This window comes from Dermacentor albipictus, chromosome 1, assembly GCF_038994185.2.
Source record: "Dermacentor albipictus isolate Rhodes 1998 colony chromosome 1, USDA_Dalb.pri_finalv2, whole genome shotgun sequence".
NCBI lineage: Eukaryota > Metazoa > Arthropoda > Arachnida > Ixodida > Ixodidae > Dermacentor > Dermacentor albipictus.
Window position 1 is genome coordinate 201975400 of NC_091821.1, and position 72089 is coordinate 202047488.

Genomic DNA, 72089 nt, shown 5'->3' on the forward strand with positions numbered 1-72089 from the left:
ATCGAAATGCGGTCGCCGTGGCCGGGATTTGATCCCGCGACCTCGTGCTCAGCAGCCCAACACCATAGCCACTGAGCAACTACGGCGGGTTGTATGCATGCATGCATGCATGTATGTATGTATGTATGTATGTATGTATGTATGTATGTATGTATGTATGTATGTATGTATGTATGTATGTATGTATGTATGTATGTATGTATGTATGTATGTATGTATGTATGTATGTATGTATGTATGTATGTATGTATGTATGTATGTATGTATGTATGTATGTATGTATGTATGTATGTATGCATGCATGCATGCATGCATGCATGCATGTATGCATGCATGTATGTATGTATGTATGTATGTATGTATGTATGTATGTATGTATGTATGTATGTATGTATGTATGTATGTATGTATGTATGTATGTATGTATGTATGTATGTATGTATGTATGTATGTATGCATGCATGCATGCATGTATGTATGTATGTATGTATGTATGTATGTATGTATGTATGTATGTATGTATGTATGTGTTATACTGCGTGTCCCAGCTAACGCTAGCCAAGCTGTTCAACGAAAGAAAAAATGCATGGTGCAATATACAGTTCAGACCTCTGATCGTCAGAGGCCTGACGACCGAATACCGTGGGTCATAAAGTTGTACCTTGCACCACGTCTTTTTTTTTACCTTTATTAATTTTTTTCGTTCAACAGCTCGGCTAACGTTAGATATGCAGGCTGTCCAGCTATCGTGCGCCGAGCTTGAAAAAAAAACAAAAACAGGTCCTTCTTTCTGAATATGATGACATGCATGTTGTTTGTATAGCCTTGTTGACAAACTGCCAGTTATTATTTAGTCCGTCACATCCCATTAGTTAATTAAAATAATTATCAAACTTTTGTATTGTTGTTGTAATTGTCTAAATGTCAATTAGGCGTTTGTAGAAATTGTAAGACACGTCAAAATAAGCTGTTTCCAGCAAGATACACATCGCGTGTATACTTTTTCCCGGTATATAGAGAAATCCCACGAAATATCAAAAATAACGTTGACAGTTCCTTAAGTATCCTTACGTCATTTGAGTGCGAAAACACTGTGGCTTCTCTAAGTTATCACCTTAAAATTAAACTCTACCTTAATCCGGCTTGCTCTAACTTGTACTAACCTTAATACAGCTTAATCCACTTTAATGCACTTTAATCCGCTTTCATCCACCTAAATGTACTTTAATGTGTGTTCATTCACTTTGATTCACCGTGAAATCTTGGAGTGCGAGCCGCAGAAAGTCCAGCGCCGGGAACGTGTCGTCACCACTTGGTCACGTGCATTTTGGTACCATCGGATGCCAGCGACGGACGCCGGACGAACGCCGGATTTTTCGCTTCATGAGGCCTACAAGGCTTTCGTCTCAATACCGTGTATCTGCACACCCGCTCGCACAGCATAGCAGCTGCATCAAATAGTCTCGGTTGGAAAGCAAGTTGTTCAGGTGAGGCAGAGCAGCGCGTTTCGTCGATTGTGATGAGCGCGCAATTATCGATGGGAGCTGTTCGCGCTTCGAGGAAAGAACGTGCGTGTTGCTATCGGCGCCGCTAGGCTAAGTAACCGAAGGACAGCTTGCTTTCCAACTGAGACTGTTTGATGGCGCTGCTATCTCATATGCACGGATGCGCAGCGACGTTTTTTTTTTATTTTTAATATATATTTCGCGGTATTTGTGTATTTCGGAAGAAATAAACACTTCACGTGTACCCTGCGGGTACACATCGAGTGTACCCGCAATTGATTTTGCCGTGCCTTACGTTTCTCTACGGCCACCCAATTGAGATATTGACTATTCTAACACTTGCCTATTATAACGCGTATTTGCTCTTATTCGCGCAGGATAATAATCTGTTTTTTGTACACATATTCTTGTTCGTAAATCTGGCGCGCAACGAGCCATCACGAAGGCACGCAGGCGCACGTGCAAAGCTTCTTCCTTCTGGGCGCACGTCCGCTCCATCGCAGCGGAGGCTGGCGAGGTGCTCGTACTTTACTCCGGTGCTGTGCGCCCGCAGAAAGAGCGCGAAAAGTGCCTACATGGGCGTAAGATAAAAAGCGCCACGAAACAGCCCGAAGCTGCCCTCCTCCTCCCCTTCAGCACGCGGCCTCGCTGATTGTTCAGAACGGCCACGGGCATTACGCAGTGCAAGACCCTTCTCACGAAGGATCCTCCTGCGTATACAGTTCCTGTTAAAGGGCACCTCTATCTTTCGAAGAGAGGAGGGGGGAGGTTTACATTCTGAAACGCGAAAGAAGCTTTGATGGCTCGGTTTCTCTGTCTGGCCGAGTCCGCGGGCATAAATCTACAACATAAACCTACGCTCTCGACCTTTCTGTGAGGCCGTCTCTTCGTTATGCGCACTGAGGGGGCCTTCTAAATCAAAGGAAGAAATAGAGGCACATAAAAGAAGCACACCGAGAGATCATCACGCAGGCTTATAGTCGTGAGTGAAATGGAAGAAGCGCCGGCCGAGAAGCACAAAACGAAGCAAAAAGAACGAACGCAGCGAGACACACCGCTGGGGAGAAATATCGCGAATGGCGGCGAGGAGGAAGAGGCGCGCGGGAGGAGGAGCCTTGTCGCGTCATATGTGCGTTCCAGACTTCCATCACGACATGAAGAATGCTTATGGAGCCTTCTCGACATCGAGATCGGCCCCATTGCTTCTTCGGGGGCCGCGCACTGCGCGCGAGCCCGAAGAGTGCTATATTATGGGCCGAAGCGGGCAGACCCTGCAGACTTACTGAAATATGGCCGTCATCAAAAGAGACTAACGGTCTCCCGGCTGTCCAGCGAGAAGCCTACATATTTCATGCGCATGTATAATTTGTAGCCCGCCTTTAAATTACCGCACGACACTCCCTCGCAGCATAGCTGTTCGCATCGGGCGTCCCTTCTTACTTTTTTTTTTACGCGCTCCTTTGCCGTTGGCTCGGGACGTCTCCGCCGGTACGCTTCAACTTGCTCCGGAATAAATATTCGGTCAGGGTGGGAGCGGCGCACACAAATCACGACCGCCGGAGCCCCGAAATGAGCCTGATAGACTCGCCCCCGGCCCGTCGTCGCACTCGATGAAGTCGTGTGGCTGCACCCTGAGCGCGCGCGCGCGCGCAAAAAACACGCGCTTTGAGGCGACGGCGCGAAAACAAGAAGCGAGGAGTGGCCCCCGACGCATTTTTTGGCTCGACGCGACATCGGCCGGCTCCCGACGCCACAAAGGCGTCTCGTGACTGCTCCATTTCTATACTCGCCCGCAAACACCCCCCGGTACCTTATAGCCTCTATCGCCGGCCCTTTCGACCCAACGCCTTAAACTCTCGGCTCCCTCTTGTCCTGGGGAGACGCGTAACTGGTGAGCTCGCTCGGCGCGGAGCACATTGGGGAGATCAATACGTGGCACGAGCCACTTGAGGTACAAAAAGAGCTGGTATCCCATGCAGCTGGCTTTTGGGTAAACGGCAGATTAATGAGCAGTGCCTTGGAAGACGGTGGGCGGCAGTATATACCATGGACAAGACATGTCTGCTTAAATAATGTGTACGCACTCAGGATTTTTTATGAGAACTTAGCCAATCGCAAACGTGAAGAAACATCGCCGCCTATCTCCGCCCCTAAATGCGATCCTTTTCACATGTGTACAGCCGCAACACATAGGTCGCTGTTACCAAGTTGCTTGCGCCTGTTGTGAGGAAGAGCTACAGTTGCAGCCCCTCACTCGACCTCGTAACTTATCTTTCCCAATAATTGGAGCATGCAAGTATTATGAGAGAGAGAAAAAAAAAGAGAACTGTTGAGATCGTCTATTCTAATTTGCTTTTCCGGCTGGTTCCAGCACTGCAAAATTTCAGACATTGCGATATTTTAACTTCCTTAACCAATAGGAAGGGTCAGGCAGTACTGCTTGGCAGGAGTCATTACTTATTTATTTATTTATTTATTTATTTATTTATTTATTTATTTATACCATTTATCTTTAATGTTTTATTTATTTTTTTATCTGCTTCACCAACGAGAACGTGGCTGCGGGGATAGTTATTTCAGTGAAGGTATACGTAAAAACAATGCCCGGGTAGTATCTCTATGACAAAGAAAAGAAAGCAGCTGTCACAGAATCAGGAATGATGACATAGGATGCAGTTAAGAGCAACGAGGGTTAGAGAATGTGAGAGCGAATCGGAAGACAAGAAGGTGGGAAGGTTAAACAGAAAGTGTTATGTTGACTGCCCTGAATATGCGAAGAGGAAGGATGAATTAAAAAGACGAGAAAGAGAAAAATAAAGGCTCACGGATCACATGCACACGCAAGGAAAACGTCTTGCATGTGGCCAAGAGTGATCACACAGACTCAGTCGATCTTAAGCCTTGTGGGCCGATGTACACCAAAGTTCGCGTACCTGTGTCTTGTCGGTATAAAAAGGCCGGCCGTCCAAACTAGAGAGGTCTACAGATGGCTGTAAAGGAACCAGGTTAGCGACCCTGGCAATAGAATAGTACGCGTGTGCATATCTGCCCCGGTGGCACAACTGATAAAGCCTACAGCAGTTCCTAACATTTCGTTTTACTTTTCCCAGCCTTATACCGTGTGTCCCAGCCAACGTTAGCCAAACTCTTTACAGAAAAAAAAAAATGATTTAAGAGAAGGCTGGGCAAGCAGTGATCCTAATACCTACGATACTCGGTCGTCCGGGGTCTGGCTACCGAAACCCTAGGTATTATCATATCTTGCACCGCAATTTTTCCATTTTTTGTTTTGTTTTGTTTTGTTTGAACAGCTTGGCTAACGTTAGCTGGGATACCCTATATGACAAAACAGGGAGCACAACATTGAGTGGTGGGGTATATCATACGGTGCTTCAGTATGTTTTACGAAAACAACTGGCACCATACGCTTAGGTATGCCGGTGGCGGTTAGCGAAGATTGTTCGCCGCTCACGTACAGCAGTAGAGTTCCTCACGAAGAAATGGGAGAATCATTTTTTTTATCAAAAGTAACCGAATTCACGAGGTTACACTGAGATGGCCATCTTCGCAGACACCACTGACTAGAAGATTTGGAACTTTAATGACTAAAGTGTTGCTTTTCCGATGATCTAATGGGACCATTTTCACCAACGTGTTTGTGCGAGGCATGATAAAGTGGTTTATCAGCGCCCTCCGTACATTTCATGTACAGTTTCGCATTACTGCTTTCATCGCTGAGAAAGTTTCCAACGCTGAATTGATATCATCCAGTTCAGGCCACATTGTTTTACAGCAAATGATGGCATGTTGCGCGAGACGTCTGTCGCCACCTAAATGGACTATCACGGCTCACCAACACTTGGAGCTCGACGAAAATCTCCGCGCCTGGAAGGGCCCCCCACCAGGTCTGGCCATTTTGAGCTGACAAGCGCAGTGCATACAATGCGCGCTAACGATCGTTTCTGCTAAGTACTACATCCCTACGCGCGCGGAAAGAGCTGAAATTTCAAACCAAACGCCGTTTGCCGTTCTCCTCGCGGGCACCGCGCTCCCAGCCGGAGAGTCGACGTCAATCGTGCAAGTGCGCCTACCTACGTGGCAGTGCTGTGACGTCGCTCATAGTGACACGTGACGTCGATAATTCTTTGAGGCAGCATTAGTTACTTGTTTAACCTGTTGCTTCAATAGAGGAATTAAAGTTTAGAGAAATAATAAGATGTACAAGCAGAATGTATGCGTGTTTATGTTTTACTTCGCACCGTAGCAAGAGATACGTACTTCCGTTTCGTGGGCTTGTTCTCACGCAGAGCAGTCGCGCGCGTAGAGAACGAAATTACTTCGTTTCTTTCAAATTGCTCGCGATTGTCGCACTGATCAGGTGTTCTCGTGCAGAGCGCGCATATTCGTCCGCTGCGTAAAACGAGACAAACGCAACAGCTCGCGCGCAAGTCCGTCACCGGAAGTGCGCCACTCAGCAAAAACGTGTGTGTGCGTGCGTGTGTGTGTGTTTGTGTGTGTGTGTGAGTGTGTGTGTGTGTGTGCGTGCGTGCGTGCGTGTGTGTGTGCGTGTGTGCGTGTGTGCGTGTGTGCGTGTGTGCGTGTGTGCGTGCGTGTGTGTGTGTGCGTGTGTGTGTGTGTGTGTGTGTGTGTGTGTGTGTGTGTGTGTGAGAGAGAGAGAGAGAGAGAGAGAGAGATAAGGTGCGGCTCGTGGCGTGTTCTTCACGTTGATCCTCCGGCTCCGGTATGGGAGAACGCAGCGAAGGAATTTCGCTTGCAGAGGCTACACGGGGGAAGTGGAGAGAGTGTCTATGTTGGCAGTGACGCTCACCTCTGGATTTGCGCCACTTCAAATGTTTACATTTTTGCTTTAATGAACTAATTTGAAAAACTGTTCCGGTAGAACACTCCTTGGGGGGCACGTGACAACTTCCAGGGTATAACCAATATCTGCTATGTGGCCTGGTGAGGGTCCCTTCAAGCATATATTTCTTCTGAATAGCAAGTTATATCAACGTGTGGAGGCCCTTATATAGAAGCCCTAATAAAAAAATTAACAAGATGTTATGCCGCACCATCCTTAGTACCTTACAGCGATGCAACAAGGTTTTTAAATTGCCTTTCTTACCGAGAGCAATCACCGGCCGTAACCACCTACGGTCGACTTAATAGTTATGCTATCTGGCTTCTAAACAAAAAATGGGTGGTGTGTGATTTAAGTGACACTTTCTTTATATTTTTGAGTTAAAGGTTTTTGAGCAGTTTGCGCATACATGGCCATTATCATCTTGTGTTAAATACTATTGTCTGTTATCTTTTACGTACTCCTTCTTCTGCCTCTTCCATAGCTTCGCGGTATTGTAAAACTAAACAAACAAATAAGCAATGTGCAGAAATAAAGAACGCTTTGGGTGAAAATTGATAATTGTTCCTTCGTTTCTTCATCATGCGTCTATAATCATTTTCGACAGTATACAATGTGCCTCACGTTTAACTTCTTGAGATATCTTTAACACTACTTATTTTTTGTGGTTCTAAGCGCAGAACATAGACAGTTGTCAGTAGTTCCGTAATGGTGCGAAAAGGCTCGAATGCCCACAGCTGAGACCCCGAAGAGCCGTCGGCAGCTCAAGTTCTGAAAGCTAAAAAAGGCAGGCTGTGGGGCCTCAGTGGCACGTCACTGCCGCGGCAGGGACACGTGACGAAGAGGCTTTTCGTCCGCTATCGGTCGCTCCTGCGTCCGCCCAGACCGGCCGTCGAAGCCCGCACGACGGCCGAGCCAAACGCCTGCGACTCGAGAAAGGAAAAGCCAGGCCGGAGCCAAGGTCGCGCCAAGCAAGTGATGGATCGTCCCTGACAGCTTCAGGTGTTTTCTTGCGTCCAAGATTATCGCGGGAGGACTCGATGCCGCTTCCCTTTCGCGCTCCTCCTCAGCGCGGCCGGTCGCTCTACCTCTGGCGGCGAAGGCCTGTTTTCCTGCTGCTCGACGCTGGGGCGTGATTAATCAGCCCGTGCGTGCCTGTCACGTCGCGCCGAAAGCGCGCGCGCGCACACACACACCAACGCAGGGCCGAGTCGTTAAAGTCTGGAAAAAGTCAAAGCGATTCACCTCCACTTGCGCGCGCGTGTGGGACTTAGTAATAAATGCGATCTGACAAACGTCGCCAACTGGAGGCGAACGTGCCAGGTGGCCCCGGCGTCGTGCCGTCCGCCTCACCCGGCGCGGCGGGCCTCCTTCACAGGCTTAACGCTGATGGCCGCCGCCCTTGGACCGGTCGTGCGCTCACACAGCCACGAGCACCGACCGGAGGCGCCCGAGGCAGATCAGCGTTTCCACTGCGGTGGGCGCGCACTGCGAATCCTGGAAGGAACGTCATCGAAACAGCTCGCGTGTCGTCTCCCCCCTGCCGCGGTTGTTTCTGCTGCCATGATGGTGTTCGCGCATTGCCTTGATTTGCCTTTCAACCTCTACAGCGTCCGTCAGCAACGTGCAAGAACTGGGGGATCTTTTCACACTTATATTGGCTGGGACACTGCCCGTGACGGAACCGTTCTCGCTACCTTTCCAGGATGGCACAAACATTTATTTATTTATTTATTTATTTATATATTTATTTATTTATTTATTTATTTATTTATTTATCCAAGCAACACTAGGACTATGGGCGTTACTATAGCGGAGGGGTCAGCAATAATTTCGACCGCAGTGGTTGGGAATCCAAGCGTACATACATGTTTGATGAAATTACTTTGACGAGAAGGATGTGGCGTCCAATCGGCAGAAGATGGCGCTTCCACAACGGACCGACTGTAGCCTTTCGTCAAATCGGTAGTGCATCTGCTCACCACATCCCACAGACGGCGGGCCTTAAGGGAATACTGAAGAGAAGCACTGGATCAGTTTAGACTCACAGAGTATTTAAAAATTACATTTCCATTAGTGTCGCTGTAACAGTTTGATTGATAGAAGACATAATAGAGGTCAAAGTTCTTTTTTTATATATGATTGGGCGCCGGAACCCCAGCTCCGGTAAGTCAGCGTTACGAAGCGCATTCCAAACCATCTGTTTTATATTTCTGTCATTTAGAGAGGGAGGGAGGGAGGGAGGGAGGGAGGGAGGGAGGGAGGGAGGGAGGGAGGGAGGGAGGGAGGGAGGGAGATATATATATATATATACTACTTAATAGTTCCGTAAGAATTAAGACCCCAGTCGAGGCCGCGTAGTGGGCTCATGCCTCCTTGCCCCGTAGACTTTGTTGACGTGCTCTGCCAGAAGCGCACCAGACGCTAGATTTCACGGAGGAGGGGTCTACACCTCCCAGCTGCGCAGACGCTTGCTGAGCGCTATAGCTTCGAAAGCATTGTTTTCCTGTCCACCGTCTTCTTCTTCTCCTCCTTCTTAGTCCTGTAATTTCCTTAATTGCGCTAAAATTCCTTATGTCGACTATAACCTACTCGCCCAACTACAACAAGTGTTGTTTCTTTCGATGGGGGAGTTGGCGGGGCACTTAAACAAGGTGTGTATATTTCATTAAACTAAGTAACTGCTCACGAAACTTGCTAAGCTTTGTATTTGGCTTCTTCAGAATACAACGTAGTCCAACTTAACCGATAGAAAATTAACCAGGCCCTAGCAGACGCCGCCAAAATTCATGACGTCGCGGCGGGCTGGTGCTGTAACTTGAAGGCAGAGTCGCCACCCGTTTTTCTTTATTGCGCCTTTCTGGCTTACCAAGCGCCTTCTCGTGGTAAGAGTGGATCTCCTAGCGACGGCAAACAACATTACCTTTGTTCTGTTGAGCTACGTGGCATTTGCATATTTTTAAAGTTTGGCTAACGTTACGTGGGACACCCTTATACACCTTCGCTGTAAAAAGGAATGCACGAAAAGATTAGTGCGCGTGAAGTGTGATTCAAGGGTGTGAGCATGCGCATGTCTAGTTTGTCTAGGATGTCGGCGTATTAGGTAGGTTAATAATAATATTTGGGGTTTTACGTGCCAAAACCACTTTCTGATTATGAGGCACGCCGTAGTGGAGGACTCCGGAAATTTTGACCACCTGGGGTTCTTTAACGTGCACCTAAATCTAAGCACACGGGTGTTTTCGCATTTCGCCCCCATCGAAATGCGGCCGCCGTGGCCGGGATACGATCCCGCGACCTCGTGCTCAGCAGCCCAACACCATAGCCACTGAGCAACCACGGCGGGTTATTAGGTAGGTTTCAGGACTAAGATTAAATTTACGGAAGCAAAGCGAGTGGAGAAACTTTAGTCTAGTAATCGCTCGTCCGTACTGTAAGACAGGAATGTTATTAGTGGCCATGATCGTTGTTGGTGAATCATTCCTCTGGTAAGCATTGAAGATGAAACGAACCGCTTTTCGTTGCACCATCTCTAATTTCTTAATTCCTTTTTTTAGATGTGAGGCCTAGATGGCATTTGCATATACTAATTTGGGACATATAAAAGCATTATAGGCCAGTTTGACATCTCACGTTGCTGTATTTAGCCTGTGCCGCAAGAAAACGACGTTTTTTTCGGCGCAGACACGCGGATTATATTAATGCTATGGACATCTTATGGGCAAGTGCGCCACAGAAGCGTCTGACGTGTCACATTAGGTGCACTTGGAGGTTGCATTATTTCTTCTTCACGTAGTGCAAAAAGCGAGCAAATATCGTGGTTTTGGCACATAAAACACCAGAATTTAACCGTTTAAGTCCGGTCATGTGACCTTTTGATCGCAAGAAACAGACATGCGTCGATGAGTAACATCTAACAGCTACAGATTACCACTTTTGTTTTTATTTGCTACATTTAATTTCTTCATTGTAATACGAGCAACAAGGCAGTTGGATGGACAATGCAATCAACCCATAACGTACACCTGAAAAGAAAGCGGACATGTTCCATACCGCAGTGTTACGCGTTCGCACAGGAATGGGTTTCATTTCCTCTGCCTATGGCTATAAATATTCGCGTTATATCTTGGCAACTGCTTGTCGAAGTACGACAGAAATACGCCCCGCTCCTCGCCTTCGGTCCTAAGTTTAACGTGGTACAGTAAAGTGAGCATGATATATCCAGCCCTAAATAAAGCCAAGCTTACATGCACGCCCTATAAAGCTATTGCCCTTCCATTCCATGGCCGACATAAATATTCCCCTTTGTCCAGGAGACAATGCAACGCTCAGAGGCCTTTCTAGGCTAGCCATGTCCTGTGATTCGCGCCATAGCTTGTTGAAAGGATGTCACACTGCAGCTGTCGTGCGTACGTAACAACGCTTGTCTTTCACCTGTGACACACGGACGACCTGAAGGCGCTAGATAACAGCTCGACCTTTTGCGCAACTTCTGGCCATTTCCCGGGCGCTCACCTGGCAGCCCGTTCGCACAGTTTGAGCTGTTTCGTCTACCGTGGCACCTTTTATTCCTCGCTTGCTCTATTTACGCCTACGATGACCGTTGCCCACAGACTCCACGCCGTATTTCTCAGAAGCGGCGGTCGTAGCCGGTGACGTAATCCCGCATGCGGCATAGCAAATTGCTCAGATCGTATTCTCGTGCGCTGCCTGTAGGCATCTAATTTTGTCAACGACCAATTCAAAGCACGCCTTCTTACAGGAGAAGTCTGATTGAGGAAGCTGCCGCATGTAATCCTCTCGTCTGGCGTGTAACGTCAGGCAACAATCGCTCGTCCCTTTCCCTTCGTCCGGTCAACCTTGACGGCATTTGTACGTCGGCTGGCTTGCGTAAGGAAGGACGAAAGAATGCTTAGCGGGGGAAAAAAGTCAGCAATGGCTAAGGTTGATTTGGTTGATGCGGCTTTCTCCTCTCTCTCTCGCTCCTGCATAACCAAAAAAAAAAAAGAATAAATGCCGCAACGCGGTGTTTGGCTTGCTCTTCATTTTTTTTTTTTAATTCCTTCGGCTCACGGCGCTAACCCCCACCCCTTCCTCCGCAGTTGTTTATGATAAAAGAGTGAGAGAAGAGTAACACAACAATGATGGGACCTTCCCGACGAGCTATATGCCCACTCGTTGTCAATGCGGCACGCCTTGCGTAACTGCATCCAGTACAGATTATGCGCTTGAATGAGTGTACTATTTCTGGCAGCATCTTGAGCCAAGCGTTCTTCCGACCGGCCGCGAGAAGTAATGTGATGCCACTTATATACCGTCCACTGCGCTTAGAACAAAAAGCAAGCACTGAGAATGATTAAGGGCTCGCTCAGGAGAATGAAAAAATACGTACGCAGCGTTACTCACATGACCACGCTGCACCGCGACAACCAAGTGACTATGGTGTTATGCTCTGGAGCATAACAGCATAGGTGTTATGCTAAAGGTCCAATGGCTCATAACCAACGGTGTTATGCTCTTGAGCTCAAGGTCGAGCGTTTAATCCCGGCCGCTTCGACCGCATTTCGGTACAGGGCCAAATACAAAAAAATAACTCATGTGCTTATATTTAGGTACAAGTTAAAGAACTCCTGGTGATAAAAATGCGCGTCAAAATGACCTTCAAAACTATAGCGTGCCTCATAATGAGATCGTGATGTTAGCCCGTCAAACCCCATATTTTTTCATTCTTTAGCATTCTTTGGGTACTTCACGCACTTTCCATATCTATCTATCTATCTATCTATCTATCTATCTATCTATCTATCTATCTATCTATCTATCTATCTATCTATCTATCTATCTATCTATCTATCTATCTATCTATCTATCTATCTATCTATCTATCTATCTATCTATCTATCTATCTATCTATCTATCTATCTATCTATCTATCTATCTATCTATCTATCTATCTATCTATCTATCTATCTATCTATCTATCTATCTATCTATCTATCTATCTATCTATCTATCTATCTATCTATCTATCTATCTATCTATCTATCTATCTATCTATCTATCTATCTATCTATCTATCTATCTATCTATCTATCTATCTATCTATCTATCTACAACAGCCGCAGAGGTTGCGATTCAAGAAGGCAATTTTGAAAATGTTTTCCTTGCTATAGTAGGTTTATGCACTTTCTTTTGAACGCTCTTATATAGATTAATGCTCTGCCATGGCTCCTGCTGCCAGTGCTTTTATTTTTTTCATCGTGGCATATGCCGGTGTTTGCTGTTCTGCCAACCAAAATATTGAAGGTACCCCAGTTTATTATAGTGAAGGCTTAAAATGATTCGAGCGTGCTATGGGAGTACACGACTAAAAGCTTGTTGTCGGCCAATCTATGTACAAAGTCACACACTTTTTCATGTTTTTTATTTGCATACTTGGCCAAAATTATTTCATCAACTCCGAAAGTCCTAAATTTACAGAAAAGCTTCCAATGAGGACATTGTAGAGTGTTCAAGGAAACGACCAATGTAGCAGCATATAAATTCATACCTATTATGGAGTTAGCTTCCACGTCCTAAACAGAGCCCGCATAGTATGAAAAAGCCTACGAGACTACGCAGTTCTGCGCAGCGGTCGTAGTTCTCTCAATCCTGTCACCCATAAATGAACAACTCTCCTAATCAAGCGCACTGTCGCTAAGATAGTATTAAGCTATCGATCTTTCTTCCTTTCTTTCTTTCTTTCTTTCTCTCTTTCTTTCTTGCTTGCTTTCTCTCCCTCTTTCTCTCTTTCTCTCTCTCTCTCTCTGAGTACATAGATCATGCCGATCATATATGCATTGAGTTACACAATGCGACTTTGCCTTATAAATTATAACAAAATTACACTGGAGATCCAAAGCAGTCCCCGCCAGCATCATCTCAGTGTCATTGGAGATGGTGCTGATGTGAAAAAAGGAATAGAAAAAAAGTAGCCTGCTGTAATTATTGATACCAACTTAAATTTATTATACGACTGCAATATGCTTTTATTCAAGAGAACAGACTGGTGGGCTAGTTGGTACTGCATAACTTGAGGCAAAGCGCAAAAAAAAAACATGAGGGCAAGAGAAGGAAACAAAGGCACAGCGCTGCAAACAACTGAATTTTTATTACGCATGGTTACCACATATCGTACAACAGGCCAATATCGCAACATAGATTTCTTTCCGGCACAATGATTCACCCCAGGCCACTACCACGATAGAAACATGATTTCTTTTTTTGACAGAGACCACAGATGGGCAACTTACAGATCTATAATTTCTTATCATTTCGAATGCCTCGATGATCTCCCTAGTGACTTGATATGGGTTAATGGACATCATTTTTCATTTGTCGAACAAGGGTTTAGAGCCACAACGCGTTTCGCCCCCATCGAAATGCAGCCGCTGTGGCCGGGATTCGATCCCGCGACCTCGTGCTTAGCAGCCCAACACCATAGCCACTAAACAACCATGGTGGGTCACATCACACTGTTACCTTAAGCAAGGTGAGACTGCCGTGAGTGACAAACTCGTCTTTACTGAACTATTACATTAATATAACTATGTTCCATGGTGGCTCAAGCTCTGAGACTTTTTGTTGCTAAGAACGAAGTCCCAACCTTGGTACATCAGGGCAACGTAAAAATGGCCGCGTCTTTATGGAAGTCAGAGGGCTTCAGCTACTCTACAATAACGCATTCGCTGTCTTTCAGCCAATGGTGTGCATATGACTCGCAGAGAAAATCGGAGGACACCTAAGCACTTCTTATGAGTTGTGAATGCGAAAGCATTAATGCCCAATTATCTTCTCTTGCTTTCCTATTTTTTCTGCCTCTTACCCCATCACCCTTGCAGAGTAGCCAACCGGACACTTAATCTGGTTAACCTCTCTGCCTTTCACCTCTTGCTTTCCTTCCTTCCTGATCGCCGCTGAGCTATGAACTCCTCGCGAGCAAGCGAGCGCGTTTGGATTTTGCCTTACCGAGGCGCTGTTAGGACGCAGCGGAGAGCATGCGCGTACAAGGAATGCGTGGATAACGCAGACTTGCGAGAGCCAGGGTGAGTTGGCGTCGCGCTGATGCCCTCTCCCCTCACGCAACACCTGGCGCGCTACTGCGGCAGCAGGTGTCCCGTTTCGCCCACTCTGCTACGTCGAGGCGTGCTCGTGCCATGGTGTCACAGCCAATGGGAATTTTGGGTGCCATTTCGCTTCTACAGACGTCGGACGCCGGCTTTTTGGCTCAGTGAGTCAGTTGACGCTTTCGCATCAAAATATCAATTAGATAGCTTCGATCAGGTCAGTGAAGGGCAGCACCAACTTCTCTACTGGCTGTGAGGTACTCTTTGACTCGCTTCAGGGTAAAACCCAAAAAAAGCTGAATAACCTTGCCAATTGGTGCCTCCGCGGTGCACACAGCAGTTAGAAAATAACCGGGACCCCCTGCCACACCTAGGTACTACGAAGCTTTCGGAAGGACTCAGACTCTGGCTCAGTATATGCTCGCACAGTGAATTCCAGAACTTGTCTAATCATTATTTGTGATATATAAAGAGGACGGGCGCAGTGCCGTCGCTGGTAGAAGATGAGCGATAAAGTACATGTTAAAAATAATGACACTGAGAGAGAGAGAGAGAGAGAAAGCAAGGGGAGGGAAGGCAGGGAGGTCAACCAGAACAGCATCCGGTTTGCTACCCTACACTGGGGGTGGGGGAAAGGGGAATAGAAAGGGGAAGAAAGGGAGAGAGTCAGCACTGAGTACATGTGGGAGGGACACCTTACACAATCACACTATAAGCGGTCTCTTAAGCCCGTGCACTTCAAGTACCGCACTAGTGCACGAATCGCTTTTCGAGCCAGTGACGGTTGTGGCCACGGCCCGAGTATCTTTGATTCGGTGAACGGTCTCGAGTCTAGTCTGTGTAAAGTTGCCCGCAGAGAGAGGCGTTGAACATCGTAGCGAGGGCAGGTACACAATAGGTGCTCGATGGACTCCTCGCACCCACAGGAGTCGCACATCGGGCTCTCGGCCATTCCCATACGGTAGGAGTATGCGTTCGTGAACGCCACTCCCAACCACAAGCGACACAACAAGGTTGCTTCGCCGCGGGAAAGGCTAGATGGCAGTTGTAGCCGTAGCGTGGGGTCCAGTTTACGTAATCTGCAATTGAAGCCACTTGATGTCCAGAGATCTTGGGACTTCTTGCGCGCAAGTAGGCGAAGTTCTCTGGCAGCGTCCGACCTCGCCAAAGGTGTTGGACGCGTCTTTGTATCTTCGTGGGCACACCGGGCAGCCTTGTCAGCTAGGTTGTTGCCGACGATGCCACAGTGAGCCGGAATCCACTGAAATACAATGTGGTGTCCCCTTTCCAGAGCATGGTGGTGCAGTTCCCTGATTTCAGATGTCATTTGCTCGTAAGTTCTGTGACGTAACGCGGACTTGATGCTGTGAAGGGCTGCCTTAGAGTCACAAAATACGACACATTTCTCTGTTGGCTCTTCGGTGATGTACATCATAGCGGCATGGAGAGCTGCAAGTTCTGCCGATGTAGATGTAGTCGTGTGCGACAGTTTGAATTTAACTGTAACGTTCTTGGCTGGAACGACGAATGCGGCAGTTGAGCTGGTAGTTGAGGTTGAACCATCGGTATATATGTGTATCGGTCATGATACGTCTGGTGCAGTAATAGGAGTGTAAGTTGCTTCAGAGCCGGCGATGGATGATTGGACTTTTTTGTAATTCCAGGAATATCAAAATTCACTTGAGGCTGTCGCAGGCACCACAGGGGGGAGGAAGGCTTCGCCGCCGGTGTAAAACTTGTTGGTACGTACTCTTGATGATCGTTAATCACTCGTGAAAAGGTCGCTTGAGGTCTCTCGGCTGGTAGGGAGGCCAAATGGTGGTCGGGGATCCTTGACAGATGTCGAATGTGCGCTCTGAGAGAGTCGACAGCTACATGTGTCTGGATTGTATGGTCTCCTGCGATGGCAATTGTTGCTGCTGTTGACGTGCACCGAGGCAGCCCCAAACACGTGCGTAGGGCTTGACCTTGTATGCTCTACAAGGCGCGAAAGTTCGTCTTGCATGCATTTGACAACACTGGTAGGCTGTAACGTAAGAGTCCGAGAAACAAAACCCTGTACAGCTGCAACATAGAATGAACTGGTGTACTCCAGTTTTTCCCGCATAGAAATTTGAAGACCTGAGCAATGGCGACTAGCTTCTTCTTCAGATAGACGCAGTGAGGGCTCCACGAGAGGTTGCGGTCAATGATGACGCCCAGAAAGCGATGCGTCTTAACATAGAATACAGCTTGACCATTGATGGTAACAGGATACGATGACATTTGTTTCCGCGTAAAACCAAGTAATGCGCACTTTTCAGTAGACACACTGAGGCCTTGTTCTCGGAGATAAGAAGCCGTCATGGTTGCCGCCCGCTGAAGCCTGGCTCTTAGCTGAGGGCGAGTCACCGCAGAGGCCCAGATGCAAATGTCGTCGGCGTATATTGAGACATGTACTGTCTAGGGTAGGTAATCCGCTAGTCCTACCAGGACGAGGTTGAACAAAATAGGGCTCAACACTCCACCCTGTGGCACACCACAGCAGATGTAATGATCTGAAGTTGGGCCGTCTTCGGTCTGTAAGAAAAAACGCCTTTCAGTCAAATAGTCTTGAATCCATTGATACATCCGGCCACCAACTCCAACGGCCTCAAGTGAGTTTAGTATTGCCTCATGGGCGACGTTATCGTAGGCTCCTTTTATATCCAGAAAAAGGGCCGCAGACAGGCGCTTGAGGCTTTTTTGATTTTGGACCCATGTTACGATGTCAATGACGTTGTCTATGGACGTGCGACCTCGACGGAAGCCTGTCATGGCGTTCGGATAGATGTTGAATCGTTCTAGGTACCATTCCAATCGGGCAAAAATCATTCTTTCCATCACTTTGCCGACGCAGCTCGAAAGCGCAATCGGACGATATGATGAGATCTCAAGCGGTGACTTTCCAGGTTTCAGAATGGGGATCAAGCGGCTCGATTTCCATTGTTTAGGAACGGCACCGTTCTGCCAAGACTCATTGTAGTAATTGGGAAGCTCATCACGTGCGTCATGGCCAAGGTGGCATAGGGCAGCATACGTGATGCCATCAGGTCCTGGTGACGAAGAACGCCTGCAAGGCGCCAACGCAGCATCGAGCTCTTCGTGTGAAAAGAGCACGTTGATTTCTGGTACACGTGCCTCAGGGATGTCATTAAATGCTGCGTCAGTAATGATGGCCACGGGCCCAGCAATCCGTGCACAGAACTCTTCAGCCAATTGAAGTTCCGAGCGGAGTTGGTAGAGGGCCAGAGCAGCGAAGGGCTTCCTTTGATGCGTAGATGAGCGAAGACCCCTAAACGTTCTCCATATGTGCGAGAGCGATTTTCGGGGATCAAGCGACTGACAGAATGTTTTCCATCGCTTATCTTCCAATTTATCCATGCGACGCTGTATTTTCTTTTGTATGCGTCGTGGAGCCCTCAGATCCAAGACGGACTTCGTGCGCCGATACCTCCTCTCCGCCTGTCGGCGTGCCGCACGCAGCCTATCCAGTTCCACGTCCAAGTCTGTTCGCCTTGTTGACCTTGTAAGCGAGCACATGGACGTTTTCAATGCCTCTGCGATTGTTTTTTCGATAGTGTGTGAGAGGCCTTCCCGACAAGTGTCATCCATATCCTTCTTAAATTTTGTCCAATCAACTGTACGCAACACAGTAGAGGAGCGTTGCTCAATTCCTCTAATCTTTATGTATGTTGGAATATGGTCGCTTCCATGTGTTTCTACGTCTGTAAACCATTGGACGCTCGAGGCAAAGCGCCGTGACACCAAAGTCAAGTCCAAGCAGCTACTGTAGGTCGTGCCTCGCAAAAATGTAGGGCTGCCGTCATTCACACAGCACAAATCATGGTCGGCAGCAAAGGAGGCAAGGCTCCTGCCTCTGGAGTCCATTTTAGTGCTTCCCCATAGCTGGTGATGCGCGTTGAAGTCACCTGTGATAACGCAGGGACCATTGTTCATTAGTAATATTTTCTTAAGTCGTTCGCCGTCAAAGTGACCCGCTGGGGATATGTAGGCACCAATTAGTGTAAATGACACATTCTTCTTTTGGACATTTAGGCAGACATATTGGTTGTCGTCATGAGGCTCTATCGCGTTAGCGACATATGTGAAGTCCGTGCGGATGTAGATGATCACTTTCGTGCTCGCACCGCATGTGGACGAGACGAAAGATTCATAACCGGACAGTCTGAGAGGAGTTGATGTATTTGGTTCGCAAATGACCAGTATGGGGAAGCGATTTGTGAAAATGAACTGGCGAAAGTCTGATATACGGGTCCTTAGACCCCTGGCATTCCATTTAAAGATCGACGCACTTTTAAGTTCAGTGCGGAAGGGGACTATTGGTCGAGCCATGGTGCTTAAACGATGCTAGCAAGCACTGGATTTAGTGCATCCAGTATTTGCAGAGCGCTTCGAGCTGCTGGTGTTTGCAGCTTGTTCAGTATAATGCGCATTGTATTAATTAGCGATTGCAGCATATCAGCCACCTGCCTGTCTTGGTCGCACACATCGCCGACAGTAGACGTCGGGGGTTGTCCAGGGAAAGTTTGCTGTGATTCAGTTGGTGAATGTTGTCGTTTCGGTAGAGCCGGCCAAGATTCGGCAGATGTGGCCTTCTCAGTGGACTTGCTCTTCGCGGTCCTTTCCACATTGTCTGGCCTAGGCGGTGGAGGAGGAGGTGGTGTTGTAGGAAGTGGCATGCGCCTTCCTTGAGGAGCCTTTCGTGAGGAGCGCTGGTGACGTGAACGTCGCTTCCTGATTTTTTCGGCGGCTTCGCGATGAGATGAAAGATCTCTCGCCATCTCTTTCAAGATGGCCATTTCCTTCTTAATATGTGGGCATTTCTTCGATGAAGCTTCATGTGATCCTCCGCAGTTTGAACACTTGACCACAGTCGCGCCACATTTATCTGCAGCGTGGGGCTCTCCGCAGCGGGGGCATGCTGCCTGATTTTCGCAGACGCTGCTCACGTGTCCCAGTTTCATGCATTTGCGGCACTGAAGAGGTTTCGCAATGAAAGGCCGCACTGCATGTCTGAAGTGTCCAACCTTAACATGCGAGGGTATATATTTGCCCTTGAATGCTATTTTCACGCAGCGTGAACTGCCTAGCCGTTTAACATCAACGATGACCTCATCATTGGCTGGCTTGATAAGAATCGGCAAGTCGTTATTAAGGATGGCGACGTCTACGTTGCAGATAACGCCGGTGACTACGTCAGATCCCAGAGGGATGTAAGAGCGCACCTGAATGCCATCGAGGTCCGTTACGCTGCGTAGAGTGGTCAAAGCAGCCGCATGCTGGACATCAACCGCCAGAAGATTTTTTCAGGAGTTCACTCGAATGTCCGATATTTCATTTGGCACCAAGGCTTCTAGTGACATCGACACAGATTGCCTGTTAAGTAGCTTCATGTTGACGTTGGGAAGCAGTGGCACAAATATGATGGTATTGGCGTCCGGCCTCTGTGTCTGTCTCACTGTTTGCGTGCTTGACGATGAGGACGTCCTGGTGTTTCTTCGCTTCGCTCTGCGGCTCTGCACAAGCTGGAAGTCGTCATCGGAAGTGTCCTCACTGCTGAGAGAGTAGACATGGGTGTCCTCGCTGTCGGTGTCGCTCTGCTGACCGATCCGCTTCCTGGAGGCGGCCGCCGCTGACGCCGCCGTCGCCGGCAGACGTGCGGGGTCGTCCACTTCCATTACGACTGAGCAGGGAGCGAGGACCAGCGGATGAACTTAGGTTTTCACAGTAATAACCCGGAGCTAGAAAGAACAGCGCTGTATCAAAAGACACTTCGTCGTCGTCTCCACTGAAATTTGTTTTATATAATATTGCAAGTGTTCGTTCCCGCGGAGCACGAAATTTATTTATAGCTGGTGGTATGGTATGGTATGGTATTCCTTGAGCGATGGCGCACACCCACTGTGGGGGATTGGCCAAGATTTGGATGAAATTAGGCTATCTTTATTAAAAAAAACTGAAAATGGTAAAGCTAACTGGAGGAAAAGAACAAAAATAAAATGTTTAATAATTCAAGACAACCTCTTCGTAGCAATTATAAAATCCTCCACGGTTGAGCAAATATCCCTGTGGCACTGTCCAAGAGAGGAGGCTCCTAGAGAAAGGATATTTATAATTGAAAAGCTCAAACCAAGCTGTGTAAATCTTGATTCTAGATTTTTTCTTAAAGAAGTGAAACGGCGGCAGAATATGAAAAAATGATCGATTGTTTCATCTTCTCCACAGACTGGGCACAGAGGGGAGGGCACCAGACCAGCCCTGTGACGATAAAAGTTTAATTTTGGTATTCGACAACGTAATTGGGTCAAGATGACTTCAGTTTTTCTTGTGTGAAAGGAATTTTTAGGCCAAGGGAATAGGAGGTGTCGATACTCGGAAAAATTTGCTACAGCTGGGTTCAAAAAGTCTTGAGTAATTGAATATCTCCTGAATCTAGTAGTCGTCAGGTAAGCTATTGTAGGAAGTAATGGTAATACAGGGCCACTGAGGGCCGCTCTCGCGAGACTGTCAGCCATTTCATTCATGACTAATCCTTTATGTCCAGGCACCCAAAGCAATCTAATTAAATTTATGTGGGCAGGTACTAGAAAATGAAATGTACGTAAAAGGTTAGTGACACCATTTGCTGTTAGCGAGGAACATAAGGATAAAGAATCTGTTATAATTACTACCGCCGATGTTGACAAATTTAGTTTGCGTAAGGCTAGGACTACAGCTAGAAATTCAGCCAAAAATACGGAATAAAAGTCCGGAATCCTGATTGCAAATGACCAGTTTAGAGCGGGAGAGAAAATGCCAATTCCAGATTTTTCTTCACACTGTGAGGCGTCTGTCGCAATGACCGTACTTATAGATAAACCCAATAAATGGTCCTGTAATAAGCCGTTTAATATATTATAAGGAAGATGTTTTGCATTATTTGGGTAGATGTCATCATATATAATTTTTAGGTTCTCTCGCACATCACAAATAGGCGATACCTCCCAAAGACGTACATTTAAGGGGTTTATCAATGTTTGTACGAAGACCACCTGTGGTGTATGAAAACGATGCCAGTGTACTCCGAAGAAAAGTGCAGGCTGGGAAATGAATATGTATTTCAATCTTCTAATAGGGGATTCATACAATTTCAAGACTGTTTGCACCGTCAGTAACCGAAATCTACACAATATTGAGGGCAACCTGACTTCTTGGTGTAATATGTTATTGGCAACATATTTCGGTAATCCACAACACAGTCGTAGGGCTTCCCGCTCAAGTAGAACAAGGGGACGTAATTTATAAGCTGGGGCACCAGAAAATAAAACACATCCAAATTCTAAAATGGGCCGCACATACATTTTGTATATCATTAAAAGTGGATCTCTCCGCATTCCGGACCGACTATTGCACAGCTTACGTAGCATACCAACTGCTCGTACTCCTTTTTTAACGATATGGTCGATATGGCCGAGCCAGTTGAGGGAACCGTCATATACTACACCTAAGTATTTCACCGACTCCACTTGAGGTATAGTCTCGAGGCGATAAGATATCGATATATTAACGGGATTATTAAGAGGAAAAACCAATATCGAGGATTTTCTAACGTTAAGTGAAAGGCGAATTTTGTTTAACCAGGTTTCTATGGCGTTGAGGTAGTTTTGTAGTCGATAATATAGAGAGTGAATATCACTGTCTGATGCGAAGAAAGCAATGTCATCCGCGTATACGTATGTTTGTACATCTTGATGTAGAGGAATGGAACACATCAGAATATTAAATAGTAATGGTGAAGTGACAGCTCCTTGAGGAACACCTCGTGATTGATTATATATACTAGAGGAAACGCCTCTCAGACTGCAGTAAAATGTTCTTCCATTTAAAAACTCACCAATCCAGTTTGAAAAATAATTTGGAATGTCTAGATTTCGCAATATATCTAATAAAATTAAGTGTTCTACACTGTCGTAGGCTTTGGAAATGTCTAATGTCACAAGAGCACCTATTTGCCTCTGTCGTCGTGCTAATTTTATTCTACTTTCTAGGTCCACGTGAGCATGCCAAATTGAACATGATGGTCGGAATCCAATTTGGCAGGGGCTAAGCAAGTCCTTGTTCTGTATAAATTTAATCATGCGGGCATATAGAATTCTTTCAATTAATTTAACCAAATTTGAAGTTAGCGCAATTGGCCTAATGTTATCTATTGTATATCCTTCCCCATGATTTTTAAGAATAGGGATGATTTTAGCAATTTTCCACGCAGACGGAATCCATGAGAAGCGAATTGAGTAATTTACAATAGCCAAAAGGTCATCAGGAGCTTCCTTAAATAAAATTCTGATCATAGTAGATGTTACCCCATCCACACCGGGAGCTGAATCTGGAAGTCGCTCCACGATTTCAGCCAATTCTAACATAGAGATTTCTGTAAAATCATCTGATGCCCTTCGTAAGCGAGAACCACTTGGTAAGACAGAAGAAAATCTAATTTCTAATCCCTTCGCGATTTCTTCTAGTGATTGTTTCATTTCATCGCTACTTAAGATTATAGAGTCAATATTAATTTGGCGCGGAAGAATTTTCCTACCGCGGAGAAAACGGAACAATGCACGCCTATTTTTATTGTTAGATAAGAAATCAAAATGCTTACAGTCGAATTCATCTTTGGCTTTAGAAACTGTATGTTTAAAGACAGCTCGAAAAAATTTATAGTCACTCCAATTTTGGGGACTCTGGTTATGCAATAATTTTTTCCAAGCAGCTTTTCTCTTTCTGTAGTCTCGAGTGCATTCTTCATTCCACCAAGGACTGTAAGAATTTCTTTTATTCAATCCAATCTCAAATTGAGCCTTTTTTTGAGAACTTTCCAAAGCGGAACAGATAATCGTGGTTTTTTGTTCTGTAGGCGCATCAGACAGAGATGAAAGAACATTTCGTAGGCATTTTTTAAAAATGTTGTAATTTATGAAGGTTCGAACCTGGTCACCTATAAATGTTACCGGACGTGCAACGTCAAATACTATCGGAAGGTGATCACTGCTTGTCGAACAATCAATAGTCGACCAAGAAGTTACGGAGAGACTCGGGCCAGAGAATGTAAGATCTAGTGAAGAGTAAGATCGGCCTCTAACAAACGTAATAGATCCGGAGTTTACACACGTGAGGCGATTGTCCAACGACCAGTTCCACAATCGGGTGCCGCACAAATCTGTTCTTAAACCCCATGAGATATGGTGAGAATTGAAATCACCTGAGATTACAATGTCACGTCCACAAGAGTTAATGACACTATCCAGTGTGCTAGTGTCCTGTACGCCAGATGGAAAATATGCATTAACTACGGTAAAAGGAGCACATTCCGGGAGAACCAATTTTATAGCTAGGATTTCACACTCTGGAGTAGAAACTTGATATGAAATTTTAGCCTTATGGCAAATTTTAGATGAGATAAGTGTAAGTAACCCGCCGCCTCTTGTAGGACGGTCTAATCGAAATGACCTGTAGAATTTCAGTTGAAAAGGTTTCTCAGGTTTTAGCCACGTTTCTTGTAACATAATTAAATCAGGATTAAGTTGAGAAGTGAAACAAGTTAAATCTACTGATGCAGAATATAAAGAGCGGCAGTTCCACTGAAGCACTTTTAGTGATCCTATTTTTTGGAAAGTGCCGCAGTCGAAACTGCCTTCTGCAGAATGTTATCCTTTAGCACATCACTGGACTGACTTTTCTTCGCTTTTGAGTGAGGACCGGAGGAGGAGTCTTCACTAATAGACGACATGGTTCTTTTATATGCTCGAGCATTTTGTTCTACCTCTGTCATCTCCAAATCTGTATTAACCAGATTACAAGTTGTAGGACCCGCAGAAGAGGGATTTGAAAGTCCAATATCATTATTGCAAGGATTGGCGTCTGATCTTTCATGATTAGTTTGGTGCTCAGGATCAACTGTTTGCGTTGGTACAGGAGCTGGGCAGGTAGTTTGCATCAAATGAGATAAATGACTAGAAACGGCTCGTGAGATACATTCACCAAGGCTCATTGCCAACCTTTCCATAGCCTTTGTAACTGCCTTTTCCACAGCGGCCTCTATAGTTGCAGTAAGTGATCGGTCCGGGGTAAGATTTTGTCTACCTATTATCCCCGCATAGCCAGATGCCCTTTCTTTCACAATGTTTATGGCCTCCATCCTAGAGCAGCGTCGACGATCAATTATTTCAATCACCTGTAACTCTTGAGCCCTAACAGAACAGTTTAAATAATTGGCTGGATGATTTCCATCACAGAGGCAGCATCGCTCTTCTTGGGCATTACAATCACTTTGAGCGTGTTCTCCCCCACATGCGCAACAACGTTGTCTTGATTTACACCCTGCCATACTATGGCCGTATCGCCAGCAATTGCGGCATTGAATCGGACGCGACGCCAGGGGTTCAACTCTGAACACAAGGGGCCACACCTTTAGCTCTGACGGGCAGGAAGTTCCAGCAAAAGTCGCAATCACTGATTCTGTTGGGACCCGCTTATTGTCTACCACTCGAGTGCATCGGTAAACAGCAATTACTCCAGTCCCAGACAATCTCTCAAGTGTTTCAGCGGGAGAAAGATCAGCATCGACACCTCTGACTATTCCCTTAGTGCAGGCGAGGTGAGCAGGGATAAAGGCACTCACCGGTAATGACGCGAATGACGAGCACTTTAGCAAATCCGCGACACAGGACTGGTCTGGTGACCGACACACGATACCTCCTCGGCCGAACTGCCTCACTTCCGTGATGGTCTGGTATGAAGAGGTAGCAGCTTGCAGGGATTTCTGGATCGCCTGGGGGTTGGTTAGACGTATAAAGCCTCCATTTGAAGGAACCAGAGCCACCGGGATGTTGCTCACACCACTGCGGATGAACAAATCTAGAGGTAATTCATCCGTTGGAATAGAGGCCGCCCATGGGGACAAACCCCTGCCTGGGGAGTTTTTAGACATCAGCCTAGGAAGAAGGTGGCGTTAGAATTAGTGAGAGCTCAAGAAATAAGATTAGTAAAGCCTAATATCACCCAAAACCTGGCCAAGTGACAGAAGCCGCAGCGAACGAGCAGGACGCAGCATTTTTTTTTTTTTTGTCCGGCAAGTTAATAGGGTGGGCTTCGCCCTTCCTGAACGTCTGCCACGAGCCCTTGGGCTCTGGCGGCGTCGTCGGCCCGATGTTCTGCCCACAGTTGATATCCTGAGGACGAGCTGAGCAGAACAGCACACCAAGGCGTGCGGAGGTTTTCGCTAGAGGATGTCCCCCGTTGCTACTCGTCAGCCCACTGCATTCCCAGACCATGTGCCCAAGAGTTGCTCTTGAGCCACATAACTTAAATTCGTTTGTCTCGCATATATCTGGATAAATTATATTGCACATTGCTGGATTACAGTATATCCTCGTTTGTAATTGCCGCCACTGGACAGAATGAGACTAGTGCTGGATAAATACACCTCTACATTTTGTAATGCATAGTTATGTTTTTGTATTTGGTCAACCTGTCTCCCCACTCCCAATCTCCGTCCTCACCTTCATCGGCGGCCCCTGAGTTGACGACACCAATGTTTGTCGCAACTCGGTTGGTCAGCCCACGAGCTGCGTTGCGTGCCACCTCGTTGATTTCACCCTCCCCTTGTGAGGTCGTATTATGGGCAGGTGTCCGTAATAATTGAACGTTTTAACGCGATAGCCTTAAGGAGTCCGTGTCGAAGAAAATTTGGTGACTGCGTCTGGTGTCGGACGTCGTATCGGCAAACAGGTTTTTTGAACCACGTATAACTAGGCCTTCCAAGTGACGCAAGGAATTGACTGAACTAACTGAATTTCTCAAGCTATAATACGTAGAGAAGTTGTAAAGTACAAATACACTCAACCTACAGACATGATAGCTCTCGGATTGTAATTTGACTATACGAGGAAACATAATTCTGTTACGCAAAAACTCGCGTAACCACTTCACACACAAACCGGCCGCGGAGTCCGCGCCCGGTTCCTTGCAATACCTCCAGCTGGCGCTCGCCTCGGCCGCATCGTGGCCCACGCAAGAGGCCGTGTTTCTACCGCAAAGCTCGCCTTCGTGCATAGCGTTCGCGGCCAGCGTTTCCCGGTAAACATTACGGTTACATACGCTCCAGTTGCCGGGAAGCGTGAGTAGTAGTCAGGCATCTTTGAATGCTATCGCGTTCCACTCTTAAAGGCGAAGCTTAAGCGTCCTCCATTTTTTTTTTCGCTCCTATCAGTAATATGTGTAGTGCCTCCGGGGAAAATCGGCCATTTGCATAGTTCCGAATTGCTGCCTGTGAGTCTTAGGAGTCTCGTACTAGTTCATCTATTGTGTTATGTATTTCTAGTGATAGTAGTCTTTCTGTAATAGTGCTTATTGGAAGTCTTAATGCGTGCTTATAAACTTTCCTTATTAGACATTCTAGTTTGTTCTTTTCAGTGGCATACCATCTGAGGTATGGTGCCACGTATACTGTTCTGCTTATGACAAATGCCTGTACCAAACTTATTGTGACTTTTCCCCCTTCCGTTGTATTTTTTAGCGATCCTTTTAATTAATCTTATTATTTGAGAGACCGTCCCCTCTAATTTCCTGATTGTGTCCGTTGTTGCCTTTAGCCTCTTTTATTAGTCCTAGGATCCTGATTTGATCCAGTTTAGGTATGAGTATTCCACCCGCAGTTCTTAGCTGTATTTCTACTTCTTCTGGCTCGTTCTCCTCTGTGCTATTATTTGGTTTGCGTCCCCTTCGTGTGGGCCTGTATAGCAATAACTCTGACTTTTCTGCCGGGCGGGTCAGCCCGGTCCCTTTTAAGTATCGTTATACTGGCTCTATCGCGTTCTGAAGTGTTTGTTCTATTTGTGCATCACTGCCATTATTGGTGATGTCATCGGCGTATATGGTGCGATTTATATCTTCTATTTCGTTTAGTTTGGTTGACAATCTGATTAGTGGTAGATTAAAGAGCATTGGCGTTATCACCTGTCTTTCTGGCGTGCCTGCGCTGCCTATTCCAAATCTCCTATATTCATTTTTGCTATTCTACCATTTAGGGAGTCTTGAACACAGTTATATGTTGTTTCTCCTAAGTCTAGCTCATTCAATCTGTTGAATATTGTTGTGCGCGCCACATTGTCAAATGCATTCTTTTAAATCAAGACCAAGAGTGGCTCCGGTTGAACTACTTGGGACGTCTATGACCTGGTGCTTAAGCTGGAGCATTGCTTCTGAGTAGAAAGGTTCCTCTAAATCCCAGCATTATGATGGGGAGTAGATCTCTGCCTTCCATGTAATTAGTAATTATCGTTAAGACTGCATGTTTCAATAGCTTTCCTACAAAAGGTGGGAGGGATATAGGTCTTAGATTCTTGAATTGTAGGCGTTTGCCTGGCTTAGGTATTATTATGACATGCGCTGTCTTCCACTGTTTTAGAATTTTATTTATAGGCGATTTTAATTTCTTGAACATTTCCTGATCAGGCACGTGTCCTTTATTAAATCAAATGTCCGCAGAATGGAAGCGTTTTAACGATATATCCGCAAATTTCAGCTTGGACCAGGTTGTTACTTCCCCTACACACGTAATGAACACCACGTCGTCTCTTTTAGATGTTGTTCTAACGTCATGGACAGATATTATAACTCAGGATATACACTCACCTGGCTTGAGCGACCACGAAGTTTTGCATTTCTTCCATTAGCCTGACAATTCTACCGTCCCATAACAGTCTTAAAGCCCTTCGTGGCTATATAAAGGGCGACTTCACCGCTATGAACAACGAGCTTGCTCTTTTTCTTTATAGTTTCCTGCCTGATGTCGCCGAGCGCTACACTTGATACTAACTGGAATATATTAAAAGAAAAAAACTTTCGATCTCGTCAACCAGTTTATCCTGATGAGGCGCGTTTTCTGGAATAACAATGCTTCATGGTATACTAAATCTTTGAAATGCCTATCTAACAGAAAAAAAAACGCCTTTTTCGCAAAGCTAAGCGGATGCAAAATCAGGCTAAATAGCCTGCCTACACAGAAGCTCCCTCGACCGACTAATCAGCGATAAAGATTACTAAATTTTCATTTTTTCATTACTGCTCTCTCCAACATGCACATAAATAATCCAAAATGTTTCTAGAATGTAGCATGGCCTAGTGAATCGAAAATACTATCAGTTAATACGTCTTCCGGCGAATTTCTTCCCCGGCAGCACTGCGCTAGATCATAAATAATGTGTTTATAAAAGCTTTTGCACCTACAACACATAATCACAAACTTCCAAGGCTATCGCGCAGTAACTTTTTAAACTCTACTGGCCCCAAAAAAACAATAGACAGCATCAAACTTACGCCTTCTTGCGGAATAGATGACATCACGACGAAATTTCCAAGAAATACTAGTGAGCTCTTTTATGTTTAATATATGTGAATGATTTACCTGATAACATTTCCTCACAAATTTGTTTATTCGCTGACGACTGTGTTAGATATCATTAAATCACTAATGCTTCTGATATAACAACCCTCCAATCTGATTTAAATAACATACATGATTGGTGCCTCACTTGGCGCATGGAACTCCACATTAATAAATGCAAATATCTACGCAGTTCTCGTTCTAACACAACTTGGCCTATCTACGCCCTCAATGACTGCCCCCTTCAATATGTTGCATGCTACGGTTATCTTGGCGTTCATATCTTGGCGGTTATCTTGGCGTTCATATAACTAACGACCTTTCTTGGAAGCAGCATGAACAATGTCTAATATCTAAAGCTGACCGCTCCTGAGGATACTTGAAGACAAATTTTTCGCTTGCCCCTGTTTCATTAAAGCGACTGTTGTACACAACTTGCGTCCGCCCCCGATTGGAATAAGCCTCATCCGTCTGGGATCCTCATCATGTCACATTAGTTGACGACATCTGATCAGTACAGAATCGGTGTGTTCGTTTCATCCTAGCTACCTACCATCGCACTGCTAGTGTTACAATAACGAAAAGTACCCCTACAAGTCCCATTATTATCTCTTCACAGAAAGGAATCATGCATTTCCCTTTCTCATGAAATCTACTACCACAACGCCTCTCTTCGCTCCCTTTGGATCCTGCCAGCGCGTTATTAATTCAGCTCGTCGTCATCACGTACATAAAGTTAACGTACCCCATCATAACACCGTCACGTGATCACAATCATTCCTTCCTAGGGCTCCTGTCGACTGGAATAATCTACCTGAATCATTAGTACACATCAGTGACCCCGATCGTTTTAAAAACTTACTAATTAACATGGAACAATGTATGTTACCAAACGGTACAATTAAATAGTTATTGGTGGAATTGCCTATTTGGTAAATTGTACTCTTTGTGTATTTAATTACTCTGTATCATATAAGTGATTTTTTTCCTGGTTGTTATTGAAATATTAGTACTTTCTTCAATACCGTCTTTTGTTCCCTATACTCTGAATTATTGGAGTTGATCTTGTATTTTTTTTTTTGCTTTTGCATTGTATTCTCACACCTCCTCTCTGCAATGCGCTACTATGTACCTTGAGGGTCTTACGAATAAAAAAAATAAAAAGTAAAATAAAGAAAGTGCTGTCAAATTTCGAAATTGATTGTCTGAACTGAAGATAGTATCATTTCAGCTCTGGTGCTCTTAAAGCGGACCTTTGCCTATGAATTCTCCAGGCCGGAAGAATCAAGCACCGAGGCCGGAAGAATCGAAGTGGCATAGAGTGTTGAGCAAAGTGCTTTAACCTCTGGGTGAAACATTACAAAACCACACTTGTATACTTAGTCTTTGTGACGACGCAGGGAACCAGATTAGGCCCTTCGTTCTTAATGTATCATAAAATTTGAGGGCAGTTTCGCTGCCTGTATTGTAATCAGTGGTCGGTGAGTGTACTTAAAATTATTATTTCTAAAATCACTCCTTTTTACCATAGCGAATGTTGTTTAAGACCAATTGCTGAATGTCTTCAGTATGCCCTACCTAATGCGCATTTGTGTCTGAAGATTGCTGAAAATGTCCGCTTCAACACTTTGTATTCAGTTCGGCTGTTGATTATACCCAAGTACACCTGTCGCAACGCATCGACGGGCCTTGAAAACTTGTCTACTCTTGCGGCTAGAGTGGTATGTCGCTTTCCGCCTGATAAAGACCACGCACGAAATGATCCCATTTCAAGTAGACCTCGCTGCCTGCAGGGCAAGAAGGGGCCGCACTAGGAAAGAAACTGAATCATGAACTGATGAAAAGCCAAGAAGGAAACCCCTGTTCAGATAGAAATGTGAATGCAGTCGTTCTCTTCATGTTCAGTTGTGGCCTTCGGAATTCTCAGCATGCGCAAGTTTCGCGGCGATGATCTTAACGACCAGCGCATCCGTTTGTATATTCTGCGCCATTTTTACGCCTACACAGCGCGACATTCACAAGCCGTCGTCATCGCCATGCGTGCCGGGCTCCGTTGTTTCGCGCGCCTTGAGTGGCTGCTAGCGCGCTCTTTCTCCTTCCCTCAAGGCGTGGGTTCTGTTTCATAAATTACCAGGTTTGTACACTTCGTTATCTGTTTCTTCATTCTTTCTTTACTTTTTTTTTCTTTTTGCGCGTTCCGAAGGAGCATTCATTCCTCGTGCCTCAACCAAAGTCCCGCACAAATCAAGGACCGGCGAGCAGTTCCCGGAAGATCTCCTTCCGCGGACTGTATATCAAAAGAGAGATGCCGCTCACGGGCGACTCACACGCGATCGAAAACGGTCGCCAAACGTGCAAGGAAAGTTTGATTTTCGGGCTTTTATGCAGCGGCTTCCCCCGAGCAATAGCCGTGATAAAGATGGACTATCGTCTGCCCGCTCGCTCCCCAAGTGCGGCATGCGGCTGCTGCGACTCCTCAGCAGTCGAACCTGATATATGCTGGGAAGCTGAGTGGGCGACGCTTAGTGTCCTTCGTGATAGAATATGAACAGCGGAAAGGTGCCCGGTTTGTGCGGGTGCGTTGACCTTGCTGGCCGTTCGACCCCCCAGCTCGGTGGCGTGGAAACGGTGTAATGGGCAAATAATTCTTTACTAAGAGCTACACTCAGACTTGAGTATGGTAATAAACTACAGTAAACTACACGCCTCTGCGCCTCGTGCAAATCCATAACCGACATCGGCTTGCAGCGAAGAGCTAAAACAAAACTGAATTCATCGATTCGACCAATTGCGCTTCTTTATTTTTTGGAGAAGCTTGCTTTGTGGCCTACATAGAAACGCCTATACTGCGTTTCATAGCTTTTGGCAACTCTTAAAATCCTCTGTCTAGTAGCCCACGTTCCTGGGTAGAGGCATAGCAGTTGGTGGTAAATGTCTACTGTAGATGTAGAACAGATCACTTTGGATAGCTCGCAGGGTCTTCAGGTGTTGTACCCCATGCCCAGAGAACTGAACCGCCCCAACTCGTGTTCTCCGAAGAAAGACTTCCTCCACCCGAGAGTGATTACGGGGAAGGAGGCAGACAAACGGAGGGATTAAAGCGCTTGTCTCGACGCAGAGGGAATTTTAAGGCTACAATGTGATAGTACTGGAATCTGAAGGGGGGTAACAGGTGGGATTTCTGGTGTGGAATTTCGATAATGTCCTTGCACCCAATGTACATGAGACGATGCATCGAGGAGACCGCTGAAACATTAAATTGCTAGTACAGCGTAGCAAACCAGATACAATTAAATAGAATAATAGCACGATGGGACAAGTACAGCGCCGCTTACAACTCGTTTAATTCAAAAGCCCTGTCGTCAAACAAGCATACACAAAGACGTTACACTCAAAGAGATACGCACTACACTTTTGTGACATCCAAAATGTTATGTTCTTTCGCAGTCAAGTTCTCGGAAGCTACATTTATGCTTTCTTTTTTTTTATCGCGTGGAAAGGCGTTAAGGCTGGGCACACCAGGCTGTCCAGAGGACCCACGACATTGCGGCGGGACTTCGTCTCCCGGTCCCATCATGGGTGGAGCCACCCTAGATCTCACCCCTAGATCTCAGTTCCTCAGAACTCCAATAAAGTTTTATGTTGTGTCATGTCTTTTCATCGTGTGACATCATAGCCTCTATGATAAGCCTTGCCCATTCGTTGCAATTGAGAATGCACGTGCACACCTCTAACTGGGACTATTGCGAAACTTCTTTAAATGGTCGTACAGGAAACCACCGTTTGCGCCATGGGGAGCCTTACCGCAAACACGCGGTATTCAGTAAACTACTACGTTTCACATTTAGGAAATTTCTCTTTATGGATAATGGCCAAGGGCCTTCCTCGTGTTTGGGAGGACAGACTGATTTCATATGTATTTTCTTTTTTCTCCCTGTCATGTCTCTCCTTTTTCCTTTCCCCCAGTGCCGAGTAGCCAACCGGACAGCCACTCCGGTTAACCTCTCGGCCTTTCATCTCTTGTTTTCTCTCTCTCTTTTATGCCCATAATTCAAACTGATAGTTTTAGGGTGAAGGGTTTTGTGAAGTTGCATAAGCTTCAGGAGGTCGGCAAGTATAAACCTTGCTATTTGACTGCTGCGCTACTTTTTAACGATTATGTGACTTTTGATAAATAAAAGGAATTACCGCGACATTTGCTTTCTTCGAGCTTTCGCATGACCGCCAGTCAGAAAATGGTTTTTCGTTTATTAATTGATACCATTTTAGGCAGGAAGTGAATGACCCATCTGGAATACCGACAGTGTCATCTAAACATTCGCAGCTTGAAATGTCAGTTCGATGAGTTATGCAATCTTTTCACTGAACTAAAACACCCTCTTCACTTCATCTGCATATTGGAAACGTGGATGACTGGTAACAATGAGCTTTACAGCCTCCCCTAAGTTTCACTGAGTTTAACAACAGGGAATCCTTAACTACGACAGAAACTCGACAAATAGCCATGGAGTACGACTGTTTATGTTAACAAAAAATTAACTTACTGAGTTCGCTTGCACGACGTCAAAATGATGTGGGTCAATAATTATCAAATTCCTCCCGACCGTCATCCAATCCTGTGCTTTGCCCTACAAAAAGAAGCGCAGCTGAGTAGTCATAGTTCATCGCTCGACTTTTGGTAACAAAGTCGAATTTCATGACAACCTAGATCAAATACTCACAGCCAACTTAAACCCTACCACGCGATTTATTTAAGGGGCACGTACGTATTGTTACACGCAATTCAATTCTTCAAGCCACACACGTACTGACACCCACACCAATTGTAGCTTGCAGCAAGTGGTCGTCCTTCCCAAGCACATTGCGCCAACAAGAATTAGCATGCTAGCCAATATAGTGACCAGTTATTCACCTTCCCATTTTATAACCGAAAAGACTGTATGACTCATATCAGCCCACTTACGCGTGCACGCAGTAGCGCCTTCAAGTACAACTCAATAAGAAATTTGTGTGGCTGTAACGTTAAATGGTGACGGTGGTGTTGCAGCAGGCGGGGTTAGCCTGGCTTACATAGCCGGAAATTGTACCGCCTGAGCCTCCTGTCAGCGTCACTGTGTGTGTCACCTGGTGTCAAAGAGCCCCGTGTCTCGCATGAAGGCAATCAGTAGTCGTTGCACTCTCATCCTGATTGCCGCGGGCCTTGCGGGGTTAAAGATGTCTTCAAAGGTCCTGTGGGCAAGACCATTCTTTAGCAGGTGGTCGAGTATCGCTTTTCTTTCTCTGTCGAACTGCGGGCATAGCCAAATGAAATGTTTGATCCCGCCGATATCACCACAGAAGGCACAGAGCGGGGAAGCGCATCGACCAGTTTTGAATAACTAAGCCGGGGTGTATTGGGAGTTGGTTCTGACGCGGTATAACAGCGTTGCTTCTTCCCGAGTAAGTCCATGGACCACACACGCTTGGTCTGGAGTGTGGCGGATCGCCTTAAAGTGAATGCGGATTACCTCCTTAGGGTTCTGAAAACTGTTTGGTGCTCTTACTTTTGGGACACATGTCAGTGCTAGGCGTGCAAGAGCGTCAGCTTTTTCATTTCCTTCGATTCATTACGTGGGATGGGATCCGGTGAAACGTTACATTAAATCCCTTGCTCATTAGAACTTTAATACGTGCCGGAGATTGCCTTGTAAACTTCATTCGAAGTAGGTCACTGTGTAATAATTGTAACTCTGACTTTGAATCCGTCAGCCCTACGACGTCACGTGCAGAAAAGGCGCGTAGTTCTCGCAAGGCCGCGGGAATTGCGGCACTCTCTACAGATGAAACTACGCGATCCAGGCGGCCAGACCATGCGTGACAAATCAAGGAAGGGTATGAAGAATGCCGCTGCGCAGCTATTTGTTTGTGCACCCACCGACCAGTTTGTGCACACATGTAGGTGGCATTCAAACGCTGTGCTCAAGTGGTCTAGCACAACGTTAAATGAATGTAAACGTGTATAAGCCTGTTTATGAACGCGTCAAGGGCCTTCTTAACGTCAATTAATACAGCAACAGCAATGGTCCCGCAACTGCACTCGTGATCGAGAAACGTTACCAAGTTAAAGATGAAGCCAGAGTCAATGTACACCTACGATTTCTAAACCAAGTCACATTGATATGATGAAAAAATGATGGAGTCTATCCACCACTGCAGCCTAATATCAATCATTTTACAGCGGTGGCTGTTATGATTTCACTCCCGTAGACCTATCAATTTGCGCCGGTGCCCATTACAGAAATATAATGTGATTTGCGGTAAGTCTATATTAAAACATGCGGGAAGAAAATGCCCAGTGCTGCGTGTGGATACCAACTCTGGTTCCACAGAGTAGCAGTCAGAGATTTTGCCGATGCTACAACAGAGAGAAAAAAATACTGCGCCTGGAGAGCACGGACACGTCGCTAGCTGCCTTGGTTGGCTGAGGCTCTGATGACAACCTATAAACTGGCATTCATAGAAAGAGCAGCGAAACCAGTGGTGAAATACGTAAGACAGAATAGAAAAGAGGAGGAAGATGTAACCGTGTCTCTCGGCTTCACCACAGGGGAGCGCAATCTTTATCTTGTTCTTGTTCCTAAGTGAAGTGGCGCAACCAACTTTGGGGGATCGACCACGAATCAGGTGGTTAGAAGACTGTTATTAAATGTTCCAAGATTTTTTTAGAAAGGTAAGGTGAAATGAAATAAGTGTCTTCTAACTGTGAATTTACAATGTCTACTGTTACAGATATGAATATAAATATTACAGTAAAATCAAGTGAGCATAATAAGTAGAATGAACAATTTTAGCATGCAATTCTTTTTGTCTCGCGAAGAAAGTTGCTGAGGGCTTCAGCAAACATTCCTGTGGCTATAACCTTCCCAACGAATAAAGTTTCCTTACTCTACACAGGAGATTCCTGCGCATTACGTCAACCGATACCGAACAATACAATACAAAACGGTGACTATATATATATATATATATATATATATATATATATATATATATATATATATATATATATATATATATATATATATATATATATATATATATATATATATATATATATATATATATATATATATATAAGGGAAGGCAGAGAGCTAAATGATCAAGGTCGTTCTCGGTTGGCTACCCTGCACGTGATAAACAAGAAAAGGGAGAATAAATCCTGAGAAAGAGGTCCTATTGATGCTACAACTGCAAATAATAATGCACCTTGGCCGCGATATTGTAGCGATGCCCGACGCTTGATTATACGCCAGTCTTATCATACATCGTCCACGGTCGGCTGATCCCGTTTATAACGCGAGTGGAACGAAGCTCTGACCACTGACGAAGCGCGAAAAGGAATAGCACCGGAAAAGGCATCAAAGCACAATCGCGGCCCTGGAGAGCTATGAGTCGCTGATGCCACGCTGTGCAGCTGATCTGTAAACGAGCACCAAGCTGAAAGAATTTAAACGAAGCCTGAGGTAAGAAGCGAAGGGCATGATGAGAAAGAGAAGGAGGAAGAACCCAGTGTCTCGTCACTTCTCCACCAACGCGGATCGCCACCTCCACATACCAAGCCGACATTTACTAGAATCGATATATTGAAGAAACTTTTGCTCGCGCGCTCCTCCATCCGGCTGTTTAGTCCAATCAATACAAGACGAAACAGTACAATACTTATTGTTTATAATGTTCCACCAGTTATTGAGTCATTGCTTGGCATTGCGGGCGAAACTGCATCTTTTTTTTTTTTCATCACCTTAAGAACCAGTCGGTTAGATTGACTGGGTGGAAGGAAGGCGTCATAGGGGCGTGATAGGGGCGTCATACCAGGTTTTAGCAATGGGGCCACATCCGAAATGCAGAAATGCAGAAACATGTGCACTCCCCCCCTATCTTGTTGAAGACATGCGTAGGAAAGAGGAAGTGCCTTTTAGGCCAAGATTTTTCAAGGTGCAATATGAGATGTCACGACCAGTCGCTTTTATTTGACGTGCCTTTGAAAGACGATATCGCAGGTCTTTTAAAGAGAAGTAATGTTCAACTGGGCATGAGGTCAGTTGCAACCAATATCTTCAGTCACCTGCTGCACCGAAAAAATAGATTGACCATCAACTGGGACAGCCAGACCCAAAGTTGTGATTGCCGCATAAAATTCATTTGCAATTTCTCGTTCAGATGATCCCGGAGTTGTGGCAAGGCTTTCGAAATGACTACCATTAGATACCGGACAGCCAAGGGCGTTCACTATCCTCCAGATATTCGGTGCGCGTTAATGGGGCGGGGGACCGAAAATAAAATGTAGTCAGGGTAGCCAGATGCCTTCAGGTGGCCAACCTGCTTCAAGAAACAGGTTTGTCGTGCACCTTTTCTCGAGATTGGAACGGGCCCAACTATACGGTAAAAGCTGCTTGCTTGCTCTTGGTTGATAAACCCAATACGTGTCCTCAATAGAAAGGGTATGTTTAAATCTGAGAACATCGTGGATCTGAAAGTCTAAGTGTCACCTATGGCAAGCAGTATTAAAGGGCCACAAAAAAGAATACTAAGTTAAGCTGTATTAGTAAATCGCGCTTGAACAATAGCAAAAAGGCAACATGTACAGTGAGAGGAGGTCTGCTAAGCCAGAAATGACGGAAGACACTAGAGACGGGTAGTGACGACGACCGAAAGTCCTCGCATTAGCGCTTCGTTTTCTGGGAAAGAACGACCCGCACACGCTAAATACACTAAGAAATCCATGGCCTCACTCTGACGTATGTGGCCGCGGCTGTGGCGCTAAATTCAATAAAGGCAAGTACGCACTTTATTTTCTCCAACAATAATGACCAGTTTTCTGCCAAATGAACCAGACAAGGTTTTCGCAGAATATTCTATCAGTCTAATCTGACTGCGTCCTCCAAACATAACCTCTAGAGAGGCTCGTATTTAACAAATAAACACTTTAATAAACCATCGGTCTTAACGTCCCGAAACTGTGTTATGAGGCTCGCCGTATAGCGAGGCCTCCGGGGCTCCGGAATAATTGTGGCTATCTAGGGTTTTTAAAGGAGCATCTGAATGTAGGTGCATGCGCGTTCTTGCGTTTAACCCTTATACTGATGCGACCACCGCGGCCGGGAATCGAATCCGAGACCTCGAGCTTAGCAGCGCAACGTCATAGCCACTAAGCCATCGTGGTGAGTTTGGGGGAGTGCTCAAGGGGATCCCTTCGTATATGAGGCAGCTTGACTGGTCTGTCGGGATCCCCTGTCGGAGTAGTAGTCAATTAATTAATTAACAGCTTGCCTTTCTGTAGTGAAAATAAAGTAAAAAAAAGGTATATCTAATAATATTTTGCCCAAGCCGTGGAGCCGATTACGGTATAAACTCATGTAAGAGCCTCACTTTTTTGTTTCGCAATTTGGGTGAGGTGCGACCCTTACACGGGATCGAACCTTTTCGTTAAAATGGTGCCAGCGTAGCCTTGACTTGTGCACACTACGCAACGCCGGATGTACCATTGCATCAGAGGTCAATGCGCAGCTATCGCCATCTAGTAGCGGCATGCGGAAGTACGCAGCGAGTGAAAATTCGCCGATGGGCGCGGCATCGGCGCACCAAACGCGATCGCTTCTCTGTTGAATTTTTTTTTTCTCAAAATTTAGGGCTGCCAAGTTGGGGGCGCGGCTCTGACACGGGTGCATCCCTTACACAAGTATATACGGTACCTGAGCATGATGTAACGTCTATCGGCCTTACGCAGGAAAAGCGAGTTGTAATTTTCAAGGTTCGCTTACAACTGATCACGAATGCAACGTAATCCAATGTTAACAATCAGCAATCAACTAACCGCGGCCAGACTTCGCAACATGTAATCAATAATACGCCACTGTAATCTAGTGCGAAAGACAAAAAAAAAAAGGAAGAAAGAAAGCAGTCACGACATGGAACAGAACACGACGTGAAAGCTTTCGCTCTCACGTCGTCTTTTGCCATACCCTTTCTTCCCTCTCCGCCGAATTCCAAGCTTTGCCCGCAGTAAAAGCGCTTCCTTTGGCGCACTTCTGTTAAATAATGTATTCGTATAGGGTTTAAATTTAAGTTCATTGGTATCTGATTTAAGCGAATCTGGTGACACGACGAATTATCTGAGATTACAGAGTCCGCATACGACGCGGCCCGCCTGCCTCCTCCTATTGCTCTATTTCTTTCGCTTTCTCTGTCTCACTCCTTCGCCTGATGAGGAGTGATTGAGGGTAAGAATTGGGAAGAATCAAGACGCCGACAGCGTTGGGTGCACACGTGGCCGCACTTCACAACCGTCCTGTCGCCCAGAAGGCAACGGATGTCCGAGGCGACTGAGGGCGGCGGCCAGTGCGGGGAGGCCAGCGGTGTTGTCGACGGACGAGCCGGGAAGAAGAGTGAAGGCTAGCAACGGGGCGCGCTGTTTCGGGCGGCCGCGCTGTTATGCGCCCGAGTTACGCGCGTGACCAAAAGTAGCGGCCCAAAACGCGTTTCGCAACTCCTTGACGCGGCGGCCTGGGGCACCGAGAATGAAGGCACGGCGTAACGGGCAGCGTAGCCTCGGAGTCGCCAAGTTCAAGACGCTCATTGAAAGGGACCAGGCGAGCTCGCCCGCCCACTTGCGTGGATGGGGGCCTAGCTCGCACGCGCGCTCACCTACCGGCGCTGTCGCCCTCTCCGCCTGCGAAGAGCGGGCGAGAGGCGCGCGCGCGCAGAGCGGGGACCGCTCGCTGAGTGATTACAGCATCGCATCGAAATAGCTCTCCTTAGTCTGGTCACGCAGGAAGCAGAGTTCCGACCTTGAACAAACGCACTTCGACTCGCGGGCCCGCCGGCGCGCTCGTCTCGTCGCTCGACGGGTCGCTTTATTTTAGCCGGCTTCGCTCGGCGCCTTCCGCTTTCTGCAGCCGTCCGGATCTTGCACGAAAGCAGCCACTCGCGCGGCCGCCGACGCAGATCACTCGCGTTTAGGGCGCAACTTGCGCAGGTTTGTTTGTCTTGCGAGCGGATTTATTGGCAACGGGTCTCCAGCTAATGTCGCGCTCCGTTAAAAGAGAATTCGCAGCGAAGCGAAAGTGCGCGGAAAGGGAGCCAAGGTTGTTCCGCGACGCTGCAGTGGGTCATAGCTCATTGTTACGTCCTTGCCAGCGCGTTCGCCTGTACATGGACAACCGGAAAAGGATGCGAGAATAATTGATGTGCGAAAATCAAGGTTCTCCTAAGTAATTACCGCTTTTTGCTGGCCGTCTTAATGGAAGCAAACTAATCGACCACTTGCTCGCTCACTTTTTGCTGTATTTGCTTTCCCTCTTTCTTTTACTTTGCGTTTCAACGCGCATACATCTTAGTTCATCAATGCAATACACGTGAAAAATTCACACATAACTGAAAACTTATACACGACACGCATACAAACGTGTTCCCAGAGCGTTTCTATACCTGCCCGCTCATGCTAGTCCAGCTTCAAGTATAGTTCAAGCTGGAATATATTCTATATATAGAATATATTTATCAACTGCAGTAGGAACTATTCCACAGACAACATCTTGCAAAGGCTTCGTCGGCGAATTCTGCGGCCAAAGCCGACACAGCGTCTATAGTTGCCGTGTCCGCTGTTGCCCACAATATCCCAACTGTCAGCGAACGTATTTAAGCGCGTCGGCATAGGCTTGATGTAGAAGGCTAGATAATGCGACACATCCAGCCATGGTCAGGAAATTAAAGAAACATCTCATGCAGACACTCTCGTCATGTTGCGAGATGGATAACCTTTTCGAGGCTAACTGTAAAGAAATTAAGACGAAATGAATGACAATTAATGAATAAATCAAACATTAAAGAAGAAAGAAATGAAGAGAAAAAAAACGATAAACTATGTAAGGAAGCTCACTTTCGGCTAATGGTTTCGGGTGCTTTTAGGCGCGGCATAAGGCAAATAATCATTAACGAAAAGTCATGCGGAGTTAAGGCACCCGAAGCTTCCCACAATATTCCATCGGTGGCATCCTTACACAAGAAGCGAAGTGTTTCCAGGCGGTGCCCTAAGCTTTGAGGCAATTGAGTTATTTGTGCTAGTTCGTACATACTGTGGAAAGAAACAGCGCTAAACACGGGACAAATATCAAGACGAAACATGACGCTGCGATGACTACCAACAACCAACAACGATAACAGTTGTCGTCAGGGTTACGAACAAGAAAAAGCAGGGCTTGGATCATGACTGTGAACTCCCGAATGCTCTCAACATACCATACACTTAAATGCTAAGAGTTAGCTATTACAAAGAAGCTTAGCTGAAAAACGCCTAACGCCGATATCACGATGACTGCCGAGAAAAAATTTCGTCGCAGAAAGTTGTGCCTTGGTCTGTCAAATTGCCCACGTTTTCTAACTTACGTCAGGTCAGCGTTAGAGTACGCAAGCATTATATGGAATCCGTTTCAAGTGGGCCTAATAAATTAACTTGGGAGAGTACAAAGAAGAGCAGCTTCAACTACCAACTCTATCCAAACGCCGCCGGGTGGCAAGACTAAAATTTCTGTTTTTGCTTTCTAGGCACCAGCTTCACTTACCTTAACTTACCTTCACTTACACTTCATCTTACCTAGTTCATGGACAAAACAGAAATATCGGGAAAAAGCATGACTCAGTGTTCCTTGTGCCACAGCTACATATCGACGTATATGCAAATTCATTTTTCCCTCGAAATATAAAAGATTCGATTGTCTTGCGGTTATCGGTTTTGCGTGCACCACGGCTGAAAACTTTGAAAAATGCATAATGGCGTCGTCACAAACCCGAATATATATTTTGCTTTCACTTTTGTACATATTGGACATGCCTTCTGCTATATTTTTCTCCCCCCCCCCCCTCTTTCGGTACACTGTGCTATGAATTTGAGTGTTTTACAGGAATGTGAAGCGCGAATTGCGAACGGCAAAGTTTTATGCTACTGTTCAACTTATGAAGTTGTGCGTGCGCTCTATGGCTTTAACATTATTAACGTAACTTTATTACATGGAATTGTGGCCAACATTATCGTAAATAAATAAGTGAACGGTACATTACATCTGCAATACAATGATAAATCAAATAATAAAATCCTACTCAAATCGTGGTTTCGGCACGTAAAACCCCAGAAATCAAGTCCATTGCATCAAATGCGGCCTTCAAATGTTAAATGGCGGCGAAAAATTAAAGAAATACAGCGATAGCAGCCAATCATGCAAGGTACAAGGCACGAAAACTACACTAATCGCAAAGATATGCGATTTTTCTATCACTCAGGACAACAAATGGAATGCTCACGCACGACTGCCTACTGCGATGAACAGCATACGCCTCAAAAACTTCCCGTGCTGATACGTGCACGGGAAGCTTTCCATATGTCCTGCGCATGCGCGTAGCACTGAAATTTTGGCGCGGTTTTATTTCCTCCCGCAGTACTTTCTTTACTCCGTACGGTTTTATTTCGTTCAAGTGCACTTCAGAGCACTTTATTTCGTTCAAGCGCACTTCAGAGCACTTTATTTCGTTCAAGCGCACGTCCAACATGCATAACTAAGCATCTTCATGGTGTTTAGCTCGCTTTCTGCATTTTTTTTTCTTTTAAATAAGCGTTTTGATATATATATATATATAGCACAGCTTTCAAAGAAGCGCCAACTTCGGCCAGCTGTTGTACAGAATTGAGTTCGTCCAGTAGGGGCTCAACAGCGAAGAACACGAAGGCCTTCCTACTCGAAAAGCAGTACCATAACTTCAACTCCAACCTGGGAAGATGCAAAGGAGAAGAAACTGCAAGCTGTGCTATCTGGAGTACATAGTCCAACAAAAAAATGAACTTTTGCTGCCAGAAATTCACCGTCTACTTTTGCATCATGAAGTCCAGGAAATCCTACGCTGCATGACACGGGCTCCGGAAACAGTGTAACTTTTTTTGTGTGTTTTGCGCTGAATCAACAGTCGCTTGCTAATTATTTTTCTATAGATGTGTTCTTGGAACATTTCATCTGTAAAACCTATTCTAAAGTTCTTGTAACTTTTTTTGTAGGCTCATTAAATATTTATAGTCTGTTTGTTTCAAGTGGCCACAAAAATGTCGGCTACGCAAATCTGTGCTTATTATTTGTGAAAAGCTTTCGTCTTGGAACTTATGTATATCGAAACGCGAATGAGTCCTGTACAATTTATAAGGCTGCACTATATGATAAAGCGCATTCTGTGGTGCCAAAAAAAAAAAGAAAAGAAGCTTTTATGGACTTCTGGAAAAAGTTCAATTTCCCATGGTAACGTATAGTTTAAGTGTATAAGCTACGCGATTAACCTTACACTTTGTCCTTTCGTTCTGTGCCCTGCGCTTAGCGCTGTTTGTTCCCCCTAAAAATGTTTAGAGGCACTGAATGTAACACGTCAACAAATATCTGCTTCATATGCTTCTCCGATTATGCGCCCGCATCTGCCTGGCGGCTCAATTATGAAACTTTCGGTCAGGAACAAATGAAGTACATCAGGAAGGCTGCAAGATAGCACCGCCATTTCCCGTTGTATGTTATAGTTCAGAACAATAAATCAAATGCAGTTCATAAGGCATGCGCCTCCTGAACAATGGTCAGTTTGCGTTATCTTCAAGCACAGGATACTTTTTTCTGCAGCACAACCTGAAGGCTGTCTTCTGATTCTTCCATGCCTCCACTTTTTGGGAAAGTTCCAGCCTCAGGCCAAGGACCAGCGAATACACGCATCTGAAGCGTCAGCAAAGAGAAATGACATTTCTGGAACTTCGTTATTTCTCTGCAGAGTTTCTGTGCAGAGAAAAGGTAGTGAAGGAGGTCCATTGTTGCCAGAGAAGGGCGTCTTTTTTACATATCCGCCATGCAGTGAAACCGTTTATGATTCCAGCTATTAACTATACGTAATTATTAATCACACCACGCTCGAGCTGCAGAGAAGGTTGAAACCTTGGATATAGCAAATATTGTTTTAGCTATAATACGTTAACCCGAGAGCAACGCATCTCGTTATCCGCTGAATAGAAGTCTCATTTCAATGTATCAGCGGGGTTCGTGCGAGGACGAACGAGCCGCGCGTAGGAAAAGCGCGTGCAAAGGCACGCGCCAAGCACGGCGAAAGGGACGATGCAGAGAGAGGAGGGGGCAGCCGGCTCGCGAACCCGACAGGGACTTGGGCGCTGACGATGGTTGCGAGAGAAGCGGGGAGCTGCAGAGCGGCGGCCAACGAAGCCCTTGACAGGGCGCCTCTCGGCTGCGTCACAACTCAATCAGAGCCGCCGAGCTCATCACCGAGTATCGGACCCTTCCTCGGGCTGCAGCCAGGCACTCATAATCGTCCGGCGCGACGAAGTTATTTGTCTGAAAAGCCTTCCGTCAGTGCCCGCGGGCCGTTAGAGCACGGCGGCCCCTTCCTCCGGTTCGCGAGCATCACGTGGGGGTGCTCTTATTGTCTCTCGCAGCGGCGACTTGTGTTGTTCTGGGCGCCTCTTTATCTGGCCGCCCTACTTCCGCCTCTCCGCGCGAGGGAGGAGGGAAGATGAACTCGAGGCCATCAGTCGCCTGTCCGGCGCAGTTGATAGGAAATTGAACCGGGTGTCCCCCAGTGTGACAGCGTCATAAATCCAGGTTGCTTCATCCCCTGGCCCGATCTCCTTTCCCTGTCCGTCTTCCTTTTGCCGTTCCTCCCGTTGGTCGCTCCCCAGGCGAGTGCCAGACCCCGTCCACCGGCTGCACCCACACCGCATAGACACGGACGCTGATCGCAAGCGCTTCCCGCGTGCAACGCTCACGCTGGCTGCTGCTGCCAGCGTCCCCTGCTCTCGCGGCGGTGCGCCGGGAAACAGTCACGTTCACTTCGCCCATCCCACGAATGCGCGTTCCACATTATTATATTGCCAGATTACCGCGCGCAAGCATGAGGATGTAACGTTTCATCCACTTCGCTGTGGGTAATGCGCGCTTTTTTTTTATGCCTCTTTTGCCAGTTTTGAACATTCTCCGGGAGCTTGGTTTAAAGCTGCTTGACGACGCTCTCTGAGTGATTCAGGTTAAAGTGTCTTGTCGTCGCAGCTCCAATCAAAGACGCTCTTTCCGTTGCAGCACCAACTTTCGGTTACAGTGTCGTGTCATTGTAACGAGGTTTTATGGCTATGCACTACTGCTTTGTACCTGCCAGGCAGGATGAGTAGAAATCCTGCCCAAGGAGTTCACACGCTATATGATGAACCCACGACTGGTTAGTCCAAGGAGACGCTAGTCTAGTCCAACGAGCTAACAAGCAAGGGATGTTAAGATTAGAAGACAAAGCGTCGTTTTCTGGCTCCATATATGATGCCGGGGGGGGGGGGGGGGGTGTTAGAGAAAAAGGACGCGGTGAACAAGTGCACGCGCGCGAACAGGGACAAGCAGTCAAAGGCATTCGCACAGGCAAATCAATCAGAATATGCACAGAGGCTCCATTATTATCTTGCGGGCTTAGAAGTGTCGCAATCGGTATTCATGTACCATCTTAACGAACAGTTGCCAGTCATGCAGTGGTTCTAATGTGTTGAGATAGATAATCTGGAAGGAACTCATGGTATACAGACAAAACGCTTGGCGCATATCGGACTACGAGAAGAATATAAAATACTGCTCATGCTGTTAAGGCCTTTTACAATCTTTTATATTCATTTATTCAATATAGTCATTTAGAGAATGACAAGCTGCGAGAAACACCCATTCATGAAAGAGGGAAGAATAAAAAGAAATATTAGGCAATATAAACGCCAATAATAGAAGCACGCAAACGGACCACATTTAACTAGAGTGCGTCACGCAAAAAATGCCGAAAGCGCCTCTGCAGTGTGTCAAGAAAAGCACTAGCAAACTTCCTCTAAGGTGCGACAATATCCCGCAGTCCCAGGTATTTATCTTGGCGGAGGCTTGACGAGCTCTTTAAATAACTGCTGCACATTATGAAACGAGCACACGTACAAAATCCGTGCCAACTACTAAGTCGTCGCGAACGCTGTATGTGTGACGCATTGAAGTACTGCGCTGCTGAATTTTAAGAGGTGCTTAGTGAAAGGGTCGTCAAGCAGAATGCGATACAAGTTTGCGCAATCAATTCTGCCGAGACCACGCGGCATTGACCCTAACTGCAAAAGTCACCGTAGTGACTTTTGCAGTTAGGGCATGACGCAGTAGCAGACATAAGAGCGTCACGTCGAGAGAGCAGCATGAGGATCGGCCCAGAGGAGAAACTGTGGGCGGCTCCAGCCAGTCAGTCGGCTTTCACGTCACCGCTATACCACAGCTGTAAGCAACCAGTGCAGCACAACGTTGCGGCTCAGTCTATGGGTCACTGCATGTATACATAATGCCAGTTACCAATTGGTCTTGATGGAAGAGCCGCCCGCGAGTCAAAAACGAAAAAACAACAAAAAAAAACAAAGGCCATCCAAGCACTAGACGGACGTTCTGTGATGAAAGTGAAAGGCTCTCGCAGCATACCTAAATTAGTAGCTGCTACAGAGGTCTCGTGGCAAAGCCTCGCTACAACAGTAGTGTTCTTTAAGCCAATCCAGACGCCAGTGGCAGAGGACTTAGGTGTGACCGAGCCGTCAATGTAGGCACCGTGAAATGTGTTCAAGGACAAGATAAGCAAGAGCTGGAACAGAAGTGTTGACTTTGCTCTCGGAACCAGTCAACTTCGTGGTGATCTCCCGGATCGAAAACTACGCTTTCGAAGTGGTAGCGAAGCGAGAGAGCATCTTTGGCAGTGAGGCGGGAGCATGTCGCACGCTTCAGCTGAAAGCGGATGTTTGCGTTCTCTGACGAAGTGCCGCATCTGATGTCGAAGTAACTACTTCTTGTGTAGCATAGTTAGTGTGAGGCGTCTGTCCACTATCACTGTTTCCCATATTTGAGGTGTCCTTGGGGGGATCAAGGTATATCCGAGAGCTGAAGCTTGCATTCCTTCCAAGAGTTGCGTGTCCTCCTGGAACAGGACTTGGAGTGCAGGATACGAGTACCGTAGGCGGCCTTTCCATAGCGCAGAACAGAGCCGAAAAAAGGAGTTCACGGAACACCCACCAGGCATTTTCGGAAAGCACTAGGAAACTGTGGGCAAGGGAAGTAAGCGTAATTCTTAAACTTCGGACATGCGTGACCACGTTATGAGTTTGTCTATATATTAATTGTGACGCCCAACGTTTTGAGTCTGTTAACATGGGCAGTGGGGTACCGTGCACCATTAATAAATAACGCGAGACGTCACGATTCGTGAAGGCAACTTCTGCACTATTTTAAGGTTACATTTCTAGGGCCTCATGACAGCAAGAATTCCTAAATAGGGTGGACGTCTCTCTGCAGCCTAGCACAAATCAGGCGCCTATTGTGCCCTGAGCACCACTTACGGATGTCGTCAGTGTTTAGTGATTCGCCGAGTTATTGTAGCTTTACAAAAAAATTACCGACGATTACGTTACTTCCTAATGCGAAATTTGAGCGCAGCAAGTAAGCTGTTTCACCTTTTCGATAGATTGAGGCAAAGAAATCGAGCAACACATGTATGCGCTATCACATAATTTTTTTTTTATTTTTCACACGTATTCCTTTAACAAAGACTCCACTAACAGTTCTTGACAGTCATGAAGGAAGCTTTGTGGTCGGAGAAATAGACTGATATATGTTCGACTTGGTACACCAATGCTTGATTCTCAAAGACGAGATCTATACAAGTGCCTCGCGAGGTTGTCACAGCCGTGGGACGCGTTACGAGCGAGAGGAACGGGATGTTCTCCCGCATAAGTGTTAGGAAATTGCTGTTTGTCTTTATGTCAACATTAAAGTCCCCCACTACTAACATCGGTGTGGATCGATGGACGGTTAATGCGAGTTGCAGGAAGTGCACGACGTCTTTCGTGAATGCGGTAGCGGACTCACGAAAGCGGTATCAGTCGGTCGCTGCTAGCGCTGGGGGGATGAAAGGGGGCGGAGCTGGTTACGAGGCCGACGATAACGCCGACGACGACGCGAAACCCAGGAACGGACGCCAAAGAGCCATTTGTGTAGCCAGCCCTCCTCCACAGTCTCTCCTCCTCCCTTCCATCATCCTCCCTCGCCCGGAGAGCCGACAGCGCGCATGCGCGGCGGCGGAGCAGATTCGTCGGCGAGCTGGTTACGAGGCCGACGACAACGCCGACGACGACGCCGACGACGACGCGAAACCCAGGAACGGACGCCAAAGAGCCATTTGTGTAGCCAGCCCTCCTCCGCAGTCTCTCCTCCTCCCTTCCATCATCCTCCCTCGCCCGGAGAGCCGACAGCGCGCATGCGCGGCGGCGGAGCAGCAGATTCGTCGGCGAGCTGGTTACGAGGCCGACGCCGACGACGACGACAACGCCGACGACGACGACGACGCGAAACCCAGGAACGGACGCCAAAGAGCTGCGCTCTAAAATTATGACGAACGGACGCTTAGTATATACACGTGAAACTCCCACATCCTCGTGTGGGACGACGACACAGTTTTGTGCGAACAATATAAAATAAAAGCCTTGAGCGGAGGATGCAATGAGCGCCCTATTTATTAGCAAAGAAGGGAGCTACAGGCGACCTTAGCTTGGCGATTGAGGCCAACAATTGCTCCGTCTGAGTGTCTACTGCAATAGCACTTGGCTTAGTGTACTCAGGAACTCGGATATGCGCACTACAAGCGCTGTGAATCGACTATAAAAAAAATTAAATTATGGAGCTTTACGTGCCAAAACCACTTTCTGATTATGAGGCACGCCGTAGTGGAGGACTCCGGAAATTTCGACCACCTGGGGTTTTTTAACGTGCACCTGAATCTAAGTACACGGGTGTTTTCGCATTTCGCCCCCATCGAAATGCGGCCGCCGCGGCCGGGATTCGATCCCGCGACCTCGTGCTCAGCAGCCTAACACCACAGCCACTGAGCAACCACGGCGGGTGAATCGACTCTCGGCGAACTCGAATCAGCGCAGTATTCCTATACACGTACAGGACCGCATGGTCACAAAGTACAACTCATGCTTTCCAGCATCATTTGAACTTCATTTACTCAGTCTGCAATCAATCAATCAATCAATCAATCAATCAATCAATCAATCAATCAATCAATCAATCAGTCAATCGATCGATCGATCAATCAATCAATCAATCAATCAATCAAAGCTGCGAATAAACTTTGTGTTTTGTTGTTTTGACTTCGTCAATGTTTTAGGTTTCACGTGCAGTGACAAGGCAGCGGCAGATGCTAAATTCCCGAAAAGCCAAGCCAGAACACATAGTAAAGATAGAAGAAGAAAATATGGTTGCCTGTGTCATGCCTCCGCACTATGTTATTTCCTTTTAATCAATGTGAAATGAGGGCCAATAAATTAGACGGCCTTTCAAGAACCTCGCAAATGGCTTGCTGATCGTTCCACATAATCAGAAAAATGACAACAATAAATGATATTGAAATGAAATAACAAATATATACGAATGGACGTTAATCTTCTATGAATACAATAAATATAAAGTATAAATGCCTATCAATAATACCCACTGGACCAGGACATTTACACGCCATGTTAAGGATTTTTCTTCCCGCCTTTGTTCCGTATACTACGACGTATTTGCATCCAGTTTCCTTTCTCTCTATTCCGGAATTCAATCAGTCAGCTTCGTGTCGTGTGCAGAGCAACCATCTGGCGAAGCCATTCAAGAATAACGACACCAGGAAGGCATCATAAACGGCGAGCGCTCCCGATCCAATAGAAGCTATCAGCGGGTGCTATTCGGGCGCGGACGCCACGCAGAAAAAACAAAAAAAAAAGAAGTCCCGCAGCGGCGGCAGCGCTTCGCTGGTGCAACCGGTGATTATTTGAACACCGGAGGAGCGTTTCCAAAAACTGCAAATGACCGGAATGATGCACGAGCCGTGCCGCGGCCACATTTTGGCATACGGAGCGGGGCCGTCCCGCCATACGGATCCAGCGCGGCCGTTCGCTGGCGCGGTGTAGAAAGAAAAGAGAGAACGTGGACAGGCGATTCGGAAGAAAATTTGCCTGCTATCACGAGATAAACATTACCACGAATTCGTTCATTACGGAGGCGCCTGCAAATGACAGCGCTTCTCGGTCAGCCATCACCATCCGTCTGGACGGGAGGGGAGTCGTGGCTCTGTTTTGCCTGCATCCGCATGGTCTGCTATTTGCGAAAAAGAAGAAAAAAAAAAGGGGGTGGAGAGGACAAGAAGCAAAGATTCCATACTGATAAAGAGAGGAAAGAAACGGCCTCGCCGTAATGCTATACTGTGCAGCTAGCGGCAGTGGCCGTAATGGCCACGCAATTAACAAATACGACTCGAGCGGGGATCCTTGCTAGCGCGGCTAATATGTACGGGCATCTTCAGCTGTTCGGGGAAGTTTCCCTTCGTTATATACCTTTGAGTGATAAAAATAAGCATCGGCATCACTCAGCGGCTGAAGAGAAATGAGATTCATCGAGAATCCCCCTGATTGCCGCCAGCGGCGCGCTTTCGGACGAGCGTTTTGTTTGCGCTCCCAACGCGCGCAGCTTAAGTCAGCTGGCAGCGGGCGCGCACACGCCGCGGTCATCTCAGAACGCGCGTTGTTGAGGGCCCCGTTCGCCTTCCCCCGCACGAAGCAGATTTCCCGTGGAGGTAAGGATACACCGGTTCTAGTATTAAGAACTTGCGAGCTGTGATGAAGAGGCAAATACCGCCGTTCCGGAGCCGCTGCATGCTTACGAAGATGCCGTACTGCCGGCTCTTGAGCATCAAATTCAGCTTGGGGTACGAGACACGGTAAGCATACGCGAAGATATACGTTCGTCAGCCTAGCGAAATCATGCATGGTCAGTGTAAAATAATGCCGCATGCAAGTTAAGGGCACACGGGCGCACACATGCATGCACGCACAGATTATATATATATATATATATATATATATATATATATATATATATATATATATATATATATATATATATATATATATATATATATATATATATATATATATATATATATATATATATATATATACATATATATATATACATATATATATATATATATATACATATATATATATACATATATATATATATATATATACATACATATATATATATACATATATATATATATATACATATATATATATATATACATATATATATATATACATATATATATATATACATATATATATATATATACATATATATATATATATACATACATATATATATATACATACATATATATATATATATATATATATATATATATATATATATATATATATATATATATATATGCATACGTGTGATAAAGTGATCCATTGCGAAACTAATTAGCTCAGATTGTGCAATTTGTATTGCAATTAGTGCCCACCTCTATGAGATCTTGGGAGGCCTCCCGAACGAGAAAGATAGCGAAAGACCACACAGGATTCCCACACTACACTTTCGACGACCATCGGCCAACTAGGTAACTACTCATTTATGAAGTATAGGATGCCCTCTTACACGTGGAGCCTCCTCAAGGCGTGTGCTAATCGGACAACTTTTCTTTTGCTTGTTTCTCTGTTTGTTTCGTAATGGTCCACAGAGGGCCAGCTGCTGTTTTGAGAGGACAGGGAAACTATATAAGGCAGACCTAGGTGCACTGGATGCAGCGAGTTTACTTTCAAGCTTCTCGGCAATGTTGCGGCTTGTTTATGTCAGCCTGGTATCAATAAGAATAAACGACTTAACTTGCAAAATGTTGGCACTTGTTCCCCATTCGACGAAGATGGGAATGGAGTAATTGCTTCTCCATGGGCATTTATATGGAGATAACTTTGCAGCGAGGTGACCTGTAGAAGGGACTGGAGTATGCATGTTGGAGCATTTTTTCTTCCAAGAAAACGCACCGAAACGAGCGTCATGACTGCTTCCTGCGACGTCCCGTTATACGAGAGCTATTCGCAGCGCTTCTTTTGCGGCGGCAGGAGTGTTTTAAGCCCATCAGGACTGAGAAGTACTGCACTCATAGGGCATAGTCGCGCCACGACTCCTTCGTGCGGAGTGAACTTTATTAAGGACTAATTAATTTTAAACATTCATTCAAATCCATTTGTACAGTGTAGTCCACAATTCTACATTCCAATGTTGCACCTGAGAATGAAGCACATCGGCGTTGCCATTAATACAGAGGGTAAGCTTCTCTTCCGAAGCTCAAATGCCACTGCACGACCAAATTTTGCCACCTCTGTGCTATGCAGGCATCGGTAAATTTTCAACTGACCCTATCCATCATGCTTGGTTGCTTCAATGAATTCCAATAAACGAGCGAAAGATCCCCACCGACTAGCGCAAGATGTAACGGGGACTGCCTACACCAGCACGCCCACCTAGGGCTCTATTCTGGACACGCATGGCGGCTGCACGGCCGCCATTATCCGCCATGTTTACTCTCTGATTGGCTGTCGAAAGGTCACGTGTTTTGAAATTTGTGCCGGGAAGCGGAAGTATTGCAAAATGCAATTTTGCGTTTTCATCAAGATGACGAAACGTGACGTGTAGCTGCAAATGTTATGGACTAATACATTTTTTTGGTCCTTGGCAGATATATTGTGATGTTAGCGCTTCAAAAAGAATGTGAGCGGTAGCGTGCAGAAGCCAGTGCAATGTATCTGCAATTGCGCAAATATGTGGTGGCGATTCAAGATATGCGCCATGCCGGCTTGCTGATTGGCTGAAGGAATATCTCATGAGGAGCGTCACAGGAAGGGCTGTTTCGTAAACGTCATTTTGACGATGCGTGACGTTGCGCAGGGCCGCCATTGCTGAGATTTTCCGCCATAATTTTTGCTGCGACGAGCCGCGCGAATTATGCTAATGGGCAGCCATATGCAATGGCAGCCGAGAGGAATGCGTATCGCCACATTTTCCCCGTCGTTTGGCGCCACGAAAATCTTTTGTTCATAACGCGTGCTCATAGTATTTGCATCGCTCTCGGGTGGTGTTGGCATTTGTGTTTTGGGCCATCGTTTTTTAAAAGAACGCGTAAATACGAAATAATATTCGTTGAATATAGCAAACTTTCAGCAATGTTGTCCACTTTTCACTGCTGCATTTGTATTGTAATCGAGATTAATGCCTTTTCGCACAATCAAAAGTTATGACAACGGCCTTTTTCTAACTTACAAAAAGAAATGTACGCAAGGCGGCGCCTTGAAGTTTCCTCCCGCGGTGCGAGTAACCAGCGAAATGAACAAGAGATGGCAGCGCCGGCGCTTGCGTCGCTTTAGTGGATATCTCTGGCGCGCGCAACGCTATCGGTGATATTCGGCCGTTTCTAAGCCAGCCGAGTCGGGCTGAGTCACTTGCGTTTCACGAAATAGCGATAACGTGGCCTAGAACGTGCGCGCATCACCACTGGTAGTTCGCTTATGTTGTCTCAAGAAAGAAAACAAGCGCGTTGGCACGAACATGCGATGACTCATTCCATTTTCCAGGGACACGCATCCTAGCTATTGAAGCAGACGACGGCTTGTACGCAGCAGACGACGGAAGCGCGAAGCGTTTTCGACGGAACAATCATACGCTTTGAGATAGCTGCTTTATTTTTACTGCGGAGGAAAACTGTTTTGCGTTACCGATAACGCTACATTCAGTGTCTTCATTTCAGTTTCTTAGGCAAAACGTCAAGTGGGCGTCACGTTACGTAAGCAAAACTGGGCCACCAGCGCCATTTTGTTTGCGTCGCGCCTACGTCACGCACCGAAGAAAATGGCGGAATGTCCAGAATAGCGCCCCTAGGAACGTCTGTTTTGTAAAACGCCTTCACGCCATGATCGCGCCTAGGCACCCGCCGTCAGTTTGCGACAGCGCGCATGCGCAGGTGAGCAGCCCGGGGCAAACAGGCAAAGCGCTCGTCCGAGATCATGCAGTGAGGTGAAGCGCTCAACGAGGGTCAGGAGCGAATCTTTGATGGGTGGTAACTCCGGGGCTGACTTACGGTAATGGCATCTTCGGCTGGTCGAACTAGCCCTCTGCTTCAGAGCAGCCGGATCCTGTGCCCCTCTCAGTACGAGCTGGAGGTAGGGCGTCTTCAGCTTCAGCGTTCCAACAGTTCCAGTGCGACAGAGCACGGCTACAAGAGAAACGCGCACTACGCACGACTAAAGCACCGTCGTTTGTGCATTTCGGCATTTTACGCACGAAGAAGAAGTCAAACACCCATAGATAATTTTAGCTTTGTGGGATACGTTACTCTAATACGCATGCGCCGCTTCTCCCGGGAACCGCGATGCACATGCCATGACATCTGCGATTTAGCATGCTACGATGCGTGACTACGAAGTACTTCGCTGCGTACAGTGCACCGCAAGCGCCACGTGAACAACATGATGCAATGTAAAGCAAATAAATATTTTTTACTATACACGTCAGCCTTATTTCACGTATTTCATGGCAGCAGTAAAAATGTTTTGTTAGTTAGTTAGTTAGTTAGTTAGTTAGTTAGTTAGTTAGTTAGTTAGTTAGTTAGTTAGTTAGTTTGTTTGTTTGTTTGTTTGTTTGTTTGTTTTCCCTCTTATAATGACTCAAACGCACTATGGGCGATCATAGGCAAGATTCGGTGGGAAGTATAATGAGGCGTTTAGTATACGCCCAGAAAAACAGCAGAAATGTTTGTGGAAGAATCGAAGGAATGAAAAATAACGTAAGGTAATAAAATCTAACAAGAAGGTTGCTTTGCAACAAATGGAAATTCTTCGATGACTGAGCAAGCATCCCCGTGACAGTGTCCAAGAGAGGAGGCTCCCGGAAAAACAAGTTACGTGCAGGAATTGAAAAATTCCCTCCAAGTTGTCTAAACCTTGCGCTTAAATTTTTCCCCGTATAGACGAGAAAACCATGGCCAGGCGGCGCTACTGCGCCTCCTGACAGCGCCCCGATGCGGAAACGCCAAGCAGCGCGGTCGCGTCGTGGCGCAGTCTCCGCATTGTTTACATATTGCCGTCCGCGCTTTTCTTCGCTGCTCGTTCTCACGGCGCTCCGTTTTCGACAGCGGCAGATCGCCTGCTTGCGCAACAGCGATGCAAAGATTTCCGTGCGGTTTCAAGAAGGTTGCCGACGCCGACAGCTTTTTTTCGTGGCGGCAACCTCACGATTGGGGAGCGTCTGCTTCCGAACGTGTACGGCGTTGAACAAATTGTGGATGGTGATGTGAGAGTGAAAGCCAAGTGCGTGTCACAGGTGTCCGACAAGATCGTAGACGACGTCGAGTTAGAGGTACGCACCATGTTCAGAAATTTAGCCACTTTTATTTCAATTACAACATAAGTCACACTGGCAGCAGGAACTTCTGTTGTCATACTACTCGATGACTGCAGATCCATTGGGCTGCTTCTTGACGGTTCCGTCACTTCACAAAGGCATGTTCTGGAGTCTGTTTCACACGTGTCTTGCTGTTGAGCAGCAGTACGAAAGCACATGTCCCGGTGGTGCTGACTGCTGAGAAGACTGTTGTGATTGCCATTGGTCTGTTTGGCGCCGCTTCCATCTGCATCGCATATAAATGAAACAGTATGTGTGCCTATTTGTTGTGGGGAATAAATTACTCCCAATAATATGTTTGCAAAGGTAACATTCCTGTGATTGTGTGCATATATTATTCTACAAGAGTGGTACCACTACAAGTTATGATACTTGCACACTTAGATACTTAGAAAGCATGGACAAACAACAAACATAACGCGCACGTCTCGAGCGGCTGCTTTCCGATCTGCCGCTTCCCGACGCACGCGACGACCGCGGCTTGCATTAAATACGGTCTGCTACCACACAAAAGTATCGCGCGGCCCCTTTCGTTATCTGCACAACTAGTAATTTAAGTTGCAGCGTTTAGAAAAGGGAAATAATTCTCTTGAGCTCATCCATGCTGATCGCGAGGGAAGGCACAGTGCAATCAAATAAATTCGGGGGTTCTAAGTGCCAAAACCATGCCAAAACCACGAAATCATTATGAGGCCCGCTGTACTGGGTAGTCTCAGGGATAATTTTAACCTCTGGTGGTTCATTAACGTGCACAAAAATCAAAGCACACGGTAACAAGGGTGAGGTCGCACTCGGCACCGCAAAAACCACGCGCACGAGCGCTCCCACTGTACAGAACACGGGCGCGCGCTAGCGCAGCGACGACCCTCGAAACTTCCATCGGTCCGCTAGGGGAGCATTCGGCGCTGGTGCCGCGCGGGCAAACTTTAGGTTGCCTCGTCTATACATGCCAAACTACGACTGAAAAGGAAAAAAGGAAGTTCGGTAGCATGTTACATACCTGTAACACGCGAAGGCGAAATCCTGCTGCACACTTGGCAATGCGCCGTCTCGCATCGTCGCGTTGCTGATTTCACAGTTTGGCTTCTTCAGCTCGTTTGCGTCGCTTACTGCGGATTCGTGCGCTCGTATATGGCGGGGTCAGACTCGCTCGCGCCAACGACGTTTCTCTTCGACTTTAGGTTGCATCCTTTCAGCTGGGAATTGAAACATAAGCTGTTGTGTGTGTTGTATGGGTGATTCCAACGAATGTATGCACTGTACACTTCACTTTGCTAAGTGCTTGTAGCCTCTGCATTATGAGAAGGATGAACCATTTCACTTTCTTGCCTGCTTAGAGGGTATAAGCCATTACTGATTATGATAGTTTTTATACCGTTGGACTGGACGACGCGTTTTTTTTTTTTTCCGAGGCAATCGGGCATATGATCCATTTAAGGCTTTCACCTTAAAAAGTCAATCGTCTCATTGTGTCTTCAAGTGGGCACAGTGAGGAGAGCGCCAGATGAGCTCGGTGCGATTATAAGCTTAAGGAAGGTACCCTCGACAGCGTAATCGAGTGAAAGTGACTTCAGTTTTTCGAGAACGAAGGAAATTTCTGCGCCAAGGGCATACCTAACATTTGGTGTTGATACCCTGCACAATTAGTTATAGAGAGAATAAAAAAGTCAACCATGATTGTATGTCTCCTGAACCTAGCTGCAATTCTTTATAAGCTGACGCCGTCTGCAAGTACCTGCTTCTTCTCCTTTTCATTTACTTCTTCTTCCTCCTCGTTTTCTTCTTCAAGGAGGCAAGTGAGTTCACTAATATGCAGCTCCTCAAATTTTCTCGTAACACGCTGCTCAATTATTAGCATGATCACGCCCCTTCAGGCGCCCCCCCCCTTCCCTCCCTGCTTTGCGCGGGTCTTCCGCAAGCAAATTTCTCGCCATGCCACCGTCGCCGTGAATCAGGTGCCGTATGGCATACAGTCGGATAAAACGCACGTGCTAATTCAAAACAAAATTGCCCCTCGCTTGCGCCGAGCTTGGGCTGCTTGGATCAAGGCTCTCGGTCGCGCGGCCGGCTCTGCCTTTATACCTGGCTTGATTATACGCCGCCGAGCGTCCTTCCCGTCTTGCGCGCGCGCGCTCCGACAAACACCATGCGAAGGCCGCCACTGGAATGGGCGCCCTGGCATGCGTCCGCGGGCCCGAAACTATCCATCACGGTGTCTGGCGCGGGGCATACGCGGCCATTATGCAGGCATTTCCGTCTCAAATTATTCCGCACCAGGGCAGTGTGTCTGCGAAAGCGGAGTAATTCTTGCACCGACCAGCGATCGTGAGGAATTGAGCCTTAATCGGGGACGGTACGCGTTGGACCGCGCAATCGGAAGCCGTTGATGATTTTTCCAATTATGAGCCGCGAATGATTTATGCCTGCTGATGGCGCTCCCCGAGGTATGACGTTCGATAAATGCAGGCAGAAAGGCGTTGCGCTTTAACCGTCCAGTGACCGACGTGACCAAGTCACATTCGCGCGGTTGACGGCGCTGTGTGACGCGGGCTCGGACCGCGGTGGCGGGGCAGTCAAAGTTTCACGATGACGACGACGCACGCGAAACTATTATGGATGTCGTATGTCGGACCATTCCACCTTCGGCAATATTAACTTTGCTGAAACAATCCCCGCCAAAGTGGTGAGGACGAAAGAATGATAAAGTAAGTATACCGCCAAATAAAAGGCCTCGTGTATGCCATGTCCTTCCAGTCTGTTCATTTTCTTTTGTCCGTCTGCTAGCCGCTTGCGATCAATTTGGACAAAAAGAAGGAAACAAAGAAAAGTAACTAAATAAAACATATGTAGCAAAACGTTGAAAAGACGAAGAAGCGTTACCAAGGCAAAAACACATCATGGAGGCATGCTTTCTTTTATGCCTCTCTTACACAGCTGTTCCGTTTCATGCATTTAACAACAGGAATATAATAATAATAATAATAATAATAATAATAATAATAATAATAATAATAATAATAATAATAATAATAATAATAATAATAATAATAATAATAATAATAATAATAAGTAAACTTATACTCAGTGGCCACTAATAACATGACACTGAGGTCTTGCAAAGCAAGCAACTGAAAAGTACTTTATTGGCCTTATGCTGTACGTTCGCTCGCTCCGGCCTGCCATTGATGCCTTGTTCCACTCCTGACAGTCTCTCGGTGTAAAGAAGCCAGATAGTCCATTACGGTGCGCGTCATTACCTCATAGCAATTAGCATTGATGGCATTAAACAGCCCGCTTCACTCGTTAACCCCATTGCGTGCTGCAGGGAGCTTGGCGAAATGTGGGGGGGGTACAGATGTTGCAAGTGCATGACGCAATTTCTCCGCCTGAACATCCCATATTGCAACGGCGCTGCATGAGTGCGTGCCCGAGGGACCCACATAGAGTCACGTAGAATTGCGCGAAAAAAGGCACTGGTTATCACGACCATTCTGGCGCCGCTCACGTCCGACTAAGCTTCCGACCTTAACAGCAGCGTCGGTGGCGTTTGATGGCTGTCGACGCTGCCGCACAGTGAATGTGGTGGAACAAATCCTCGCACACGACGTGCCATAGATTATCGCGAAGGCTTTTGCATTCGTGTCCTTAGCACTGGCTCAGAGGCTATGACCTTCTGCTGCTGAGCGCGAGGTCACGGGTTCGATTCCCAGTGGCAGTTTTTTTCTTTTTCGATGGGAGTGAAATGCGAGAAAACGTCCGTGAACGTAGCTTTAGGTTATCGATAGAGAAACCGGTCGAAATTGATACGGGTATCCTGCACTACGCGGCGTCCCGAATTCAAAGCACGCGTTAAAATTTTTTAAGTTCTGAAGTTTTCGGCGTCAAAACCACGATCTGATTATGAAGGACGCCCTATATATACACTCATGATTAATTTTGTCCACTTGGATTCCTTAACGTACGCCAAAATCTTGAGTACACGAGCGCTTTTTGCATCCCCCCCCCTCCCCATTGCAATGCTGTCGGCGCGTCCGGGATCGGCCCAGTGACCTGTTGAAATCTGTTGAAAACAGTTCTTAAAAAATGGAGAGAGAGAGAGAGAGAGAGAGAGAGAGAGAGGGTGTTGGAAGATGAGGAATATAATGGAGGGTGGGCGATAAGAAGGCGATGAACTTTGGGCTCCAGGTGCTTGTGAATCGGCTGCGGTGCACTCCCTTTATACGCTCGACCTTCAACCCGATTCAGGGAAATGAGCTTCTCGTAACATTGCTGCAGTATGGCGCTGCCCCATCGACCCTGGCTATTTAAACAATATATCATATCCAGCGTAACAAGTAAAAATAAATGGTAAGGATAAAAATCAAACAAAACATTGTTTGAGAAGCCGAGCTAGCAACGTAGGAGTTGTTGCTCCAGTTCAAGTCAACCGAACATGTTTATTCGCCCTCGAATAAACCTAAGCAGTGGATATTGTCTGTCGCAGGTCTGGCCTAGGTAGCCAACATTCGGCATGTACAAGGGGGCAAGAGACGATGCCGACGACCACTGCACCGTTGCAGCGCAGCAGGGACGAGGTGAGCAGCGGTTGTAGGCCGCACCGAGTCATGAACGGGAGGGAGGGGTGGGGAGTGCGCCGCTCACAAAGGCGCCGCGTAAAGGTTGCGCTTGAAGGAGCCCAACTTGGGCGTAAGAGATCTCATTTATCACGTCCACCGTTTTAACTACCCGCTTCCTAAACTGCGGCCATCCCCAAATTACACGAGAAAAGTTCGAGAACCGCGAACGTTTGAAATGCCACCTATCAGCTGGCGAGGCCACTCCCCGAATTTGAGGGAAGCGAAAACAATCCGTTTTGTTCGCCGCCCGCGGCCTCTGCCTTAGCCCCTCGCGGTGCTTCTCTTCGTCTTCTGTCGACTTTCCCTCCTCTACTTCTTTTTTTCTTTTTCTGCTTTTCATTATTATTCGTCTCGCGAAGCGCCTTTCTCGGAGATACTTTCCATTTCTGCCGTTCCGCGTATAGGGCTTCAGCTCGCTTTTCCGAAAGGGGGCGGTGCACCGCTTCAAAGATGGTAGTGAGGGAGCAGGAGTGAGAGACGGCGTTTAACCTAAATACGGCAAAGTTGCCCAGTCGCAGAGAGAGAGAGAGAGAGCGGGTGATGGCTAGAGAAGAGAGATCGCGCACCGTACGTCCGTCGCTCGCAGGGCTCTCACACGCACGTGGCCGCGCCGGCGCAGTTAAAATACCAGTCCTAATAACAGAGCCCGGTCTGATGCGACAGAGTCGTTCGTGTGATGAATTACCGGCCGGCCAGTATCAGATCGAACAGGAGGAACACGGGGAGAAGCGACTTGACAACGGCGCTCTTCTTTCTCCTTCTCCTCCCCCCCCCCCCCTCCACCTCTTCGGCGATCCCGCGCGCGCGCGCTAGGACCGAAAGCCACAGCGTAGGGGAGAAGGGCAACCCCGGCGCTCCCTCAGCCGTCGCCGGAACAGCGGCGCAGAAGCATGCTTTGGCTGTTTACTTCTCAAGTCGCTATAACTCAGGACGGATCTATCGGAAGTGAGGATCGTCAGCGTGGGTCCTCAGACGCAAGAAATGGCGAATAATTGGGGGGTGTCACGGCTTCCTTAATAAGTGCTTTTGCTTTTAATTGGAGAAGCGATAAATTAGCTAATTCGCAACGCTGCCAGTAGACCTCGTTACTCTTGTCTCGGTGGTATTCTTCTGGAGGGGTGACATTCTTCGCCCGCTCCCTGCACTCCAATGTCTCTCCCCACCCGCCACTCCGTCCTCTACGGCGCGCTCTCACCTACGTGCTTGTACACTGCACCAATCGTAGTCCCTACACAATCGGTTTCACCCGGGAAAAGTCTGAGAGAACAAAAGCAGAAAGCGCAGACGGCCAGCTACTTCACTCGAGTGCGAATCACGAGCAGGCATATACGTACACTGCCGACTCGCCACGCAGGTGACGAAGGGGCAGTCACGATGTCTCTAAGTCGGGGAGCGTGATCTTTAGAGCATCATCGCACTCGAGGTAGCTTATCGGTCGCTTATTCGACGCAAGCTTATGTAAGAAAGCCCGCTGAGTGGTGCTTTCTTCATTCACAAAAAAAGGAAACATTTGGTTCGCTGCGTCAGTGGGAAGAGACGCCAAGTGAAAACATGCGAAGTGACGAGAAATGCAGTCTTATAGACGCGCCAGCGTTCTCGATGCACACATCTAGTTGATGCGACTTGTTCATGTTGTTGCAGTTGACAATCTACGCGGAATGCAGCCTGACACATGTAACAAAGCTAAACATGCACGACGAGGCGCAAGACTCCATTTTATTGCCAGTTTTCTATGATTTACAGTAGACACTTGGAGGCACTTGACACAGTGACGGCCACAACGACCGCATTTCGATGGGGGTGAAATGCGAAAACACCCGCGTACTTAGATGTAGGTGCACGTTAAAGAACCCCAGGTGATCGAAATTTCCGGAGTCCTCCACTACGGCGTGCCTCATAATTAGAAAGTGGTGTTGGCACGTAAAACCCTATAATTTAAATTTAATTTTTTAGACACAGTGAATTAGGACCCAGACAACTCGGAAAGGATTACTGTACCACCATATTTGCGAACAAGCGCACCGTCCTTAAGTGCACAGAAAAGAATAGCGCGCTCACATGTCTCTTTTGAGCACACGCGCACGTACGCACGCGAATTCAACTGTAATTGCACGCAAGCTATATCTATGATCCTCTAAAGCGTCTATCAGCCAGTTAGAAGATGTGTTTTTATGTGGCTGCGATTTCCGAAAATAGAGCTTACTATGAATAGGACATAAATGTTAGGGCCCCATTAACACACACACACACACACACGCACGCACACACACACCACACACGCGCACACACACACACACACACACACACACACACACACACACACACACACACACACACACACACACACACACACACGCACGCACGCACGCACGCACGCACTAAACTTCGCCTGCTTCGCGCTTGGACAAATAAAGAAAAAAATCATTTTGGACTTCTCTCTCTCTTTCTTTTTTTTTCGTTCTTTCTTTCTTAGGCACGCGACGCTCACATGATGAAATACAGGTTTTATTGATCCATTTTCGACGCAGGGAATCACTGAATCATTGAATAATTGGCGCTCAACGGCCACAACCAGCTAATTGATCACTAAAGGTTTCTGTGCTCATACAATGGGGAGAGTTCTAACGTCACCGCTCTATATACGTTCATCCATTTGGTGTCAATAAAGATACAGCCTTTTTTTCGGTGCATACATAATCGCGCTCATTAGTACCACACATGTGCGCTTGAAGGTTTCGAGCAACTGTCTGTAAGTCTCATAAAAAAAAAGAAAGAAAGAAAGACAGAAATTCAAGTGACTCTAAAAAATGGCGGCGGGTGTGTCGACAGCCCTTATAGCGCAGTGGTCGACTTCTGTCAGTCATATATATAGCGCAGAAGAACGCTGAACCCATCATTTGATTAAGCTATATTTAGAAACTCTCCATTTCCCTTTTGTTCTGAAGCGCTCACATCAACAAATGGCAACATCGTGATTTTGCCATAAAAAGGGGGGAAAGAAAGCTAACACAGTCAACAACAACAACAACAAAAAAAAAAAAAAGTTGCATTCGAGCAGCGGTCTATAGGCAAGCTCTGCGCGTCACCTCAGCCATATACCTCAACATATATTCCCGCGAGGTAGGAAAGGAAAACTCGAAGAAGAAATGAAAGCCCGCTACCCTTGTTTTGCAACAGGGAGGCGAGGCGCGGTTGGTGGTGACAATAACAAAAACAGCAACAACAACAACCTGTACGCAGGTCTTGCTTCGCAGGCTCCAGAGACGGTGGCGCGGACCCGCAAGAACGCGCGAGGGAGATAAAGCCGGCCGAGAAGAAAGAAGAAAGGAACGCGCCGAGTGATCCGAGAGAGAAAGACACATCCACTGCAATCACAGATCGGGACAACGGCGTCGGCTGGATGAGCAGCGAAGCAAACAGATAAAGCCACGGGGTTGCGGAGCGCCAGCGCAGAAGCAATGAGGGATAAACAAAAGGCGCGAAAAGAAGAAAAAGCGAACGAGAGCCAAGGATAAAGAGAAATAAAAGGAGAGGTGAAGGGGGGGGGGGGACGCTGAAGCGAGAAGCATGGCGATCCCAAAACGAAGTTTGACAGAGTCGGCCCGTCAGCCGTTTTACAAGACACGTCCGACGTTTGACACGTGTCGCCGCGTCCCGCCGATGTGCCTCAAGGCCGCAGCGTGGCGCTTTTGTCTTTGGCCAGACCTGTTCCAATAGACGAATCCGCGCGCGCCGCCCTGTCAAGAGGCCAAGGCGCGAGACGCACAGACGGCCGCGGCGCGGCTCTCGTCGCGCTCCGCGAGCGTTCATTTTGTCCGTCTCCTGAACCCGAGTCTCGCCACTGTCGTAAACCAAACGCGCAACACTTAGCCTTAGCCTCGCTGCCCTCTCGGCAAAATTGTAGGTGACGTCACGTACGAATTATCATGATTGCGCGACAAGAAATTCGAGAAGCATATGTATGTATGCGACAGATACTGTTGCGGTGTTTTTTTTTTTTCTGTGTGTAGGACCTTGCTAACGACGGTAAATAGTGGGCCTGAAACGTACTGCGACATGTTTGCTGCATCTACTCCACACCTTCCTCCTAAAGTATGACGTAAGAAAGTGAAAAGAAACGCCAACAGGCACTCTCAAAATAATTCCAGAACAATAAAAACGGACGCCCGCAGTAACTGTAAAGGAAGCGGTAGTGGAATCAGGTGAAACGTCGGCTGCATTCCACCCGTTCCTTGCGTGAAATTCTGCGTCTCGCAGGCGTTGTGGCGACCGCCGTTCGTAATCCCTCGTCGTCCTGCGGCTGTCGCAGGAGTGTCCACGCAACGCGGACGCGCCACAAAGCGGCCTCGGCGGCGGGGACACGTATATTGCGTCCGACGCGTCGGACGAGTGGGAGGCGGGAGCCCGCGGCGAACAAAAAGCCAAAGGCATAGCCTGTCACAGCTCGGAGGCGCAGCCTGACGTTGACAGACAATGGCAGAAGAGCGACGGCTACGTGGGGAGAAGGCGTCGGATAAATATTGTCAAAACGTGAGAGCATGTGAGATGCGCTGCCTTCCTTGTCGCTCGACGTCGCGGTTATTTCCAGTCTCACCGGAGCGACACGGGGCGGCTCGCCGGGAGAAATCGCTGCAGTCGGCGCGCCGGAGCTGCAGGCCTTTCATGCGGCCGCCGGCGGCGGCACTGGCGACAGCCGCCGCATCCGTGATCCTATAGTTAGGAGCCACGCGATGCAGTCGCCGCGCTGCGAATCCTTTGGCGCCCCGGCAATGCCGTGGATCCGTTAGTCGTTGCGTCTGCACGAGTAGGTGACTTTAATCGGGTCTTCGTACTCGTGTGCGTGAAGCTGCAAGCTTTGCTAAGCGTCAAAGAGTGTATCCAATGTTGATAGACAGTGGAATAGTACGCCTCGCCTCTGTCTTTCTCAAACGTGCGCGCGCGAATGCACGCACGTGCGCACGCACAAAGACAGAGTTACCATTCGCTTTTCTTCCGTTTGCTTTCCTCTGTGGTTATGGGGCGTAATTTTCCTCGAACGCAATTCATTTGCACGATAGAGCGCGCACGGGTGAGAGAGAAATTGCTTGCGCTAATTGTTGCGTGTGACCACCCAATTGATAGACGGCGATAAAGAAATGGACATGGATGGATACAACTTTCTTGAACGTCCGGCAAGGTTTAACGTGACCCGGGCTCAGGTCTCCCACGGGGGAACGTCAAGGCCCTGCCTCAACGCCGCCTCACGGGCTTGATGGACTGCCCACGTCGGGATTCCGAGGTCTGAGCTGCGCAGAGCGGGGGCCCACCTCGACGACAGGGTCTCCGGAGCAACTGCCATCCTTCCTATAACTACATTGCACTCCCACAGCATGTGTTCGAGTGTTGCTGGTCCTTCCTGGCACAATTTGCACGTGTCGTCCTGATGCTTATCTGGGAAGATACGCTTCAGACGGAATGGATTAGGGAAGGTGTTCGTCTGGAGTTGTCGCCAGGCGACGGCCTGCCTCCTGTTCAATTTTGGACTCGGCGGTGGGTATATCCTTCTGGCGTTCAAATATGCACTGGTTATGTCGTTGTATCTGGTGAGCCTGTCCCGTTCTGCTCGAGAAGCGTTCGCTATCGTGCGAGAGGCGTTGCCCTGTTCGGCGCGGCGGGTCATGTCTCGCGCCGTCCGGTGTGCCGTCTGGTTTAGGTTCGGGAGCGCGTCGCCTTCCGTGGTGACGTGTGCGGGGAACCATATGATCCTCGAGCTCGCGGTTTTGGATCTGCCCGCTTTGGCCAGAATGGACAGGGCTTCCTTGGATATTCGACCTTTGGCGTAATTCTTTACTGCCGTTTGCGAGTTACTTAGTACGACTTCGCATTCCTGTTCTGTGAGGGCCAGCACAATCGCTACTTCCTCCGCTATTTCCGAGTGTTTGGTGTATACACTGCATGTAGTTCGGATTTTTGACTCTGCGTCTATGACTACGGCGGTGTATTTTTGGCCGTTCTGATATTCGGCTGCGTCGACAAAGCACGCGTTTCTCTCTCTTCCGAATGAACGGAGCAGAGCCTCGGCTCTTGCCTTTCTTCTACCTCGGTTGTAATCGGGGTGCACATTTCTTGGGATGGTTGCCACCCCAATGGTCTCTCTGTTTTTTGTTGGGGATTTGCATTTTCTGGCCGTGCTGGTTGTGGTACGTTATGCCGAGCGTGTTCATAATGTACCTTCCCGTCATGGTGGTCGACAGGCGTTCGAGCTGTGAGATGCGTTGTGCTTCGGCTATTTCTTCTAGGGTGTTGTATATGCCCAGCTGAGCCAGGAGCTCGGTGCTCGTCGATTCCGGGAGGCCCAGGGCTATCTTGTACGTTTTCCTTATGAGCGTGTTGAAGGACAGAAATGGACAGCTCTATTTTCTTTTCTTTCCTTAGTTGCTATGCTGTAAGAAGAGCCCCGTCGGTACTATTTCCAGGCTGGTCGTCTTTTAACGCATAAGTTTCGTAAGACACAGGTAATGTTCAGCATTTAAGCTTACGACGACAGGCCCATGGACATATAATAATAATAATAATAATAATAATAATAATAATAATAATAATAATAATAATAATAATAATAATACACAGAAACGAAACACTGTGCACTGCTGTGAAGCGCCCGTGTCCTAAACGAGAACTGTGTCGTAGTATGTGGGTCACGTCGTTCAAAGATCTCTTTCGCCTTTCCTTTTCGCACCGACACCAGGAAGCTATGTGTACTAATAGGTAGTGTTCAAACCACTCGCAGGGTTTTCCAGTTCCCCAGTTCGATGCGCACCTATGGCTCGTAACGCGAAAGCAAGGTAACAGGAAATCCAACAACAGCTGCAAACTTCGCGTGTTCGTGGCAGTACACAGCACGCCAAGAATAGATTCGCAGCCATTTTGTTTTGCAGCGATGCTAGTAAGGTGAGTTTCGCGACGGTTTTTGTGCGGCGAGTGTGTAGACCGGCGTGCGGCGGCATGGTCGGCATGAAATTTCATTCAAACCACAGACAGCAACGCTGCCCGCGTCGGAGGCCCGAATTCGCTTTGAAACGTAATTATAAATGATTATCAAACAAAAGTTAACTTCCGTATGCCTCACTCTAATATACAACAAACTTCTTTGCGTTGTTTTTTTAGCCAGGAATGCGTGATTTTTGTTTGTCACGTCGCGTTTCACATGCTCTACGCTGGAAGTAAGCTAGGAAGGGCCCAAATCGACAAACATTTTGTCGGTATCGTGCCTGCTTGGGTCATTTGGCTAAGATCAATTTTAGTTGCAGTTTCAGCGTTCACTAGTTACCACCATTTACCGTTCCTTTCACCTTGTTCATGACTTCCTCGCCGAGTTTTCTAAATTGCACGCACAATTGGTTGTAATCATTGTATGCCCCTGTATAGACCCGCACCACTGTTGTACGCGCGCCTAAAGGTGAATAACTTTTTTGCAAGCTGATCTTATGAGTACGTTCGTGTCGCACCAGTCCTTCTATTTCTTGTTTTTCTCTTTAAAGAAGAACGCAAGTCTCCGTACAAAGCTCGAATATAGGGAAAGATTTCAGAAGGTTCGGGTACAGTGCAGCTTTAGCAAAGTCTTCAGTAGGTTTCGGGCAGGGCCTAGCATACCGAAAAATGTGAGAGCTCCCTTATACAACTCCGTTGTCTTTGAGGTTTGACATCTCGGTTTGACACACATCTACGAAGGCCCCTTTTTAGCAAGCGCTTTCTGACCTTGCAACTCTGCCATAATAGTGCATGTGTGTGATGTGTGGTGCGCGACATGGTGCGGTGATCGGGACGGTCAGGAGCAGACGACAAGTAGTGCGCGCACCGGGGCAAATTCCGTGCTGGAAGGAGAAAAACGACAAAAAAAGTCTTATAAAAAATGTTCCAAAGCGTTTTCTGCGTTAGCACTCCATGATTAAACACTCTGACCGGTAAAACTACCATTGCAAAAAAAAATATGGGTACCGTGAAAATTGGTTGTCAGTCCCTTTAATATTTGGCGTGATAGCTGTCGCTGTGCTTGAGCAAACTACAAAACGCCTTATCGCATTTACAACACACGGGCATCGATATGCATGCACAACCGGCCTCCGGAAAGTACTCAAAAGCCATTAGTTGCATTTAGTAAAGTTATGCGCGAGCACTATTTATGGAAGCAGTGTTGCATATCACTTACAGATGGCACCACAAGCTGCACGTTCTCGCAAGCGCTTTCACGAGCCCCATTGCGAAATAACGTAGCGCTGAAGCCGTCGAGAAAGAAAATGAGCGAGGAGGGGGCACTGCGTCACGCGGTCAGCCTACTACTGCGGTAGTACTGCGTAGAAAACTGGGCTCAACACGGTACTTCTCAGACTCAGCTTACTGGCCGAGTATGTTTGGCTCGAGGTAGATATTAATCGACTCTTACGTAAAGGTCACGTGTTAGGCCGACTTATTTGGCGTCAATCGCGTTGCGCTCAGCCCGAGTGCTTTACTTTCTCCATGGCTGAAGCTGTCGGTGCGAGCTTCACGTGCTGTGGAGAAGAATGCGGCAACATTTAATAATTTTGGTTCCGCTCACCTTGTTTCAAGGATATGGTACTGACTCATATTTATGCCCACTATAGCAACACCGTCATCGAAAACAAACCAATTAACATACAGGAAAATAAGGAATTAGTGGAATGATAGGCTAATGTAGAGGCCCTAAAACGTAAGCGACAGACAAGAGCAAGGCTGTTGCGCAATGCACTATAGTAGCACGACGCACTAGGCGTAATTAATGCGGAGCATGAAAATTCGGCTCCCACATGGGCAAATTATCTTTTCATCCACTTTCTATTTATAAGGGCGTACGAACAGTCGAAACTTTCGAATAACTGATCGAATGCTGTCTTATTCGATTCGGTCCTTGAATAGAATAGTCACTATTCACAAATGCGCATATTTTTTGAATACTTTTCGAATACTTCACATGGTCGGCTGCGCACGAACGAACGCGAAACCTAAGCAAATTTCGCCCTTGCCACATTGGTCATAAAGAACGGGAAGTTCCATGAAAGACGCTGCGTCGCTCAAAGACCCAGACTTTTCTAGCTAAACTGCGATAATCATCATCATCAGGAGCAGCCTATTTTTACGTCCACTGCCAATACAAAGGCCTCTACCAGAGAACTACAATTACCCCTGTCTTGCGCTAGCTGATTCCAACTTCCGTCTGCAAATTTCCTAATTTCTTCACCCCACCTACTTTTCTGTCGTCGTCGACTGCACTTCCCTAATCTTTGCACCCATTCTGTCTCTCTACTGGTCCACCGGCTATCTGTTCTACACATTACATGGCCTACCCAGCTCTGTTCCTTTTTTTTATTAATATCAACTAGAATATCGGCTATCTCCGTTTGCTCTCTGATCCACACCGCTCTCCTTTCTAATAACGTTACGCCTAACACTTTCAGTTTCATCTCTCTGTGCGCGGTCCTTAACTTATTGTCGAGCCTCTTCGTTAATATCCAAGTTTCTGCCCCATATCTTAGCACTGGTAGAATGCAATGATCGTACACGTTTCTTTTCAACGAGTGTTATAAGCTTCCAGTCAGGATTTGGTAATGCCTGCCGTGTGCACTCCAACCAATTTTTATTCTTCTGTAAATTTCTTGCTCATGATCAGATTCTAGGTCAATATTACTCAGAGCGGACCCTGATCATGAGCAGGAAAATGTTTATGGCGGACTTTAAAGGAAAATTTCATCGACGTTTAAGAAGTTGGTCGATATAAGTACTAACATGCTGGAATTCCATGAAGTCTTACCCAAGAGGTTCCTTCCGAGCTCCGACGCAATCTTTTTCTGCCTACTTATATATGCCGTCGTACTAGTGCCCCATTTTGGGCGGCATTACGTTACGCTCAAGTGATAAACTTTCAAGGAAATACAGTACAGCGAACGTTTCTCCTTCGACCTCGCCCTTGAAAGCATATTTTCGTTGCGTTGTTGTCCTTCTAGCCATAACGCACAAGAAGCGGCGCACTCCGCCCTATCCTTTCCGCGTCGTTATTTGCTCGCTCCAGAATAAATCGTGGTACCTACGGTCTAGATGAACTGGAGAACAGCCAACTTGGGAAATTCGTTTCCGCCGCGCGCCTTATTTCTAACAGCTGCATTATTTATTGTACGCCTCATGCGTCAGGACACACCCTGGCCCAGCGACGGCGCCCTTATATGAACCGAACGGGCCGCCGGATACGCTGACACAAACGCGTTGGACAGTCTGGCCCATTGCGTTGACGAGAAAGGAGAAGTACCGAGAGGTTGGCCTCTCGCGAGGCGGTCTCTGTAGCGTCGCGATCACTAGCTACATCTCACCAGCTTTCTCTCCCTCTCTCCGAACGCAAATGTACCACGCCGTTTCTGGCAGGCAGCCGCGGGTCTCCAAAGCCTCGTCGGGCGCCGAAGGCAGCCATCGCTCAGTCGACTCATCCGACATTCAGGTCAGAGATCAAATTAGCCGGTCCCAGCGTGAGCCCGCGCACGACAGGCGCAACCGGGTAACGCCTAAGTGCAGTTTGTTTCAGACGGCCGCGGCGCAAGAAAGTGCGCTACGCCCTCGTCGGTCAGCGCCGGCGCTCGTTACCTTGGTCGCAAACAAATGGCCGTCTAGAGCCGTCATCAGTATGTCAGGCGCGCCGTGCTCGTTAATTCCCCCTCGCCGACCATTGGTGAGCAGCTGTTGCCCGGATAACTAGCCGCGCTCGCTCCCCGCTCTGCGCGCGGTGGGCACTTTGGCGCGCGCGTCTTTTGCGCGGAGACGGGCTCTTCGCTCGCCGCACGTGCACCGGGGGCCTCCTATTTCTCTCGCGTCTCATGTACGGGACGGTAAACCGACCTTGGGACGCATCAGGCCCCGGAGGGCCACGCGACACGTGTTGTGGGCGCTAGTCTCCCGGGAACTGAGAGCTGATGGGTGTCTACGAGATCATGATGAAATGACGTGAAACACCGTTAAGTGCCCTTATTGCATCTATTTTCCTTTCTTTAGAGCGCCGAAATATTCTCTGCATGCTCTCCTCATTCTCTTCTCATCCCTGCTTTCTCATGTCCTCTCGCTCTCTCTCAAAGCGTTCTTTTGCCAGGGGTTAATAAAAGAAGTTGAGCCGCAAATCATCACTGCTGTTTTACAAGGGTCTGGACTATTGAAGTTGACACGGAGGCCGCTATTCTCTTTATAATAAACCCACCTGTTTCATACATGTTAATTTTTTTGCAAGGTACCATTGCACAAATCTGGCTTTCTGTGCATATTTATTTATTTATTTATTTATTTATTTATTTATTTATTTATTTATTTATTTATTTATTTATTTATTTATTTATTTATTTATTTATTATTTGACGTAATAGTCCTGCGGAAACCCGCAAGGTGGAGAGAAGCAATTACTTCTCTCCACCTTGCGGGTTTCCGCAGAACTATTACGTCAAACTCTTGCCTATTCTTCGAGTTGCTGACAAATTCGACTTAGCCTGCTATCTGCTAGCGGCCTGGTTAGCTCAGATAGTAGAGTGGCTGCCCCCCCGGAGAGGCGGTGGTCCCGGGTTCGAGTTCCGCACCAGGACGAATTTATCTTCAACTGCGAGGCTTTTCTTTCGAGGAACCCGCATGGGTTTCTTTTATAGCAATTGCTACGAATGGGTGGATGCCTGATTTTCCCTTTATTAATTTATTTATTCTGTTCTTTCATTCGATATTTTTGGGCGTTTGGAGCCCCTTCCCCCCCACCCCCCCCCCCCCCCTTTCCGTACGTATAACCTTAAACTTTATCAAGTGTTGTTGAGTCAAATAAATTGAGGTCTGAATTTATTTTAGAAAAAATATTATTAAAAAGAAAAAGAAAGAAAGAAGGGAAATAGATATGGAAAATGATTACACTTACGTTTATAGATATCGAAGCACTTTGAAACACTGTCAATAACAAAGTACGAAGTGGCATCTTCCAAGGCGTCTATGAGTGAGCCCAGTGAGTGCGCCATGGATGCATGTCTTTGTGGATGCAAGCCACCATTCCTCTCGAGGTGCGGCAGGTGCAAGGCGCTTCGACGCGATCTTGCGCCCGTCCGCATGCGTACGTGTGGTCTAGGATTTAGAGTACGAATGCACTGCAATA

At 47.0% G+C, this 72089-nt stretch overlaps 1 long non-coding RNA gene across 1 annotated transcript; it reads right to left on the reverse strand.

Annotated features, from left to right (window-relative positions):
* Nucleotides 1-8240: 8240 nt before the first annotated feature.
* Nucleotides 8241-54183, reverse strand: LOC135905595 (uncharacterized). The gene is made up of 3 exons (XR_010565418.2): nt 53998-54183; nt 33477-33560; nt 8241-8381 (listed from the first exon to the last, which is right to left on the reverse strand). It is a non-coding gene; the product is annotated as an uncharacterized lncRNA (long non-coding RNA).
* Nucleotides 54184-72089: the final 17906 nt, after the last annotated feature.